General features: G+C 39.6%; 3 protein-coding genes across 5 annotated transcripts in view; all 3 read right to left on the reverse strand.

Annotated features, from left to right (window-relative positions):
- Positions 1-9,468, reverse strand: part of LOC118321285 (multiple C2 and transmembrane domain-containing protein 2-like) — a 41,652-nt gene extending 32,184 nt beyond the window's left edge. For all 3 annotated transcript variants that reach the window (XM_035652552.1, XM_035652550.1, XM_035652549.1), the window contains exons 1-2: positions 9,337-9,468; positions 910-1,486 (exon numbers count right to left, since the gene is read on the reverse strand). In XM_035652552.1, coding sequence (XP_035508445.1) covers positions 910-1,437 — 528 coding nt within the window. In that variant the 5' untranslated portion in view covers positions 1,438-1,486; positions 9,337-9,468. The remainder of the gene's footprint in view (positions 1-909; positions 1,487-9,336) is intronic.
- Positions 9,469-11,986: 2,518 nt separating this feature from the next.
- On the reverse strand, positions 11,987-53,168 carry LOC118321217 (myocyte-specific enhancer factor 2A-like). The gene is made up of 11 exons (XM_035652448.1): positions 53,068-53,168; positions 47,069-47,188; positions 35,425-35,612; positions 30,813-31,016; positions 21,661-21,795; positions 20,946-21,156; positions 20,557-20,610; positions 18,281-18,441; positions 14,748-14,874; positions 14,310-14,412; positions 11,987-13,352 (listed from the first exon to the last, which is right to left on the reverse strand). The coding sequence occupies exons 3-11, from the start codon at positions 35,476-35,478 to the stop codon at positions 13,028-13,030; spliced, it is 1,374 nt and encodes a 457-aa protein (XP_035508341.1). The 5' UTR covers positions 35,479-35,612; positions 47,069-47,188; positions 53,068-53,168; the 3' UTR covers positions 11,987-13,027.
- A 2,996-nt stretch (positions 53,169-56,164) lies between these two features.
- Positions 56,165-70,570, reverse strand: part of abcc12 (ATP-binding cassette, sub-family C (CFTR/MRP), member 12) — a 16,344-nt gene continuing 1,938 nt past the window's right edge. Inside the window, exons 5-30 of the mRNA XM_035681956.1 lie at positions 69,766-70,002; positions 69,188-69,361; positions 68,773-68,920; positions 67,886-68,034; positions 67,461-67,568; positions 66,807-67,037; positions 66,652-66,723; positions 66,315-66,439; positions 65,541-65,613; positions 63,904-64,107; positions 63,405-63,539; positions 63,067-63,163; positions 62,530-62,580; positions 61,968-62,060; positions 61,757-61,860; positions 60,846-61,013; positions 60,409-60,635; positions 60,101-60,238; positions 59,660-59,849; positions 59,488-59,577; positions 59,206-59,395; positions 58,549-58,708; positions 58,366-58,444; positions 57,459-57,572; positions 56,699-56,863; positions 56,165-56,614 (exon numbers count right to left, since the gene is read on the reverse strand). Of these exons, the coding sequence (XP_035537849.1) occupies positions 56,522-56,614; positions 56,699-56,863; positions 57,459-57,572; positions 58,366-58,444; positions 58,549-58,708; positions 59,206-59,395; positions 59,488-59,577; positions 59,660-59,849; positions 60,101-60,238; positions 60,409-60,635; positions 60,846-61,013; positions 61,757-61,860; positions 61,968-62,060; positions 62,530-62,580; positions 63,067-63,163; positions 63,405-63,539; positions 63,904-64,107; positions 65,541-65,613; positions 66,315-66,439; positions 66,652-66,723; positions 66,807-67,037; positions 67,461-67,568; positions 67,886-68,034; positions 68,773-68,920; positions 69,188-69,361; positions 69,766-70,002 (3,615 nt within the window). The 3' untranslated portion in view covers positions 56,165-56,521. The remainder of the gene's footprint in view (positions 56,615-56,698; positions 56,864-57,458; positions 57,573-58,365; positions 58,445-58,548; positions 58,709-59,205; positions 59,396-59,487; positions 59,578-59,659; positions 59,850-60,100; positions 60,239-60,408; positions 60,636-60,845; positions 61,014-61,756; positions 61,861-61,967; positions 62,061-62,529; positions 62,581-63,066; positions 63,164-63,404; positions 63,540-63,903; positions 64,108-65,540; positions 65,614-66,314; positions 66,440-66,651; positions 66,724-66,806; positions 67,038-67,460; positions 67,569-67,885; positions 68,035-68,772; positions 68,921-69,187; positions 69,362-69,765; positions 70,003-70,570) is intronic.

Here is a 70,570-nt window from a genome sequence, read left to right on the forward strand (position 1 = left end):
TCAGAGAGGCGCACACACACACACACACACACACACACACACACACACTTTCTATTTCATATATATTTTGTTAGATTTTTTTGTAGACCTAAAAATTTGTCTAAGAATGTGTTGTTTTTAAAATGTGTTAGACCAAGCAACTGGATCTCAAATAACTTAAATTAAAGAGAAAGATTGATTTCAAAATTCTAAACATTTTTCTGAGCCTACTGAACTAAGTCAGATCTCTTTAGATTTTAAAGTTGGCCATTACAGAAATAAACATCAGAATGTGTGGAATGTTGGGCATCAAATCCCAAAATATGTATAAATATTAACATGTGTCACAACAAAACACCAACTCTTAATACTATTGATTCCTACCTCATACCATATAAGATCAGTTATCTAGCACCCGTGCTCAAATCAACATCCTTGTAACGTGATATGTTGTTGTAAAGACCTGCCATTAAATGTCATGCTTTGGGAGTATACAAACACACACAGCCAGAGTTTGCTGCTGTAGACTATTGATTTTGGAATGAGCTCTAATTTCATCTTCGCCCAGCTCCTCCAAGGTAAACTTTAAAAGGTCCTGTGCAAATATACCTGAAACCTCACTTCCACCAGTGTACAATAAACCAACCCGTTCATTAGAAGTACATGATCTCTTTACCTGTGTGCTACCAGGAAACAAAATACTATACTATACTATACAATCTTATTCTACGGTCATGCTCACCGTTAATTATTCTACAAAATGTATTGATATAGAAACATTAATCCAGCGTAAGAGATATGGAAATGGAAATAAAAATCTATTAAAATGTTTAGGTCTACAACCTTTATATAAAGACCCTTTGCTTATGTTTGGAGGAATGACCCGTTCTTTCAGACACTGATTCAACATTTCAAACGCAGTGTCTGTACCTGTGAGCTGTCCTGGAAAGCCTCCATGGATGGAGTGTCTGGACTGTAGACTGTCATCATCTCCGGTAGGGCCAGCTCCTCAGGCTCCATTCCCCTGGCAGGTCTGTAGTTTGTCTCTAGGGAACTCTTCTCCTCCTCACAGAGACTGTTGAAAGACTCCTGAGAAGAAGCCCAGTCTGTGCAGTCTGTAGGCACACTTAGTCTGTGTTCACTCCTCCCAGCTCCTCCACCGGGTACTCCTGTCTTCAGGCCACTCCCACCTCCTCCTGGGCCTCGAGCAGGCTTGACAAGTGGTGAGGAGGGGTTGCTGTAGCTGGGGGAATTGTACTGCTGCAGCTGCGTGTTGGAGGAGACGTGAGCGTACTCCTGCCTCATGTCCCTCATGTCGGGAACGGAGGAGCTCATCCGGTGGTCCATGGCGTGTTCGAGCTGGATGACCGACTTGCTTGGGCTCGTCTTGCCTCGCCGAAGATGTGGCAGCATCTTCTGGCGGAGATGCCGCAGCATGCCCGGCTTCTTGGAGTCCATGATGGGAGGGAGAGTTAGTCTTTGTCTAAGATCTGGACATCACCACCAGCTAGATTTAAAAAAAAAAACAGAGACAGAGAGGAGTTAGTCACTGTCTACAGCTAAGACTGACATTAAATGTGGGCTCAGTCATTCTGGAGAAAAGTTGTTCATTGTTGATTCTCAGTTCCAGCTTGGCAAACTGGCAACCCAAAGCAACGATCTGGGAGTACAAACAGCACCTGTTGTGTTGTGTGGCTCGCTCTGAGACACTTTGTTTGATTCCTATTTACCCAAAGTGTCCAAGGTGACCTGGGAATGAGACTCAATCAACTATCTCTCTCCAGGATAACTGACCACTTTGACCAATTCATCAATGCTTTTGTCACATTCTTACATACTTCTTATATTCTCTTGCCATTAATTCTTATGAACATGCAAGGAAGCTCAGCTGTTGATCAGCCCCCAGATAATTGCAACCATTAAAGGATGACAACATAACATTCCTAATTAACTGTAATTCCAATAAAATTTTACTATAAATCCTTCATGGAATGAGAGACATATAAAACATGGGAGAAAACCGAAGTGAAAGTGTCTTAATTCAATAGTTTGACATTTTGGGAAATACGTTTATTTTCTTTCTTGCCAAGCGTTAGATGACAGTCCTCTCTCATATCTATCCATTACTGTAGATGTAAATCTAGAAAATAGTTTAAGTGCTGTAAGTGCTCTCAACAAGGTCTGTGGATTATCTTGAGTAAGCGGGTCATGATTTCTGAAGAGACTTTGTTGTTGGGTTTTCAAAGTTATTTTTTTGGCGCTTTGAGCACCACAAGCCGAGTGCCATCTGGGTACATTATATTGGAGAGAAGGCAAACATCTCTATGACTGATATCTCCAAAACTGAAAACTCACACCAAAACAGGAAAAATATGTATTTTGGTTGTGGAAGAACTGTGCCTTTTAGTCAGTGTGTAGCCATAACCATACCACTCAGTGGTAACAGTTACTGTAACATCATCTCTCACATTGTATTCACAAAGAAGATCTCATTGTTTAAGCAAGCCTTACCCGTTTTCAACCCAGAAACAGGTGCCATTGGAGCAAAAGGCATTGCATATTAACAGTAGATATCACATTATCAGCTCTTGGAACAGAATCAAAAGATTAAAGAGAAGAAGGAAGCAAGGAAAAAGAAATTCTGAACCAAACCTCAATGATATGAGGTTGATGATTAACTCATGCTTCCTATGGTAATCAGGAAATAATAAATCATTCTTCTGCATCACCATAACAGATTGTTGCAGGATAGCTTACCTTCCAACTGTATTTTACTTACTTTTATAATGAGTTTTTATTAAAAATAAAGCACATGCACTAAACTGCAGCAACCAGACAAATTGTAATTATTAACTGTATTAACTGAACACACATTCACATATGACTCTAAATGCTTCTTCATCAAGCTATATGTAACCTCAACAAAGACTAGCCCATCAATATGAGGGCAGCCACATACTGTACCCATATTTAACATACAGCAACTGCAGTGCAGGCCAATATGCAGACACACTACACAGAAATAGCACCGTATCATCAGTCAAAATGAAATGCCACAACAAAGACTAAACAAAACCACAATCTTAGCATGTGTTGTGCTGTAGGTACAGTTCCCGTAAATTACAACCTAATTGGGTTTCTTTTCACACTTCCCTTCATTAGAAATAACTTTTACACATTTGAGTATTTTAATTTGTGACCTTTGGTTAAATAACGTAAGATTAAAAGGTCCACCTACTTAATCCTACAGTCTTCCAGCAGGATCACACGGTCTATGAAAGTCTGAACCATGAGGATACATGTCATACATTATTCATTAATGGTATTTGCTCTAATGCTGCCTGTGCTTCAACACAAATGCCATTCAAACTGGCAACACTAATAAAATGATAAAACATTTGGAGGAAGAACGAGACACTTCATTTCTTCATTATGTATTGTCAGCACAGTGCATGGAAAATGTACGATTTGGAGCTAAATTACTACATTTCTACAAAGCATGCCAACTCTTAATTAAGATTCAGTTTAAAATGTCACTGTTGATTCATGTATTTATCATCACTATCATTTATCATCACTATCATATTACTGCTGATTACAATCTCCCAGATGCAAATTCAAAAGATGCGCTGCAGAATTATTTGGGTGTGTACATGTATGCATATATGTATATAAATAATTGTATATGTTGTATTATTGTATGTATTATTTAATTTCATATGTTATTATTCTAAACATTTAATTGCCTTTTTTGTAGTATGAATGGAACCTTTGTTTCATTATACACTCGTGTTGTATAATGATATGTGGTGGATAAAAACACAAAATACAAAAAATTTATAAAATAACAGTACAAGCTCTGTCCTGAAAATACATTTGCATACATTTGAATCCACAACTCTCCCGCGGGGGCACAGAGGAAGTTAGTTATGAAATGCCATTGAACTGCTATGCATTTTACCATGCGGGTATTCTGTCCACCTTTAGTAGGTCCACCTAACGTGATCATCAGTAAAAACACAGAGTGCAGCTACTACAACATTTTTAATGGCTTGTTCCTGAATTTGTGTGTGCATGTATTTGGCTGAGTCGTCTATCATGCATTTACAGTTTGCCCACTGCAAAGTCATGTTTGTACTGTAAAACATAATCTCGATTTCCAACTAAAGGAACAAACTGTGAGTAGACACTGCTGTCTGTGCATATTATGATACTTGCTAATCTGTCATCTCTCTATATGATCTCTGCACTACAAACAGCAGCAGTTGTACCTGCCAAGAGCTACTGCTCCGGTTTCTGACAAAACCTGATTTTGTAAAGCAACAGCCCCATAAGCCTCTTACCGGCCTCAGACTTTGTATTGTCATTAACTGCAATGATAACCTACCATGTTATCAGCTGGCAAAGGAAACTGGAGGAATGCCCGGGGTGGGACAGATCAAAGAACAAGACAAGGACCAGTATTTACAAAAACCGCAGAGATGATTACAGATATTACAGTAGTGACATTGAAAATACAGTTTCAGATTGAGAGTCCAAGAATTTTAAAATGTCATACCTAATTTCTGACACTGATAGCATAACAACACTGACATGATATTTCTTCCAAAAGGGATATTAGTCCGCGAACAGTAATAGTTAGTAACTTTACCCAGGAATTACTCTAGAACCACTTATTGCAATGCCCAGTTTGGAGAAAATGAGTAAACTAATGACTCAGATATCTGTAGCCTAGATTCAGAATTCTCTCTCCTGACCCACATACAAGGATTAGATTGTGGATAACTGAAAGAGAGAGACAGCAGGCAGAGGGAAAGGATGACGGCCACTCACAGGCCTGACTGTGGATGCTATTATTCAAGAAAGGAAAAGTGTACGTTTGTCATGATCTACTATTCTACTAGTGTTGCTAAATGTGTCTCTTTTCTTTTCCTGCAAAAATCTTTTACTATTTTTTATTTTTGATGACACAGCTTGAACTCGGGGGTGATTATATAAATTCATCAACTCAAAGGTGAACTGGGGTGACAAGCTAACCCCACCCATCATATCAAAAACACACTTGTGCTTGCAGGTAGCTACCAGAGTAATCTCTCAGTATGAGGCGTGTATTTGGTTTTCAGCTGGACAATAACTCTGTTTACATTTCCAGAGAACATGGTCGTGGCCTGATTTGATTAATTTGACCCTTCTCCTCCTGATCGGAGGCCAGCACACCTCTGCAGCTCCAGAGCTCTGTATCTCTCTATAGCTCAGTATCGCACATTAATATAAACCATGTCTACACACGTCTGAAGGATTTGACTGAAACCCTGCCACACCACATTAACTGAAGCTAAAAGACAATAACTTCCTTCCACTGTGCTTTTAAAGCACCTATGTGCAGAAACAGCTTATTGTGATGTCATGATTATAATATCTTTTAAATTGTTCTGATTATATGTGCTTTTGTTTGTAGGACAAAAGTCTGTAAAGTAGATGTTATGCTTTAAGCTAATTTATCTTAGTGTCCCTGTGTTCAGTACAAGGCTTGTAGGGTTGTAGCAGAGTGACTGTTTTGGTACTACCACAAGAGTTGGAAAATGTCAAAATCTACATACATCAGCCATAATATTATGAGCACTGACTGGTGGAGTGAATAACACTGTTAAATCTGGTTATCCATGGCACCTGTCATGGGTGGAACATATCAGGCAGCGAAGGTGAAACATTTTGTCTTCAAGCTGATGAGTTCGAAGCAGGAAAAATGACGACTGGGTCAGCATCCCTCCAAACCTGCAGGCTCTTGTGGGGTGTTTCCGTCTGCAGTGGTCAGATACCTTTCAAAAGGGGGTCCAAAGGAAGGAAAAGCGGTGAACTAGGAGACAGGCGTCATGGTGCAGGTGGGGAGTGAAGGCTTGGCCCGTGTGGTCTGATCGCAACAGAGAGCTACCTGTAGCTCAACTGATGAAACAGTTCATGCTGGTTCTGATACAAAGCGGTCAGAACACACAGTAGACAAACCGGTTCATCTGCATGACTAATAGCCTGCATCCCTTCTGTTGTCATTGTATTTTTTTGTTAGGGTGTTTCACGATTAGACTAGTGTCAGAGTCTCTTACAATGAACTTATATTGTAGGAACAACTTTATGAACAGAAATGAGGTGAAACATCAATGGAAGTGATACATGTCCCCAGAAAGACCATGTCAAACCTCCAGAAGAAAAGCAGCACGGAGGCATTTGGCAGCCGTTTCAGCCAAATAATGGTGTGTATGCTTGCTCCATGGTCAGTTCTACCCAGCCTTAGAGTTATTCTAGTTATACTCAAGCACTGGAGCATAAAATGACCACAATGACCATGTATACAGTACTAATGAAGCGGTACTGAGCAGGACACGCAACCCTTGATTTGACTATAAATGTAAAAGTGTAAATTGCGCCTTACTGACGGTGTGGTCCCAAAAACATTAGAGTAACAGGGCCCTGGTGTAATCATGTAACCAAATTACACAACAAGGTGGCCACACATCTGAATGAGCTATGACAGACATGTTTACGGTCAATCAAGCCGGATGGTTTGACTGGACTTAACCTGGACTAAACGGATACAATTTGAACACACACACTGCACAGCTAGCCAGGACAGTCGGACATGACAGCCTTTATTCCAATTTGTTAACAGGGAGAACTACACGTAAAATCTTGATTTAAAGGTTGCTATGTAAAGATATAAATGACGTCACACTCCCTCCCCCCTGCGTTGCTATTGCAGCTCTTTCTGGTTTGTTTACACAGTCGGCCTGCTCCATGTGCCGCTGAGTAGAGTGACAAACATTTTTCTCATCTCCGTCGTCCAGTGTGTCAGATTTAGTGGCGTCTAGCCACGTTTTTGACTACACCTGCAGTGCTGATTGTTGGAAAGACTGTGAAAAGACTTACAAAGTCAGTTTTGGTGAGTTTTTTCATTTTCCCATCCCCCATTCTTTTGGTAAGAGATGTTGGTGCTTTAATGCGACATCCAATGGCAAGTGAACTGTGCAACTATAACCTTTAAAGATATGAGCCTGTTCATGGTTAAATGGCACGTTGCGTCCCATTTACAGCACATCCCTAGTGTCAGCTTAATCTGTGGACAAGTGAAGGCTGAAGGCGCAAAGCCAGCACAGTTCAAGGTGACACTGCCGAAGCACCCATCCTTTCTGCAGGCAACCTTGTCCAGAAATACTCACTAACCTTACTTGCATCACATTTTAGTAAATGATCTGATCTTACGTAAAGAGGAAGTCTGTGAGATGGCCAAGAAAAACAGGATTACTGTCCTCGATCATGATAAATAGAGAGGTCCAAGGTCACAGCATTACACAAAATGACTGAACCTTAACGATAATGGATGAAAAACATAAGGGTGCTTCAGTGCTCTGAAGAAGTAACTAAGTAAAGCATTTGTTGATTATAGTGTTACAATATTAGAACAACATATGTGAGCATATGAGAGGAAAGCAAACACACCTGTTGCCCTACAGTACATGTAAGAGATAAAAATGTCTATTTAGAAAGGTCTATAATTCTATTTAACAAGATTTCTTTTAAAGAAATACCATTAAAAGACTGCGGATTCTACTGATAAGAAAAGTGTAACAGCCCGTGTATAATACAAGTGTCTACATGGATTTAAAAAAATGTCAACAAAGGTGCTGGGACATGAGCCTGAAGGGCGACCACTGCAAAGGAGAGAGGACACTATCAATGAGCTACAAACTGATGCAAAAGATATGGTACTGACATTCCCTAGAGATAAATTCAGGATTGTGTTGTCACAGAATAAAATGCTATAAAGACTGGGGACATGTGTGAAAAATACCCCTGCTTTGTAACTGATGAATACTCTATTCAGGGATGGTTTCATGATGTTTATCTGCTTTCCATAAGTTCTGCATTAGCAGCACCTGAGCCATATGAAAAGAGAAAGCTAGAAAGTTTTCCATTAAAGTCAACCTGATCTGATGAGATTCTGTATACAGTAAGCCTCAGTCGCTGTTATTAAGGGTGCTGGAGCAGGCTGACACATGTTCCGATGACTGTATGAAAACACATTTCTTCTTTAAGCCCTAAATGAGGTCACCACCGTTTGAAAAAAACAGGCAGACTGATTTTACAAAATGCCTGCTAGAATTCAAATAAGGGATGATAGCGTTTTAATATGATACTGGGTTAATCCGTTGTTAAACATGAAAGCACTTTTGCAGAGCGGATCCTCTACATTTTACAGATCTGAGTGATGAACAAACAATGGTTTTATCCAACCGAAGCAGACAGAATCATAATAAAAGCACCTGTCCAATTTTCAAACGATGACCACATTGTACCGGACACTTAAAGATGATATGACATCACTTATAAAAGGACTTCAGATGGCTGTTATAGTTTTTTTTTCTCAGCTGGTGGAGTTGTGCAACTGCACAGCCCTGTCTGAACAAGACAAGAAGCTATTTCCTGAAACTGTTGCACAGCTTAATGTGGGGCAAGACTAAAGCCTCTTGCAGGGAAACACAAGAAAAAATGTAATATCTCTGGCATAAATTAATCTGCAGTTCCAACGGATTTACAAACTTTGCTGTTGACAGTTTAGTGGTTACAGGCTTTAGCATGCTGTGACAACATAAACAATGTGCCAAGCCTCTGGGTCTATAGCATGCTGGAAGTTCTTTGGGTAAATCAACCAATCAATCAATAATCTATCAGTGACAGTACCCTACCTCTCCAAAAAGGAGTCCAGTAGACAGTATCTGGACTCAAAACAGTGACCCGCTGCTCTTAAACCAATCTCCTTTTAAAAGTCATGCGAATAATATGATCCTGCCTAAAGAAAGAGAGAAATAATTATACTATTATGCTCTTTTATTCGGCATGGCCACCAGGCAAGCACCAACCATTGGAAAGTGACACCACGCTTCACAGTGATAACTTGTCGCTGTGTGCAGCTGTGTGTCGCTGGAGGACTGGTGGGGGATTTAAGACTTAAAACAAGTGCTGTGTGTTCGACACCCACGCCGCACTGACCACCGACTCTCGTTGTCCAGGAAACTTTTTTAAACCGCGCTTCCCTTAAACATGTAAATATGTGGATAACTAAGAAAAGTGGTGCCAGGTGTTTGGCCGGAGTTCGCCGTGCAGCCTTCTTCCATCCAGATGTAGGCAGCAGAAAAAGAAAGTCTCCCACGAAGTTACACATTAAAGAGTCCATCTGTCCGCGAGGACGTTTCCGGACAGAAGGGGGCTCACCTGAGCAGCCCCTCCTCAATGACCCCACAGGTAACTACACTGCCTAACGTTCTGTTTCTCCCCTGGAGAAGGAAAGAAAGAGTGAACTTTTACCTTTTCCCGCTGCTAAGAACCTCCGACGACTGTTTCTCATTCACCTCATGGCTGCTGAACATAGCGGGGAGATAAACCGACAGCGACGGCCCGGAACATCGACCGTACGGTGCGGTGCGGTGCGGAGAGACTTCCTCCTCCTCTCTGTTTGAGCATCAGGCATCAAGGCAGACACCACAAAGCCGCTCTCAGAGCAGGACTTTCAAAATAAAACCACTGCCGGTGATCGCACGCACCAAAAGACCACGAAGAGTCTAAAAATATATATATACAGAGATAATAAATAGGCAAATTGAAAGCAGTACAGCTTCAAAATGCATCTAGATATCTATGAGTATAATGTGTAGGCTAAATTAAATATGCTTTTTTTATGTCTAGTTGACAATAAGTTTTATTAATTTATTTTATTTATATTTTCCGGTAGGCTGCTCTAACTTGACTGGGGTGAGTTACATCGGTGGTATGTCTCTGAAACTCTCCATTGTCCCATAGCTGTTCATCAACGCATGCCCTGTCATGTTTCTGCACTCATTCATTCAGGGTTCTCCTTTAAGTTGTCACCCATCTGTGCAAGCTATGTTTTGAGACATTTTAATCACTTCTAGCAACTAAAAGATAAATACCTGACCTAACTTTAAATTAAGTGGAATAACTAGACTGTTCCACAGAATAGCTTACTGAATCAGTTATTTCAGATGAATCAAGCTGAAGTCAATTAGTGCTATCAATGTCCACCAGAAATTAAAGAAATGCTCTACTATACTTGTCAACAGCAGTCATTTGTGTCTTACATAAACCTAATCCCTTTCTCAAACAGCTGTCTGCTCTCATCCTTAACCTTGGGTTAGTGAGGCCTCGGCCTCTGTACTTTTCTCTTCATCTGAACCAATATGATCCCGTCACTCCTCTCCCTTCTACAAGCGTGCACACTTGTCATACGATTACTGTAACCAGTAACAGCCGTCTACCATTCAAGAGCTGTTTATTTGACTCAATAGGACTAATGTGGTTAAACAACAAAATAACCCTGACATTAAATATTTTACCATTCAAGTTTATGTTTTAATCAGTGACCAAAACTAAAAGTCTATAACTGACACAAGGTGGTGTAAAATAATAAAGGACTTTTTATCACTGGTGCTTCTTTCTTTTTCTCCATGGCTCACATTAACCTCTACTATCTTCCCACACAGTAGATCACAAGTTACATGGCAGTTAACGTCAGCACTTATGCCACCAACCAGAGCTGTTACACATTACACCTCACACACCAAACAGCCGTTCTGAATCCTCGCCTTTCTCCTTTTCATTCATATCTTACCTCCTGACGGGTTGTAGTCATTTACTGTTCCAGTTCTCTACCACATAATGCACATGGTTTTTGCCAGGTCTGCTTTATGACTGTTCATCTGTGAACTACATAGTTCCTGTCTGTTTCCAGCAGGCTATTGTAGTCTAATGATCATAAAGATCCAAGTTAGTGAATATACTGATGTTATCAAGCTTTCACTGTGTTTGAATAGTCAGTCAACAGAGATTTCGTTTTCTATTTTCCCATCAACCAAGCACCATGACTTCCACCACAGTCACCGCACTTTTTTTATGGTTACCTCTGCATCTGGCACACACTGTACTGTAATTGTTTATGAACACAATCAACATGTTTTCTTTCTTCAGTAAAAATGTTGCAAAACTTTCTCTCAGCTCTTTGACTGATATGCACCCCAGCCACATTATCATTCAGCGGAGCCACTGTGGTTAGTCTTGCAGCTTTTGCACCCCTCACCACACGTTGTACTTACCCACATGTTCACTCTTCTCAGCATTGATCATTTTATTGTTCCATCACACACTTGTTCAGTAAATTCCCATTCACATCTCCAACCTATCCCTCCGCACTCCTGAAAATTTAACCTGTCGCACTGTGCTACTGTATGACAAAAACACTGTTGTGTGCATTTATATATTTCAGTTAACTACCTTTATCTGTGGTTGCTTAAGACTTACTTAAAACAATGCATTGAACTCACTAAAGAAGAAATACATTATAATTCCAGAAAATATTCATCAGAGTATGGATTTCTGTTGAAATTTATCACCCTAAGTTGATTTCCCCCATTGTGCCTTAAACACACGCTTGAGGAAGTTACCTCATGCGCAAATGCACAACCACAGACACGACAGAGGTACTTTTGTTAGGTGTTAGGTGAGTGATTCTCTGTGGTAAATGTGACACGAGTTTCCCTCTGCAATTAATAAAGCAGATTTAATCTTATCTCACCTTATCATGGCTAGATGGCTAGATTTAGCCCTGCTGGCTATCAGGCAGAATCAGACAGTTTTATATTTTCCATCAGCATGTTTGTCTTCTGAAGAGCTAAATTTGTTTTGTTTACTAAAATACATTTTCCAGAGTGCTTGTACCTTTCCGTAATAATGTAACAATATATTCCGGGATGCAGTTAAATCCAGATACAAATATGTGAAGATGCAAACTGGTGAGATGAAAAATGAATTTTGATACTCTTTTGAAACAGCAGAGGGCGCTATCTACTTATGACTTTTGTTCTTTGTCCTACTTAACTTGTGCCAGTAGCTGCATCAAGGTGCAAAGACATCACTTCAAGTTAACAAAGAAAAAAAGAATGCATTGTTTGCACAGTTTATACCCTACCTCAGAAACAGAAAATTATCCTTGTAGAAATAAAGAAATCCTTTTTGGTCACAATTTCTCTTCAATCTCATCTAGTTAAAAAAAAATCACTAGAAAATCATATTGTGAACCCAGTATTGTGAACCGTGTGGATTGGGAGTTAAGTGTATCTTACATCCCTACCTTTCAGTATATTCTTGGAGACCTGGTTTCAGGATTAATCTAACAGACGCTTGATTAGAAATGGAAGGAGAAAGCCTGGCAACTGTGGCGATCATCCACAAAACTATTTGTACTACTTTTGTAAAGTCTGGTGGAGGTGTCTTATTTCACCCAGGCGGATACAACAGACAGATTAATATATAGTTACACCAAAAAGTGATATATTAAAGATGGTATATACAAAACAAAACGACACATTTCGGTAGTACATACAGAACAAGTGTCCATGGCTTTCAGTTTCAAATCTGAATGAAATATTGTCTTATTCTGTGCAAAATATAAAAACACACACAAACAACATAAAAACAGCATACTGCTTTGGCTGATATAAATAAGTGTCTTTTTAAAGAGCAGTAACAGGGGTGATGCGGAGGGAGTATTGCTTTCATGTTTGATTCATTCAATGTTTCGAACCCTGAGAATATCGGAAATGAATTGGGTGACACCCAGTGGGAGACATTTTCTCTTCTCCTGTGAACTGTACTGCATCCCACTGAATAAGAGAGGGATAGATTGTACTGCAATTGGACCCACATTATCAGTCTGTGATGCTTAAAAGATTTATATTTTAAAAAGGACGGCCTGTTGTGTTTTGCCACTGAAGATTTTCTGAAAGTTAATGAAATGATTCTGACAGATCTGGATTTTCTTCAGACTAATTTAGCTAAATCCTTCTTAAAATCTGAGAAAACAACAAACAAACAAACAGAGATAGCTTAATAAAAAATAACACATCAATAAAATCCACATTTCATTTTCATAACAGTGTCCTTCCTGTGTTTGCCCTGGTGTCGTGTCGTCACGTGACTGAAGGGTTTATGTCACCCAGCTGTCCATTCGCATTCGCTTGACCGACGGACTCTCTGTCCGACTCACGGGGAGTGAGTGGAAGTCCTGGCGCTGCTGCTCCTCCCGGTCACTGCCACCCTCGTGGGAGCTGCAGGAGGAGCTGATGCTGTCTGCAGGAGACCTCCCCATCTCTGCTCTGTTGGATGAAGAGGTGGAGGAGTGATGATGAGGAGGGGGATGACCCTGGGTCATGTACCCTGATTGGCTGAGGTGGTCGCGGGGCGGGGAGATCGGCTCGGCTTTGATGTTGATATTGTGATTGGTGCTGATGGAGAGACTCGAGGTCCCCGACCTACAGACAGAGGGACAGAGGAGGAGGAGGTTTTGAGGCCGAGACTGTGGAGTGAAGGTGCCACCTAGTGGTGAAACTAACAAGTCTGTAGACAGAAAGGACAACTGCTGAAGAGCTGCTAAACTGTTTTCATTGTTCTGAGTACAATGACAAAAAAGATCTATGTAGTACTGTACGTAAGTACTAATTTGAGATACTTAACTTTATGCTTACACTATAATTAAGAATCAAATATACTACTAGTAGAACTTTTTTCCCACATCGTTTATTTGACAACAGGAGTTATGAGTAAAATTAAGATTTTACATATAAAACATAAGATGGCCAAAAAACAATATATGATGTATTTGAATAGATTTAACAACCCACGAGTGCAAAAATGAGTTAAAATTAGCTCCACTTGACAATACATTGTTACTTACACATGAATGCATTACCAAATATCATCTAATAATATAATTTGTAATATTAAAACACTCAAAGGAAGCACTGTTTTGCATTTAGTGCATTTACTTTAGATAGTATATTTTTCCAGTAATACATACTTTTACTTTAAACATTCAGAATTCAGGACTTGAAAGTGGCGCTATGTACCTTTTGGAAGGAGAGATAATGCTTCTTCTTACCAATGAAAAGGTGAGCTCATAATTAAAATGCACCCTTGCTCAATACAATAGTAGTCCACCACACCCTGTCCTATGTCAGGCTTAAGTCTTAAGACATAAGCCTCGTGCTTCAATACCAATTCACATCAAAAAGTATACTCTTAAATGACCAATGTGTAGGATTTAGTGTTATCTAGCAATGAACTTGCAGATTGCAACCAACTCGCCTCACCCTCCCGTTCCAAGCATGTAATCAAAAACACAGTGGCCGCAAAACTTTGTTAACAAACTGTGAAACAGTAAATCCTGCTATCAGTCATGAAGAGAGAAAGGTTAACTGTCAGGTACTTACCCCAGTGAGCCCAGCTGGTGTTGCTGCCATGCCGCCATGGAGCCCAAAGAGGGGCCTGCAGGGGAGCTGAAACCTGACAGCTCTGCACTGTTCAGGGAGTAATCTGACAAAGAGAGAGACAACATTGCACACAAAAAGCATTAGACTCAAGTCTGTATTGTCGTTCCTTGATACAATTTCAGTATCAGAGTAAAAGGCTAAAGTGAAACTTTGCTCACATTCCCACAATGAGTAGCTTAACCATCTGAAACAGTTTCACTTTCACCAATGTTCGTTGGAGAGTTTCACTTGATGCACATAGGCTCTTCTACCACTTCTACCATTAAATAAAGAGAATGGCAACATTTCAGTGTCTTTTTAGCTGTGTTGTGGCCTCTCTGGGTTTTCAGGGGCTCCACTAACAACAATACAGTACAAATACTAAAAATAATCAGGTACCATTGTTGTAGGCCGAGCTGATGCCGGAGTAGACCAGACTCTGGTGAGACAGACTGGGTGTGGTGATGGAGACCACTGGGGTGGACAGAGGCTGGCTGGACTGACTGCTGCTCAGCCTCTGGTTACTCTGAAAATAAATAAAAACAGATACAAAGTCACTAAGTTTATTTATCATCTCTCTTGCTGCTCTTGTTGCTTTTCTGTGCTAAACTTGCAAATATACCGAACAGTGGATTACATGCAGCTGAGCATTGCTTGTGATAACCCATTTCAACCACATGATGTCAGTATAAATTGATTTTCCGATGGTGTCTCTCTTCAGTGAGTGAAAACTGATTGCCTTTTAGGGGGGAAAAAAGTTCACAATGACTTTTTGGTATGTCCACTTTGTATTAACCTGCCACATCTACTTACTACTTACTACCTACTATTTTCTACGTTCCCCAGAATGCCTCCAACTTTCAGAGAGTACTTGCTGGGGTTCAGCATCCTGCAAGGCTGTTGTTGGATGCGGGTGTTCTGCATTGCTAAAATTCAGCATGCCAATGTCTTTTTTAATCTTAATTAATCTCTGAATCTTAATCTGTAAATCCATTTTTAAGATACAGACCTGATAGTCATTACTTAATATTTGAAAACAGAGGCCCTAGTTTGTAAAACAGCTCTTGGAATGAAAATATTTTTTTATTCTCTAAATTACTTGGTTCAATTTTGAACTATTTTGCCACATTAACATCTCAACTGGTAGCAGTCTTGTTAAGGAATCATAATCAGGCCCACAGCTACAACATCAGTGCTAATTTAATTGATTGGGTGTTTTTGTATTAATCAACAAACCACTAAATACTAGTGGGCAATTCATTATTAATCAGACACTGACTCAAATTAAGCTAGAAAACCAAGTTGGTTTGGCATACTTTAAGCCTGGCTGGTGAAGCTGCTTGTAATCAAAACTAGTGGCTCTTAAACTTGACACATTTCTAACAGTAATTAGAAGTTTTGTGTTGTTCCTCTCTGGGTGTTGACATTCCAGCTTGATAATGTCAGCAATGACATCACCCTGAGTGAGGTAATTCACTGCTGAACGCACACGCACACATATACACACACACACACACACACACACACACACAGACGGTAGGTTAGCCAACCGATATATGCCTGCAAGTAACATGTCATCAAAGCTCAGCCAGTGTAAGGGACCATTGCATTATGTTTCCTTCCTCTTTCCCTGTGTGATCTGTGTTATCCCTGTCACTATGCATGACAAATGGTGTAACTATAGAGTTCCAGTTAGAGCCAGCATGGTAGTGATGATGAAAGGCAGACCTGCTCAGTTCTTTATGGATACTGCTTTAAAGACATTCAATGAGCACATTTTAAAGAGTTGTTCTTGCCTGTTTGTGCAAGTCACACACAGTGCACAACGCATGCTGTGCACTGTGCACACACATACACAGAGGAGGAAGTGAAAGGCAGTTTCAGAATGATCAAACGGAGGAGCTGCTGTCTGACCACAACTCAACATCTTTTACTGCAGTCAACAAATACTACATGTCGTCATCTGAGCAGCTACTATCCTCTTCTGTTGGTTTAAACACTGTGGAAACATTAACACGCTGTTGTTTATGGTATTGTTGCATGTTTCAATTGCACGTCAGTGTCAACCCATAAAAGCTGGTATTTAACACTCTAAGACCACTGAAAAAGACAATGCTAACTGACATATTCATCCAGTGATCAACTCAGGAAGAACAAAATTATGAGAAATTATGATGATTAACAAATCAAATTTTGACTAATTTCTGCAGAGGCAGTGTTGCCTGCCACATCATTTATATTTTGGCCACCTGAAATTTGGTCAGACAGTATTTTATTAATACTAATGACTGCCCCAAAATGAGTCTAATCAGTCTAAAGTGCTTTCAATTTGTGATCCATTTCTAACTCATTGTCTGTAAATGATCAAAATAATTGTACATTTTTAACATATTACACTGTAACTCCTGTATCTCCTGAAAGGCGGGACTTTCACATTTATGTTCATAAAAAGGAGAACTAAGAAATGCTGTGCTTTTTCTGATGGATCCCACAGCCAGCGGAATAATGGAGCCGCCTGGTCACCATAAAAAAGAAAAACAAGTCTCACTTTCCATTGTTTGCTAATCGTTACATCATGTTTGAGCATATTGTGGGAGGGAAGGGCAGCAGTACGGAGTAAAGAGCAAATCAATAAGTTCAATAACCCAGCACACAGTACAATCTGAAGGAAGAAAGACGGACTCAAGAAGCTCTGAAGACTCCTACTACACTCTACAGAGCAGGGACTACGCAGTCTTTGAGATTTCATCAGTCTAATCACCGTAAATTCTTGTATTGTGCATTTTCTGAGGCCTTACTTTTGCCACAATTTGAGATGTGAGTATAATTTAACAATGTATTACTTTAAAATTTGAGTTCTAGTGTTATTATTTCTGAATCTGAGTCTGAATCTAAGTTTTCACAGAGAATCTGCACATCCTTTCTAACAAAGTGGATGAGTTGTAGCCTGAATATTTGTAGGCCTGTTGCCTTCCAAATCTAATTTTGTGGTAAATTAAAAAACTTTGACTTTAAACCCATCCTTTTACCTTATAAGGTCCTTAAGGATAGAGTAATTCAATCTGGCAACAGGGGGCGTGGGGGCGGGGGCGGGGGTGTGCGGGTGTCTTTCGGTATGAACAAGCAGTGGTGTTACCTTGTGTGTAAAGGTAAAGTACACACACTTTACTGATTCTTGTGGTCTTTCTGCAAACGCTGGTGCAAGATACAGAGATATACAGATAAAAGATAACACACAAGACATCCTACCAGTGGAGGAGTTTAGTCCTAGTCTAGACTTCTTTGACAGCTAGAGCTTTGATGTTTTGATGAGCAGGTCCCTGAATTATTTTGGTCTTGTCTTATAACCCACAGACATATGACATATATATTGTTTGTTAGTGGTGGTAAGTGCTATAACAGGTAGCAACACACCAATAAAATAAGACTGTAAGCTGGTGTTTAGAATGCAGCCAAAATATTTTGAAAATAAGGCACAGTATGAAACAAATAATGTAAGCAAAACCGTTGTTCACAATGAAAAAACACAGGTGACTCCACTGAAAGCCACTACAAGCACCACATACTCATTCCTTGAAGTCAATTCTTTTTCAAATAAGGCAAGCAATTCTTTACCAATTTTCAGTCGAGAACAGAGAGATCTTCGTCTCGTTAAAAGAACGATGATTTCATTTGCAAACTCACCAACCATCTGGTCTAGATTGGGTCAAACAAATTGTTCTGAAAAGTTGCTGTCCAACTCTGTGGTAATCCCTCAGGCTTAAAAAAAAAACCTCACGTACAGTTCTGGTTCCTAATAAACCTCAGACCCAGGTACTAAAAAGCCTTAAGACCTGCGTGCACAAGCAGCAGATAAGTGCAAAACTTTGAAAAGCAAAGTATCTGTCAGCTTGTTTTCTCACACACACACACACACACACACACACACTTACCAGTGTTTGCATCATTCCTTTGGACTGAGGGATGACCACCCGGAGGTCTGTCTTGCGGCTGGTAGGGACCAGGCTGTTCCCAGGAGGTGGAAGAGGAGGAGATTTGGGTGGTATAATTTTCCCCAAGCTGCTTCCACCAGGTGAGCCCACAAAACCGTTCACTGAAAAACAGAAATGCAGACACACATGGACATTTAAGAAGTGATGGTGAGGCATTCCCAGTTTTCCCTTAAGAATGGACTGACAGGTTGACTTTATTAGTATTTGACACAGACCAGCAGCCCTGTATGTGTAATTCAAATAAACATTTTGCCAGGGACATTTTCAGAGCCCCTCATAGTCTTCTCTTTTAGTAGAAAGCACAATGCACCTGGATGTAAAAATATTTGAAGATTTAGAAAAACAGAGGGGAGGTTATGAGGTTAGAATAGAGAAAGTACGGATATATATTATACAAGAGATAATAATGAATAATTGATATTTTCTTGCTCTTGACATTACATAATGGCAGTGTTCATAGGAGACATGCTGTTCTGAGAGGGAGAGCACAAAGATGACAGGAAGGATAGTCTGCAAGGAGGACAGTTTGTAGCGAGGCCCCAACAGTAAAGACAAGTACAGCTGAACATAAACCAGTAAAGAATTACACTGATGTGCATGTAGACAGATGACTCGATTAGCATTTAAGCTAAAACCACTCAAATGGTCCAATGTAAAGTGGTCACTCACAGAACTTCCTATAGTAGATATACTCAAGTCTTTGGTTGAAACATGATACATTTACTGAGCTGACAAACAGTGGTTTCCAACTTGGGGATTGTGGCCTCCACAAGGGGTCACAAAATAAATGTGAGGGGTCATGGGACAGGAAGCAGAAAACATATAAGAACATAGAATTGTGTTCGTTTTTTTAAAATCCCTCTCATTTTTCCCTTTTTCCTCGTGAATTATTTGATAATCTTTCACCTCTTCTGGCTTCTTAAAAAAAAAAAAAAAGGGAGAATAATCACTCTTCTTTGGACTCGTCACAAACAGAAGATATATGCAATTAGGCGGGGACAAGGGATGAGAAGCCATTGCTTTGGTTTAAGGGGTTACTAGCAAAAAAGGTTGGGTAGCACTGCTCTAGATGTTTGAGATGCTAAACAACAAACAACTATTGTTATGGTCATACACCTTTACTTGTTTTTGCCTTTAATGGACAGGACAGCTCAAGATAGACAGGGAAACATTTAATCTGCTGTTTTGTAAGATCATGTAGGTCTGCATGACTGCAAGTAATAAAAAATAAGAAACATGCTGAACACAAGAGTTACAGAACTTTTTCAACAACTCATTCTAGAAACCTTAAAACATAATAATGAGCAAGCATGACTCTCCTCCTTGCATTTGTTTAGAAGGAGATACAGTAGGTGTGGTTGACTGTGAATTCCACTTTATTGTACTAAAGTTCATTTGTCACAAAAGTGTCTGTTGTGTCAGACATTTTCTCTGTCACTCTGAGCAGGCGGAGATTGGAGAACACTGGTGTATTATACAAAGTAGGTGATGAATAGTGCAACCTGGATTCTGTGCTGCTAATTCAACACTGTACACATGGGTTGCACTCTATGACATATATGACATGAACATTGTAGTGAATTTTGTAGTCATCTTTTTTATGTAATTCCACCTATTTCTACATTTCCTCAAACGTCACTTTAATCACTCCAACTACATTAGTTTTACACATTTTCTATAAAAAAGATTGTTATTAACATTTTATTAGCCGTAAATGCTGCTGCAGTTGGAGTTGACGTAGAGGCTTTTAAATGTCCTGTCATGATTTTTTCTCTGATGATCTCAGACAAACTGAATGTCCTTAAAGCTCAAAGCACTACTACAATAAAATAGTAGAATATGAAACATAATAATTTAATATGATGAGTATTAACTGTCAGGCATGCTACTGGGTTATAAGAAGCAGATTTCCCAACAGCAACTGGCCTGATGTGTTGGACAGTGAACCTAACGGCAGAGAGAGACTGAGAAAGGGAAGAAATAGAGAGAGGTTATAGCAAGTAAGCCCCCATCAAGAAGAATGCTGGTTGTAAGAGGACAGATTTCCCTTGCATTATTTATACTTGTTTAGTCTTATTATATTAGACTTTTGTATGAGGACAGCTGGTAGAAAAAATATTTTTCTTGTCCACAATAAGTTGAATTACATATTTATGTACTTGTGGTCATGGTGTGGCTCAAGGGTAAAGTGCATTTGACTCCTGACAGATACATACCAACTGGTCCAGACCCATTTTGCAGAGTCAGATCAGAACTGCCGTGCAGACCACCTAAAGATAAACACACACAAAACACACACTAATTGTTATTTGATTTATTTTTCCACCAGTCTGTGTTCTGTGACATGTATCCAATGTAACTGGTTTTGATGGTTGTCAGAATTAGTTTGCTGGTCTTTGTTTTTTTCCTAATTATTTTTTTTTTTTTGGTACAGTTGCTGGTCATTTTAAGTTCCATCTAGACAAAAGATGAACCTCTAAATTTACATGCACAAAGAATTGTGTTTCCTACGGCTGATCATCAGCTCAGTATGCACACAATGAGTTTAGTTACCACATTATCTGCCTTCCCCTCTGGATTATCAAGCACACCCACATACACGCACCTGTGTTCCCAGCGCTGGAAGGTCTTTGTGGAGAGTTCATGTTTCTGTGGAGGTGTGTGTGAGGCGAGGAGAGGATCCCACTGTCAGCCAGAGCTGCTGTGGCTGCAGCTAGAGCTTGGGAGGTCGCTCCTCCTCCCCCTCCTGCACTGGAGCCGTATGACATGCTGCCTGGTGCTACATGCATGAAGTTCTGCTGTGGGAGGCCTGTGGGCTGCAGAGGTGACAGATAGAGACAAGTAAACATGAGCTTGATTAATAACAGAATACAATACTTGTAATCAGCCACTGTTTGGGGTTTTTTTACATTACATTCTATGTTTTTGTGCTTGTCTGACCAGGTACTTCACCAAAGAGGTCAAGTATATGGTCGCCAACTGAGTGACTGACATAAATGTGACATTTTGCTCCCAATGTTGTGCTGTAGAAGTGAAAAGAAAAGGAAGAAGTATCCCAATCCAAACCAATAGGATTTCAGAGCCGGTGGGGAAGATGCCAAAAAAAAAAGTAGACATACTGGCAGGAAGTTTGTTTGTTCAAGTACCTGCTGAGGAAATGTGGGTGGGAAAAGCCAATGGGTTACAGTCTCTTCACAGACTTCAGACAAGGCTTTAAACTGCCTCAGCAGAGGTGCTCAGTGGCATATGTGGTGCATTTGTATCTATGTGAAGAATAATGTAGCTGATGAAAACTGATAATAAACTACAGTGCAACTTACAATTTTATGACTCTTCATCATGTTGTCAAACTCTTCATTAATCTTCTTGTATTTCTCCTCAGTATTGGGGGTGAGGACGTAGGAGGCATCAGTATCGGGGCTGTCGCAGCCTCTGTGCTCCTTCTTGTTCAGGGCCTGTGGGTGAAAGAAACACATGGGGAAGGCATTAGGTTTAGAAAGACTGATTAATAAGCATTGGTAAAAAAAAATAAATAGACATAGCAGCAACATCAACAGATCGTTGGCACAGCTTACAGAGTTGAGGCCTTTGGTTGACATTTATACTAAAGCCACACTGTGGTGAGAGGAGAGAGAACTTCATAAATCCCAATAAACCAGTTTGTTAAAAATGATTTACATTTACATCTATTTGATTATTTTTATGAATTCTTTCTCTCAATGTCTAAAATACAGTCCAATTTACAAAGCACACACAGCTTTAAGTGTTCATATCAGATTGTGAAGGAATACAGATAAAATCCAAATAAAACAAGCACTTCACAAATGTAAAAAGAGTCAAGCTGAGATTTAGCAGTTTTAAACATATTAACAATTCATGATTACTATATAATAACATTTGTCCATGTCACATGCTGAGGTATTGCAGAACACAGGATGTGTATGGTTCTGGTTGCTCCATATCTAATATATGGTTAAAGAGCAGGAAGGACAACCAATCTCTGACATGACAAGAATCCAGATCTGATTCTCAAGAGGTTCACAGTATCCAGATACATCCCTATAACACTGAGGCCGGTGAGTTCCTTACTATAATTCTCAGTAAAGTAAAAGGAAACACATTTATATAATAAATAATTTATAAAATACCTCTATGGCGTTAATCTCTTTGCAAAAACATCAAAACATTTTGTTGTTGTTTTGGTCATTACACATTATTTATCTTTTGTTTAGAAAATGTTTTTAAATATTTCTCAAGCAGGATGTTTTAACAGCTTTTCCATCCGACTGACTGTCTTGTTTTTGAACTTGTACCAATTGTTGGTTTAATTCACATGTTTGTCAGGCTTTTAAGTATCTTAATGTCTCTCTGGAGAGTTCATTAACATTCATAGAGCAAAAGCATGCAACAGGGAGTTGCTAATCTAGAAAAAGGACATATCCTCGTGACTTTGGTGATCCCCTGACTTTCATGTGGCCCCACCAGCAGGTCACATTTTTCACCTATCCAGTGAAATATTGGCACAAAAATCAGTGTGCCACCATGAGGTTGTCGCTTATATTTTTTGAGTGAATTGTCTCAGCAACTATTGAATGGACTGCCATGTAATTTGGTTCGTAAATTCATGTCTCTCTCACAATGAATTTCAACAACTTTAGTGATCTCCTGGCTCTTCATCTAGTACCATAATCAGGCCAAAATTTGGTTTATGACCAAATACTAACTGCGTAACTAATGCCATTCCAATGTTAGCATCCTCACTTTAGCATTTAGCCTAAGTATGGTCTCAGCATGACTGTAGAATCACAAAGTCTAACAGTACTGCCTAGACTTTTGTCTATTGTTACATCGTTTTGTGCCAGTTATGAGTGAATTATCTACATTCGTGGGGTCTCATTTTCTTTTTAACTGACTATCTTTTGTCTATGTAAATAAATATTGCCACTTCAATTCACTACTACTTGAGGCTTTAGCTTTTTACTCACCATCAAAACAACTAACATCTATCAAGGATTGTTAAACATCTCATACACAGTTTTGGCTACACACTAGTGGAAAAACATCCATCTATAAAATGTAAGGCTTATTTACACAGTATGCAATGAAAAATGAATCTGGGAGTTACTGATCTGAGGCCTGTACAATTGGCGTCTACTTTGAGAAATGTATTCATGTTTTGTATAAACAGTAGCTGAACCGACGCCTTCATGCTTTATCTAAATATCATCTGCTTATACAGAAGAGCATACATTATTCTACTCGAGACATGCTGCTCCACATCGCAAACTTACTCATCTATATTCACACCAGCTTTTTAAACACAATAGTCTGGAGTAAGCAGATATTTTTTATGGCAAGCCTGAAACAACTTTGGGTTTGGTTGGGTGTTTATAGTGCTGTAGGGTGTACAGACAGAGAAATAAAAGGCAAAAAGTTGGCAAATACATCCGTGAACACTACAGAGTTATAGCCTTCAAATGAGGTTCATGAGCACAAATTCTTCTGTCAATAGAGGATCATATTACTGTCAGCAGTACAGCTTAGACAAATATCCACAGAGCTGCAGGAAGGCAGTCCTGGTAAAGAAAATCCTGCTTTGATTAAGGAAGAACCTGATCTTAAAATCAACTCAGGTAAGAATTACATTTAGGTTAGGCTTACAGTTAAGGCTGGGTTTAGGCATGAATTTGTGATGGCAATGTTAAGGACTACCAAAAGCATTATGTCAGCAAGGGTCCCATATAGAGGTATGTATGTTTCATCAATCATAAAGTACAATTATAATTATAGTGTTTTTGTTACAGATAAAAAATGTATACATTGGAAATAGGATGTGGAACTAAAGCTTGTGATGTTAATATAGTCAGAAATCTCACTCTGTTAAGGATTCCAGATTTAGGTGGAACCTCAGCCCACAATGGTGATAAAAATTATCATAGCAATGAAGAGTTATATACCAAAATGAGCAAGCCTACAGTGCTGCTTATACTCTTTACTTTCAGCTCGTTACTTCCTAGCATAACACTTGTACACCCTTGCATCAATATCCTGCTTACAGTTTAATACATTTCTAATTCCTGTTGTAACATACCGGGATGATAAACGTTTCTTTAACATATCCACCATTTGATAACTCAGACTGCTGTTCTACCAATGACTATTACATGCTCATAACAATGGGATTTTTTCTTCTTTTTCTGACATATATTGTACACTGTGTTTGTAAATTACAGCATGATACGTAAACTGGTAAGTTTAGATAAGTTAGTGAAGAGCATTAAATGGAGTGAGTTAGAGTGAGCTTCTGACTGGCAGTTTGAAAACCCTAATCTGGAAATGTAAAAAAAGCAACATTTAAACCTGCATAAACTTATTTTTTTGGCTACTTGGGGGCAGTGAAAACAAGATATAAACACAACACTAACATATAATCACCTTTTAATCTGATATGATGAACTTAGCAAACAGTTGCCTATTTAGACATCCATCGAATAAGCAATGCAGCATTAGTATTTTTTTGTAACCGTGTTTCTGGCCACCTGATGAATGTTAGTCCAGTATTCACTCTCGTAGCTCTGTTCTGATCTCCAGCAACTCCTGAGGGAAATATCTGGCTCTTTAGCTGTTAAATGCTCACCTTAAGCCCTGTGTCTGTCTGTTATTTGGTGCTGGGCAAATAGTGTTTTCTGGAAACAGCTGCCTGCACACATAGTTATGTGATCCATTGTTAATGTAAAAAATATGTATTACTGGAGTCCAAGTCCAAAAAGTGTAATGCACATTATATATCTGATGGTACATTTCAAATATTTAAATAAAATGAAATTGAATTTCCACAACAAATTCCCATTGTTAATAATAATGAAGTCAAGCAAGGAATTGGCATTGTTCAGGTGGTTTAGAAGGATTACTTTAGGTAATCTGTTTAGAACATAGAACAGATGAATTGATGGATGTTAATTTGCAGCACCTGGACTTTGGTAGAGGAGTCACTGTAAAAAATCAAATCATACCGACATCATGCAAGCCTGGATGATGACATCACTTCTCTGGTATCCATCATCTCATCTCTGCTCCTCATTACATTACACGTCATAGCGTGGAAAGGACGGACTGACAGACCAACACACTAGCCAGCAGTCTGTCCACCACATGTCTTCAGCATTTCCAGACACTGCTAGATCATAAGAGTATTAAACACACACACTCACAAGTCTATTTTCACCACATGCCTGAAACTACATTTTAACAACTGGTGACCATTTAAGAAGTCACACACTCAATTATGGGATGGTACATTATGTGAGTTCGTTATTTGTTATGATTATACAAAATGACAGGTGGCAAAGGAATCATCCATGTGTGATTTAAATTCTGTAAATTACAAATAATATTGCCCTGACACATATTCCGACACACATGGTAGAGGAAAAGGGACTCCTATATTGTGTGTGAAGAGGATGATCCAAAACACACACTTTTACACATTCCTGCAAAACCCCTCAAAAAACCATAGCTCTATCATCAGCAATGAGATTTTTTTTTACTATGCATTCTTTTCAGCCATCAATCACCAGTGGCAGGTCAGGAGAGACACAAGAGTTTGGTGTTCCAATATACAAAAGAAGTTGTACTGTTTAGCATTCACTACTTATTCCTTATAATGGTCCAGAAAGAGCAAAGTCCCTGCTCCTGCTACTTTAAAGCACTGCATCAGTTTAATATGTCAATGGTTTTATCACAACAAGCTTACGGCAGGGAAGTACTGTGATAAACAACCTGTATTGAGATGTCACATAAATGTTTGCTCAAAGTCACTGGAATGAGTCTGCAAATGTGAAGGTATGTGTAACCCCTGCAAGTCCATTGTAACTGTTACAGTAAGTTGACACAACTGTTTGACATTCAACGTATAATGACTCAGACATCATTATTAATGGTGTGAGGAGAAATTAGCCAAATTACGACAGATGGAAAGTGTTTATTTACTCAGCATCAGGAGTTTGTTACTCTTCAATCATTCTCTGATTCAGGTGTAAACTCTTCATGACCTCACTGACAGCTGTTACCAAACGTGTGATCTCTTCAGTTTCTTTAAATGTTTCACACATTCTCCGGTAGCTTCGCAGTTTATCTTTAAATATGTGGTAGTTACAATTCTGAACTTGAGTTCTAAAATAAGTTGTTCTCTTGGACTGAGAATGGACAGTGGAAAGTACAGAGTGGACAGAGTGGACAGAGGGCACAGAGGGACACAGAGGGACACAGAGGGACACAGAGAGACACAGAGGGACACAGAGGGACACAGAGAGACACAGAGAGACACAGAGGGACACAGAGGGACACAGAGGCACACAGAGGCACACAGAGGGACACAGAGGGACACAGAGGGACACAGAGCGACACAGAGTAGACCCAGGAGAGTGCCCCCAGTGGGATTTGGTCCAAGACCCAGCAGGCTATATGTGGCTCCACAGATGCTAGTTTAAACCACTACATCATGTCTGGGCACTGACGACTATCTTAAAGTGTCTGTTAGAGGATCTGAGAGTGTGTGTGTCTCCTTATCATCTCAAATGTCAAAGTCGGCTTTAGAGGATCTCCAAAGGCATGTGGCTCATTGCCACCATGAGGCACAAGCTGCAACATTAAGCATCTTAACATGTGAGGGTGATGTCTTGTTGCTGTTGGGGCTGCATCAAAGATAAAATAAGCCACCCCCCTTCCCCTGGAGTGATTCTTTTCCAGTTGGGTGACTGCCCTATAGGCTAAGAATAGGGCAGGCACGGGAGCATTTGAGATGTGATTCGACACATCTCTGGCAGATAAGCACAGCTCACACACTTTCAAAGGCCAGTCCACACAGTTTCAGAAACAGATTGTTTTTTTATGAAGCATCCTATCATACTTGACCTGAACTAAACCGAATCAGCCGCTCTGCTGCCTGCCACAATGTCAGTTTTCAGGGTACTTTAGTTTTCACTTTCTGTTATGGTTCTCATTCATCTCTGGGTTCTGCAGGCTGGAATTACTACATCATATACCTTGGACGGCTGCTCTGTTGTTGTTGAAACTCAACTCTGCTGCACACAAACCTGTCTCATTATCATGACAAAGGTCATCTGTCAGTGAGATTAGCTGACCAGCTAGGATTATGTAGTTGTTTTAGTTGGCGGACCATCATCATTTAAAAATAAAAAGTTTTTCTTAGGTTCATCTCCCCTTCATATGAAATTAGATATCTAAAGTGTATATCAAAAGACTTATCGTTTAAAGTCGAAATAAAATTAAAATTTAGCATTTCTAAGAAATCCGTATCGATAAATGTTACGGAGTGCTGCGGTTAAAGGATTACTCGTTGCCGTACGTTTTAATAGTCTGGTTATCTGCCATTACCATAACTGGACCCATAAAAGAAAGACAGCTGAAGCTAGTTAAACTTTTACTTACTCTTACTCTCATTTGTATCATGTGGGACAAACAGAACCACAAAGTAAAGTAATATGAACGAAAAGTCGGGTGGGCAAGTTAAGCTAACTAGCGTTTTATTATGTTATCATCTGATTAATATGAATCTAAATGCATGATTTTTTTGAAAAAAAAGTTGCTTAAGGGTACTTAAAAGTTGGCAAATCTATTGAGAAAGTTGCTAAGTTGGAAACACTGAGGTTGTTACCACTCTCACGTCAGTACAGTGATTATATAAAGCTACAGCCAACAGCCTGTTAACCTAGCTCGGCCCAAATTAAGACTGGAAACAGGGGGACACAGCTAGCCTGCCACTGTCCAAAAGGTAACACAATCTGCCTTCCAGCACCTCTAAAACTCATTAACACGTTTCATCTAGTTAGTTGTTGTAGTTGTACAGGGGGGTTGTGTGCTGGACTGTTTGTTGGCTGGTACCATACAGACATCAGAGTGGTGTAAATATTATCATCTCTTTCTCAACAAGAAAGCAAATAAATAATTTATCCAAATGTCGACTTATTCCTTTACAACCCTAATGGTGGATAACTCTTTGTGTGGTTGATGAAAAGGGAAAAAATTGTATTAACATTTTCAAACTCTACCGTAGGATATTTCTATGGTCAGTGCACCGTGATAGCTTAGCGGCTCAGACAACACGTCTGCTAGCATTGTTGGCTCTCAGATGTCAGTCAACAAAGGCTATGGGAGCGGTCCATCAACTGTTTCCACAAATATGCCCAAAAAAGAATTGATCCTGCTAGAGAAAATGAAAAAACAGCAATAGCTCGAATGCCATAACATGCACGAGGAGAATTCAAATTTCAATTCAACTTAAAAAGATACTTAAACTATCAAACAAGGTATAGAGATACAGTGCTAATACTCATGTGCAGACGGCCTGTGTGTGACAAAGAAATGCGTGAGCTGTTTGTGTCTGTGCCAGAGAATTTATCATCACTCAACATGTTCCATCAAAAAACAACAATGAACCCAATGAAGCCTTCTGGCAGTTCCTCCCAACATGGGAAGTCTGTTGTAGCCCATAGTGTCATACTTTACACATAGTCAAATTTAATGTTTTAATGTTGCAAATGGACTGACCAATATGTAAAACAGCAACCTCTTGCTTTCCAGGCTTTGTTTTAACTAGCTTGTCTGTTTGTGCGACATCTGTGGGAAAAAACAAACAAATGAGGGCTTAAAGCAGGCAAATGATGCCTGGCTAATGGCTCAAGGAGCCGACACAGGTGTCTGTTTGTGGTTTACAGCAGGAGAATAGACACGATTATGCTATTTCATTCAGCATTCAACAGTTGCGGTCTTTGAAGAGGATTTACTGTTTCACATGCATGCTCATGTACATCTTTAAGCCTGTATTGGCTTTAGATAGCAGTGTTTTAAATGTAAACTGAGGGCTATGATGTTGGATGTTAAAATACAAACAAACTTAGATTTTAAGCATATTGTGCTGTGTTCTTTGTACTGTAATGTAACATGTTTTTATTCATATGGTAGTTTTTTTTAGTTTTTTTTTTAAGAATCGCAATATATCACAATATATTGAATCATAACCCCTGTATTGTGGTCTGTATTATATCGGCAGATACAAAGCCCTAATTGGCTCAAGGTTTCTTTTCCTTTTCAGTTCTATAACAGTCCATTTCCCCTTGAGAAACAATGTTTGATTTACTTGGGTAGGTTAAGTCTGTAATTTTGGTAAGATAAATGACACTGAGTGAAGACAGAAAGCAGCTAGTAAACATGCCTGGACTCTCCTGAAAAAAACTTGAATCCTCATTTAAACCTTTAAAGGGAGACTAAGAATTTTTAAAAGAAATAGTAAAATAGTTTAAGAAGTTTAGCTTCTTTTTCAGTTGACAGTTTTTATTTGGTACAGCACTGCTGCATGTGTGTGTGTGTTTGTGTGTGTGTGTGTGTGTGGGAGCAGTAACTTCAGGCTCTCAGCAAGGCAAACCCACATTAGAAGCTTACATAAACAGCCAGAACGTGAGTCACGATGACCATTCATTTTTAATGGCAGCAGCCGTGAGTACGTGCTGTGAAGAGACAGGACAGTGCTGCTCAGGGACCATGATGCAACAGCACCAGCGTCAGCACCCTGATGACGCTGCAGGACCCCACAAAACGGGGAAACAGCTGGATCTTCTCTTATCACTAAAAACCTCAGTGTCTCCAGTAGGCCAAGCCAGCCATTACGCAAAATAGTTTTTCTCTATCTCCTTTCCCTTCCTTCAATTCGTGACATAAAAATCTCAGTTACTTATTTGTTAAGTACATTTTTTGTGAGCACTGCAAAATCTGTGTCACTTTACTTCCTAAATTAACAAAACAAGATACACTGAAAGTCTGATTATTTCCCCATTACAGTCACTGCTTCACCTACTCAACACACAAGCCTAGTCATTAAAATGAACAAACCATCAAGTCTCAGTTGCTACACATTTACCTTTTCTCACTTTTTATCATTTTTGTACCAAATCTTTTGTCTCATTTTGGGTAAGTTGACCAATTCATCCTAGTTTATTACCTTTCACAGTCTACTATTTCCTCTTTTCTTTTTTTCTCTGTATGTAGTCTCTATTAACTGTCCATGGAAAAAATGAAAAATGTCTAGGGTTTCATATCAATTCCCCAGGCATGAATGCACTCCTCTATCAAACCATCAAATGAAAAAAAAAAAACACATCAAATATTATCTCTTCTCTATCATTTTGCAAATGCAAAATAGACTGTTAGATGTGATCCATATTTGCATTTTGGAATTTAGCTGGCACTCACAACACTATGTACTATGTGCACCAGCATACTAGGTTTCAATAGATCACCCACCAAAAGTAAAGAGGAAAAAGAAAGTTCACATTCCCTACAAACAACAGACTGTACATAAACAAGACTGTACTGGGTACCATATTTTGTCAGTGCAAAGCTCTCCAATGATATAAGATGGAGAGAACCATTTGAGCTAAACTGCACTGCCACTCACCTCTACAATGTCAGAGTTGGTTCTGCTCTCATGGGGTTCATTGTACTCGGTGTATTTCAGTAGGACTTTGTCCATGTCGGTGCTGGCATACTGGAACAGCTTGTTGGAGCTGTTGAAGATGATGAGGGCGATTTCACAGTCACAAAGAACGCTCAACTCATAGGCCTTCTTCATCAAACCAAACTTCCTCTTCATGAAAGTCACCTAGAAGGACAGATGGATCAATTTAGCTTTCTTCAAATCTCTGCTCCAGTCACCTGACATCAAGGGATCGTTCAGAAGCACATTCTGGACATACAAACAAGCAGTTTACAAGCAGGGAGGACAAAATGGATGCAATTGGCAGTGCAAAACTGTATAACAATTGATTACATTTTCAAATTATTTTGAAAGCATCTGCATATTTTTCCCATTTTTTTCTTTTCATTTTCTATTACCTAAAACATTATTTCTACAATTGAGATGTCATGGTAAAAGGTATATAATAATAATAATAGAGCTAATTTGATATGTGTAGGAGAGGTGTAAGCCAAAGTAGTTTATACAAAGTTCTCTCCAATGCAAAAAAATCAATATTTGCTATAAACAGGAGTCTTTCAGCAGAAAACACAACTTTAAAATGTTTAAAGGGACATACAATTGCATGAAAAGGAGTGGTGTCATGATCCAAAATCCAAATAGCCATCCAACTGCAGCCTTTGATCTGAGGGATATGGTGTGCAATGTGTGGTGCAACAACAGTCTTAGTATTTGCATTTACATTGATGTTGTATTTTAGGCATTTAGTTGCTCTTACCCAGATCAACTGATAATGAGCCACTGAACAAAGCGGTACTGACACAAAATCAACTGATACCAAAATACACAGCGAGTCACTGACAGAACCTTGTAAGAGATAACAAAAGTGACTCAAAATGTGTCTATGTCACACATGGAGGAGAGGAGAAGGGGGGAGGTTCTCATGCAAGATCTGACACTTAATTCCCAAAAGAGGGTGGTTGGGTTCAGCCTTGAACGTAATCATATTCCTTAAAAGTCCTTTTACTGTCAGCAAACCCTCCTTGGATATGCATGACAAAATTATTCCAAGTGTAATCTGTAATCTAAAATGATAATAATCATTCTTTAAACCTCCATGTTCCCCTAAATCTTAAATTGCACCTTAATATAAGGCTAAATGTTTGGAGTGTACCTAAAAGCTCACACTAAACCCACACACAACCCACAGGTCACACATCCATCATACTCTCTCATCCCTTTTTTGCTGTGCATTCCACTCCCTGCAGTGAGTCAGTGTGTGCATCTTCCTTCTATCGCGGCTTCTGGGATCCTGACTCATGTCATCACATACCTACAAGCTGCCTTTGACTCACACCTTGTCGCAAGATTTCCAGCAATGCTGAGTATCAGGTGTACTGGTCCATGTCTGACTGCTTCATGTTCTCACATTTCCACACATTCACCACTCTGCAGCTCAAACACAGTCCTGTACTGCTGCTGCTGAGCTACTTTACTGGAGTGGTTAGGTAGTACCTTAGATTCTTGCTCAAAGGCACTGTATCAGAGGTTGCTGATAAAGGGAATATCCAATATTACCAACATGCAATCTAAATGGACGACAACTGCCCCTGAAAACCATCTTTCTCTATTCCCCCCCGCGCCTCCTGTAAAGGGGTACAGTCTAGACATGCTTTATCTGAAAAGTGTCCTGTGATAACTTCTCTTATGGTTTAACGCTATAAAATAAAATGTTTCTGAAAAAACTAAAAATGTACTCTATCCACAGTTGTGTCAGCCATTGCAGTTGCAATTTACTGATGATGAGTCTAAAATAGAAGAACAGGAATCTCCTAATCAGACTGGCAGTTTTCTATAGTCGTGGTTGAAGTGTGTGTGCGCCATTCACACATAGAGATATTCATCTGTTACTTAAAAAAACACCCACACCCATACTTTTGTTTCCTCTATGCCATTTTTTTACTTTCTATAGCACCTACTCACCACCACGGGAAATTCACTGGTCACAGAAATATCCCCTCAGTCTGCTGTAACTTTTGTTCTCCTTGAAGAACAAGAAATGATGCTACCTTCAATGTGGGCCTCACTGGAAGTGAGTTAACTGACATATGTAAAGTGGAAACCTTTGTTAGCCAAAGCATGTCAGTTGTTGGGTTAAATGTATTGAGCCTGGTGACTTACAGCTTCTCACATCTTCCAGCCCCACTTGGAGGCTTTTACCCAGGGAACTGCAGGGAGTACCATTATATGCATGAAAGCACTGTGGCTTTTTATATTTTATAGCACAGAAAACCAGATAGAGAAAGACGTGCTGTTAACAAGTGATTTAGTGTCCTATATGGTCATAAAAGTATTTTTTTATTTGTTTTATTTTAACATGGGGCTTAATTGGGGCTCTTGCAACATCACATGTTCCAGTTAGGGAGACTTCATCAGATGGCCAACAAAGTTCATGTTCAACCAAGCTGAACATTTGCACTAATGCCAGAAACATCTGGAACAGTAGTAGTCACTGAATAAATGTTGCATCTCATTACAGTAACTAGATTAGATGATAGTGGTCTAAAGGACGCCACAGTTCTCACTATGATTCCAAGGGCAGTTTTTTTTGTTTAGTTTAGTTTTTTTTTACAGCTACCTCTTAAATGATGTTTGAAATTATAATTATAGTCATTATTTCTTGAGCATGACTTGCAAATACGTTTCTGTGAAAGAACTGCCTTGTTCCTCTTTTAGACTATTTAACTGCCAATGTATCGCTGGTGCATCTTGCTACTACACCAGTGTCATTACTATATATTCTATATAGTGTGAAATAGTGTGACAGTTTCAAAAAGAGGAAAACCTGCTAAAAAAAACTTGACAGATAAAACAAGAACACAAGCCAACTTCCCAAAATAGAGTACAAGAACCTAAATATACAGCAGGCTCTGGTGATGTACCCGACAGCTAAAACAGTGTCTATCTAAAAATGCTCTGGCCAAGACAACCAAACATCAAATATAAACCTCATCCCAGATATTTATTTTCCAGCCACATCCCTATTTCCAGAGCCTGCGCCTTCCATCCAGACAGGCTGGTATTTGTTGTGCTGTTGGGGGTGATATATATAGAGGAGACAGACAGAGAGGGATTCCAGTGGGCAGCAGTGTGGCTGTGCAAGGAGACGGTGAGGAGAGAAGGCCACTGTGTGTCCCTAACACTGACCCGCCCTGCTAATGACAGGGTGCTGTCCGGACCTAGCTAACCCCAAATTACTGCCCTCGCCACCAGCTGTGACCACTGCACTCTCAAAAGTAAAACTTAGAGGAATCTTCAGGTCTTTGGATTGAAACCATAGGGGATCCACAGAAGGCTCTTTGAGGGATCCCTTTGTAAAGCGTTCATTAACTTGCAAATACTTGCACATCCACATAATATTTGGTCTGTCTATATGAAGACTCTACAGGGCTGCTTTTTAAAATGTAATCTCCAACTCTGCTTGTGGCTCATTTGGATCTTGGAATAAACGCAGTGAATCCTTATTTGTTGGAGTGGGATCTTAGCAGCATTCAGGGGCCACACATCAACTCATCATAAAAACAAAACATAACAACCAGACAATTCCAAAACTGCCTCTAGATGTTGTTTACCACAGTAGAGATATGGAGTATGCTTTTTTTTAAATGGATGCATATTGTGATTCAGAAGACTGGGGAAATATTCAACATAGTAGTGTCAGGGAGAAGGCGCTTACAGAAGCTTATGTGCACAGGAGGTTTTTTCACCCAAAGGGTTTTGTGAAGAGAACTAAGGAGGCATAATTCTTATATAAGGGATGCACTCCTTATATGGGTTATATCACTCCTTAGATGTGAGAGCTGACTCTCCTTGGACACCTTGCTTTGCCACTTCTGCACCTTTTAGGCCTTTGCACACCAAGTCCATATTTTCCGTGTGTTTTTTAATCCGTCATCCGATATATTTGTTATCCGTAGAAACCTTGCACACTGATCTGATGTGCTTAATTATTCTATTCATTCAAAAATTCACAATACGAGACTCAGTCATCAACCAACGAGGATGATTATGTGGTCCACTCACTTAAAGGTAGAAACAGAAAAAGAAAATATTACATACAAGGTGTTTCTTGACACTGTTGTCACTCTGTCTCGCACTCTTTCTCCCCCACTTCCTCCCTTGCTTCCTCCACTGGCGGTTCCTCAGCAGGCTGTTGCCACTCTCTGCCCACGTCTTACATTTGGCATCGCGGCTACAAGAGGCAAAGCTGTGCTCCCTCTGTAACTATTGTTCCCCCTCTCTGTCTGTGTGCTGTCCTCATCCTCTATTTCTTTTGATGGGTGCGAAAAAACGCAGCAAATCAAACCTGTTCCACTGATGGACATGATTGACACAATGTAAGGTCTTTTTTTTCTTTTAAATGTGCGCCAATTCTGAATGAAAAACAGACTTGGCGTGCAAAGGCTTTTACCAATGACATAGATATAGCAGGGCAACAATACCGCATGGTTTATGTTGCTATACTGTTGTTAATAAGTACACGACAAAATCTTTAAAAATGTACGATTAAATGACAGAGGAAGAAGACACTGACCTGGCGGTTCCTCTCATCTACGATCCGGGTGATCTGGATCTTCTTCCTCCCCATTGCCAAAACAACTTCCTTCAACAGCTGAAGAAGAATAATAGTGGGCTCCAGGTAGTTAAGAGTGCAGCAGAAAATCCTTAACACATACTTCCACTCTCAGCTCTGTTGCTTCAGTATCAGTTTTGCATGGTTTGCTGAAAAAGACAGAGATAGAAACAGACAACTTAGTGCCAAGATTATTCAGCCATCATCACAGTATGAACAGTGGAACAAACAGTTATGTTCAGCAAATACATTTAAATACTTCATAACAGCATCATTTGACAAAAGGTCCTACATTCCTTGCGCCAAGACAATGTCAAGAAATGTAAAAAAAATCCCAATCTTTGCACTCTGGGATAGACCAAACAACAGATATTTTCCTCGATGAATAAAGAATGTATATACAGTTTACTACGGGCTGTTTTCTGGAGAAATTTCTTGGTTACTACTTCAAATAATTCTGTGCAAATATTTCCATGCAACCGACTATAACACTATTTTCTGTGTAAAGACTTGGCAAGACCTGGTGGATCCTTCCTTCAGGCTTTCTTTTCCTTCTTTAATTTGTCAATTTCCTCAATATGGCACTGCTGCACTGCAGTCTTTGTCACTGCTAATTCCACTCTGCTGCTTCTCTTCACCTGACAGCAAGGAGGTCACCAGGGTGGCATAAAATGCACCAAGGTTTGCTGACCAACCAGCAGGATTTGCTAGTTCAACAACAAGGATATGATTTCTTACCGGTTTCCAACCCACAAACACTTCCAACTGTGTTTGTTGGAACGCACAACCAAGTCAAATGCACTGCTACCAGGGACTGAACCAGCATTTCTGTCATAGTCTCTCTCTTCTCTTCCAGAGTCCTTTTTCCCTCAGAAGTCTTTTACTTTGGAGTTTGATCTGTGACTATGGATTTAACATACACACATCAAGAGGAACTCAAGAGTTATCTGACTGAAAAACACCAAGAGAATTGTAGTCCATCTACGTCATCACACACCTTGTCTAGCTCCAAACTCTAGTTGACAGCAGCACTCCTTCATGTACACCAACATGAGTATTTAGCCCGGTAGTCTTGAGTGAACTAGTCTCTGCTCTCCTGCTTTCTCCTCCTGCAGGAGTGCCCACCTGCCTCGCTGTGTCCCTCCTCTCCTCAGCCACAGTGTTTCTGAGCCCTGCCTTCCCCCAGAGCTCCTTAGCTCTTTCCTAATCTCATCTGATCTGGGAGGAGGCAGAGAGTGAGGCGAAGCCTGGCTGGCTTTATCCTAACCCTCTCTGGATTACTGCAGCATGTGGATCCCAGAGCTGAGCCACCAAAACCCCCACTGCAGACCCAGTTCACAGGGTTGGGAGATGGGACAAACACATTTGTCATGCACAGTGGAAATGTATTGGTGATTATCTGTTGATTTTAAAGGACCTCTACATTTGATAAAAAATATAATATTATTGAGTGCCAGTCACTTATCTAGCAGATACATCAAGAATAATAAAATTAAATAGAAAATCCCATGTTGATTTGAAATGCAGTCTTTTTACGGCAATGTGGTCTTTTCCCATGAGTGATTGTTTAAGAGCTTCCTATTGAAAATACACATCAATACACACATCCTCATTTCATATTAAATGTCTAAATGTTTTACAGTTGTATAGTATGGCAATTGGTTTGCAAAAGACTGCACGCTATCATCTAACCCATCCAGTTCAGCACCAGCACAGATCCCAGCTGACCCTACCAGGTCAGTCCAGGGTACACACTGTCACAGACAAAGACTCCTTGCATATTCGGGATTTAAAGGTCAGAAGGATTTATCTGTTTTACAATCTGGATTATTTGATGGCAAGACACAAATATTTTAAAAAGAGAAAAAAAAAAAGAATCCTTTCCACCAGTCTTATGTGCTGCTATTTCCACAAGAAAGGAGACAACAAACATTTCTTTCCAGCAGTTCTTGGGTGATGGTTCAGTTTAATTGTTGTTTAATTGTATGTTATATTGCTTGAATCAGCTAAATCCTTGTGGTGCTGTAAAGTCACTCTATAGAGCTCTGCGCTAGTTAGGAGAGTCCTTGAAAAGCAGAAGGCCCTTTGCAGCACTTGTGTGAGAACTGAGTTATTGTGTTGACAATAATGCGTCACATAAAGCGCAAGACATAAATGGTTGGTTGACAATGTATATGTTCAATTATTTAACATGTTAGGAATATTTCACTTAAACATTTCATTTCATAACAAACAAGTTATTTGTTTCAGAAAGCACCCTTCTGAGTACCTTTACATGGTCATATTGGTGCAAAATTGGAACATAAACATAACACTGATAAGGTCTATTTTATTCCATCTCATAAAACGTACTATAGCGGCCACCACATTGGTAATATGTGAATTTTTGCCCTCTAAAATCGATATCATTCTCAAAAAATCCCATCACTCTGCTAACTTGACGAACTAAATTTAATCAAACTGCAATTAAGCAAGCAATTCACATCTGTAATAAACCCTGTACAGACTACTAATCTGTTTTCCCAAACAAGTTTTATAAGGAAACATAATTGCTCCCAGGATTATGTTCCCTGCAATGTTTTTGAGTGTAGGAACATTTATTTAGCACACACTATTGTGACTGGGATGGATGGTGAAAGTACCAAGTGCAGGACTTTGATACCAGAGACTGGGATTCACATCCTGACTCCCGTGCAATCTCAGGCAACAAAGGCACGTTGGTAAAGGCTAGGGAAAGATTGTGGTTGCAGTTAAATGTTAATGAATTGAGCATGTCTGGTTTTGTGCTTGAAGTCACTGTGGACTTTGTCAATATTAAACCAACACCAGGATCTCGTCCTAACCTTAACCAAATGCTGTGAGCACCTAAACATGACCATACAACATTTTTAAAATGTTAAAGTTGCTGCAGGTGGATGTGCTGTCATTGCACATGTTTTGCTCTACACTATGCAGATATTTTCATTATTGTTGCAATTTCTTGGAGACAGTTTTGTAGTAATACATGATGATTGTAGATAAGTAGTCCTGTGAATGCTTGATTATGTATAATGTTGGTGAGAAGGGAAAGCTTAACTACAGAATATTCACAATACATACAAATAAAAATGTACAAACTGTTTATAGACTATTCTCTTTTGTTTTTGTCTTTGTGACAATAAATCTGGCTCTGAGTCTGTGAGAGCCTACATGTGCATGTGCTTCCAAGACACCCAGACCAGTTGTCCTGATCAATGCAGATGTAATATGTTACTATGGCAGAAACACTATCTGGCTGGAATAAAAATCAATAAAACCCACGGGATGAGCCAACAGGCTGCAGCAACCAGCACTCACACAAATGTGGCAAAGCTATATATTGTAATTTCATTACATCCAAATGAAAAACACAATGTGAGAGGAGGAGCATTATTTTTATGTTAATTTAAGACTGAATCCTCTTGAGTCTCTTTATATTTTTGAATGGTTAACCTCTGGCAATTTCCAAGTGTCTTCAGATGATTTATTAAAATAGATATTTTGTGAAATAACAGCTGTATTGTATTGTTTATCAATTCCATATACTTTTTTTTTGGAAACCAATTGTGCAGTGAAAAGACTAAATGAATGAATGAATTCAATTAAAAATAAAAATAAAAATAAATTGTAAACCTTTGTAGGGGTAAAAGTTGGTGAACGTTGAGCTGCATTGAGGTACATTAACTAACTAATGAGACATCTTAAGCGAAGACATTGGGCAGCACTGATTCAAACCGATCAAACCTGGTCAGCTTAGTCTTACCAAAGTGAACTAATACCGGTCAATCATGGTGAAAGTGGGGCTGCACAATTAATCGAAATATTATCGAAATTGCAATATGACCCAACGCAATATCCAAATCGCAGAAGAGATGAACTGGCCTACAAATCTTGTTCTTCAGACTGTAGAAACCATGTTGTTTGGTACAGAGATTTTAATATACATAATAATACATATAATTACAATATGATGTTTTTATCGAATAGTGCAGCCCTAGCTGAGAGGAAGACAGCTCTCAGAGGAACTCTGGACGGCAGTAACACCACTTGTCTGGGAAAGGCTATAAATTCATCTAAAGAAAATGTGAGCTCCATTGGTCCACCGTATGGTTCACAAACTGTTGAGCAGCACTGTGTGAGTCACATGCTCAATCTATCAAATTTCTATATGATTTACCTTTGATTGTATGTTTTTGGTATCTTCGGCCTTCAGCTTGTAAAATAATAACACAACAAATAATTGTAGTTACACATTATTATTTATTTTTGGATATTTTGTATTTCGGAAAATCATTTCTATATTTATTATAGTAATTTCCTAAATTATCAAACATCAGTGAAATAGCTCGGTAGTTTCCTAATCTATACTTGCTGCGGCCTGTCTTTAACTTCAAAATTCCCCCACAGCTCCCACACCCCAGATGTATCCTTAACATGAGGTGCTAAGCCCTCTGAGCAAACCTCACAGAAAAACGCTCTTCTCTTTATCTCACCCATGAAATCCATTTGCTGTGGATCTTTGGAACCGTGACCATGCTTTGTGAGGCTGTGAAACACACTTTTCCAAGCTTGAATCGCACAGGATTTTATATCAGTTATGCCTGTACAATAGCAGAACGTCACATATTGTTGTTTTGGTAAATGGAGCCTATGGGTTTCCATCTAACATTTTTCTACACATAAAGTATACTGAAGCAGACATTTCTTACTAAAAACAGTCTTTCCTGTGGCTAATATACAGTACACTTGATGCGTAATGCTTCACCTTCTAGTTAGATAAGATCAATACCACTTCCATATCTGTATGTTAAGTATGAAGCAGGAGCCTTACCTTTAGACAGAGCCAGGTGAGCTGTTTCCCCCTATTTCTAGTCTTTATGCTAAGCTAAGCTAAGCAGCTGTTCCTTTAAAAGAACTCCTAGATTTTAGTATTGTGACTAATTGGGATATTGATAATAAAACTGCTAAGTGACTCCCTTAACAACCACCACAAATATGCATTCAAGCAAGGAACCTAACTCATACTACTCATAAGTCCTCAGTTGGTGACAGTAGAAGATCATGACGTATGACTGGTCTGGGCAGTTCTTAGGAAGTCTGAAGCGTACCGAGTGGGAGTTGTTTCTCAATAACTGCATGGTGTTCACTAAACCTTCCATGAATAAATGAAGGTTTAACCATCAGTCCTCTCCTTAAATAACTAACTACATTCCAGTCATTAAAAAACATTTTGGAACTTTTACATACACACATCAAACAAACTTTCATCTGTAAAAGTATTGTTATCACAGCTCAAAGATGCAAATGAATTATGGTGGCCAACCTTTAATGGTAACCAATAATGTTCTTTGTGTTCTTGTGTGCGAAGATATGCTGGGCAGCTTTTGAGACTTCAGATGCCCTGAAAAATCATCACACGGTCAACCACAGAATGATGACAGCAGGACTGGACACAGAGTAAAACTCCTCCACATTGCCAACTTTTTGTTAGTTCTGACAGACTACTTCCTGTTTCATCAGTAAAAGAGGGAAAATAAGTTGAATTCCCCCTCCCAACCACCTCCGCCCACACACATCAACGTGAAGAATTTTCTCATCAAGCTGGGCATTATTTTATCACCGTCTTACACTAACTGCAAACTTCAGAATTAACTACACAACCGCAACACGGAACCGGTAGACAAGCAATTAAAGGTTATTTGATTTAAACTAGCATTTAATAGAAAAGTTCAACATTTTGGGAAATGTGCTTTTATTGTTGAAAGTCAGATGAGAGGCCTAATATTACTCTGGTATCTGTCCATTTAAGGTGAAGCTACAGCGAAGAGACAGTTAGCTTAGCTTCACATAAAGACTGGAAGCAGGAGGAAATAGCTAGCCAAACAGCTAACTGGATAAGTCCGCACGTAAAATATCCACAAATTAAACCACAGCCTGAGGTTTTACATTCCACACAACATGTTTACTAGCTTTAGAGGAGCTCATAGGCAGATTTTGTTACCTTTGAACAGAGCCAGGCATGCCATTTCACCGTTCTTTAAGTTTTTGCAACCAAGGCAACCATGCTGCATGTCTGTGATACAGGGGAGACTGCTGGAATAGAAGTTGTCAAGGTTTCATTTATAGCAATGTGATTGAAGTTTCCTGTAGACTTTGATTGCTCCTAATTGGCTTTTCAACGCTTTTAACACATACTGAGGCGTTTTTCAATCTACACTAATTGATAGTGTCACCTTTAACACTCAGGCAATTATTCTTCAGATAATGGTTTGGAAACTTGCAGTGTAGTATGCGCACAGTACCATGCATTTCATCTTTTAGCATCCAATCTGCAAGAGAACATGGCAAGACCCCTCTAACACTGGCCCCTTGACCCCGATAAACCCCACTAAACGGGGTCAACAGTGTAAAAATAGAAAATTCTATAGTTCTAACTTCATGAGCTCTAATTAACAGCTGCCACTTTACCATCTTCTCTTGTAAAGAATAAACAAAGTCAGAGCTGCAGAAGGTTAATCACACTGGGTCTTAACAGCACCAGGTTGTCTGCAGTACAAAGCAGCACAGAGTAATTGGCAACCCTTTCATCCCTCCTCCTCATTAAAGACCATGGGTTCATCTCTAATTGTGTTGACCCCACCATGACCCATGCTCCAGTCACTCCAACAGTGAATCAATGAGGCTTCAAGCTGATGCTACCCAGCATGCATCACTAGGTAACCCCCCAATCTTCTGCTACCAGTAGAATAAAATAGCCACTTTCTCCGATAAACGCAAGACTTAACATTATTTTGGTTTGGCAGATAATAGAGCTGATCCACATTGTCAGCACAGAAACACCTATGGTAAGTTCCATGGCCATATGTTGGAAGATGAAAGAGTTTCAGTTTCATTACTGTTTACAAAAGTGTTAAAGACTGATGACAGATCACATTCCTTATTCACGTCTTTACCTTCCCCGCAGCTTTGCTCATCTCCTTGCTCTCCTCTACTTCCCATTTTTGCCCGATGTTGTCGTTCTTCCTCTAGCAGCTTATTTGCATCGCATCCATCAGCAGGGAGAGAAAGAGGCCCTCTTGCTCAAGGCATCACTAGGCGGACTGATAGAGGATTCTTCCTCCCCCCTGGCAAACCCCGGACAGTCTTTGAAGTTCTCATAAATGGAGTTTTTATAAGAGTTCTTAGGATAACTTATACATGGTAAACAGTCAGACTACGTGGTGGACCTGCTCCCCGAGGGAGGTGGAGTGAGATCAGCAGGCTTGTTTACTGGCTGAAGTGTTTAACACTTCCCTGTTTAGAGTAGCATTCAATGTGCCAACCCCTCCCCACATACCCACTTGTGAATATGAGTTCTCTTTGATGTAGGGAAAGCGAATGACAATTTATGTAAAAACATAACGGAGTTGCAGCTACTTAAAAGACTTAACGATGAAATTAGCATCTTCTTATGCAAATGATACTCTGGCACAATGCACAATCTTTAAAGAAGCAAAAGTTAACACACATGTCACAACCAGCAACGACAGCTGCAAATGAGTCTCCTTGTAAATCTGCCCAATGACAAAACCTGAGATTCAGTAAAGTCAATCTTAAAATATTCCACTTCACCCTATTCTCTTGCTTATTGAGGCAGGAACATGCCTTTCATAGCAAGACAGGAGCAGGGAAACCGAGTGCTGGCAGGAGCGGACTGTGATTAATTCATCACCCACAGTCAGACAGGCTAGCCTCTGGTATCATGCAGCTTGAGTATCGATGCTGGCCTCTGCTGCGTTGCAGGTCAACAAGCTAATGAGTTTTTGCCCGAAATGTAATGATTAAACTCATCTCCGTCCACCAGCAACCGAGCCATTTAATGCCACGCTGAAGGCCAGGCAGATTAGATGGCTTAAACTGTCGTCTGCCATACCATCCGACTCCTCCGTTCAGTTAGCAAACTAAGATGCTGTGTGTCAAGTATGAGTCACTATAAGGAGATGAGAGTATAGAAAAGTCTGTATTAGTGCGTTTATACTCATTTAGGTCAACATATGAAGACAATACAAAATATGTGTTCTTGCAATAAAGAACATGATGATAAATGCGTGAATTTCACACTCAACAACCCCACGGCTTCAGGGCTGCATTCACCGACACCCTATTCTCCAGCGTGCTGCACTGTTACTCACAATCTCCCAGCCTAGTAAAAACTCCAAGACAGCAGTCTGCTCATTTAATTACTGGCCCACTGTGATGTCATTTCATTATTGTGTTGCTTTTATGACAGTGGTAGTGGGATAAGATTTTCCTGTCTCAACACAGAGACACTGATGTCATGCCTGCAACACAGATTGAAACACAAGCTGCCCCGTAAAATACGGCTATGCTTCCATACTCTCTGTTCCTTTCATAAAAAACACTAATTGGTCTTCAGCTGAACTTTCAATACTGACACATGTGCACCATTGTCGTTTTTCCCTGCAAAGTTATCTGCTGTGACACTGAGGTGAAGTGATCTTGGACTGACGCGATGTGCACTGTCTTAGCTAAATGTCTCGTTTTCCAAACTGTAATCATGCAGCATGTACAGTATAATATTTATAAGAAACAAAAGAGGCTGCAGCTCTACCAGGCCAATAAAATAAGAAAAATTCCAACCACAACCTACCCCAAACAATTCCAAGTCAAGGATCCCCAAACACACTCACACACTCAAATTCAACTGGAGTACCAGGTTTTAAGCCCATTTATCATTTGCCCAGAGATCTGTGTTTGTATGCTGAGTAACACTGAAGATATTAGTTAAAGAAACACATGAAATGGGAATATAAAATGGGGAAAAACACTTCCTGAAGCAGCGGATCCTCCCACCTCATAACTGTGAGGCGAGTATGAATGCACTTGTTTGTTTATTGTTTCAACATGAAACAGATTCATTCAACTTTAGTTACACTTCACATTTTTCACCCCGGTCATGCATGGCACCTTACAGCGTCTCTTTGCCCCCACCCCAGGGGTCCCTGCCCCACAGTTTGAGAAACATATATCTTTCTTTTGCAGAGCCACATTACTTAATCACAGAGAAGTATCTTTAGCCTCAGCCCAGTCTTTTGATCTGCTAAATGATATTATAATGAATTCTTTAACATTTTTGTTTGTTCCTGCTCTCATTGCAATTCTGTGCTTTCAGCAAAGTAATATCATCCTTTTAATGTTGTGAAGAGATGGTAAGTAGATCGGAGGCCTCTATCCTGAGGGTCCACACAATCTCTTATCCACCCACCCCTAACCCCCTCTTCACACACACACACATATACAGTATATACACTCCCTAACACTACCATCTCTTTCTCCAAGATTACGGGGTAAAGGGTGGACTCTTTGGTTGGTATATGTTTAGAACAAGTGGAGTTCATTTGGAGCCATTATACAAGTCTTCCCACATGCATTCATCCTGTATTAATGTCAGTCAGTGGTGTACACAGAGGTATCAAAAATTGCTAGTTGCAGGTGGCACTTCCAGTAGGTGTGCCACTACAGTGCACTAAGCATTCTACATCAACATTTTAGGTGGTGTGTAAATGGATTATGGATATGAATAATGGACACAATCTCAAAGTATATATTTCAAATGGCAAATTCAAGTTTTTTTTATTGTACACTATAAAGCTGCTTTTGGAAATTTAAAGTTTAGCCTTGAATTTCTATTGTTTGATAAGTTTCTACAGATATTATTTCAACCACAGCTCCTGTTCATTGTAAAGAAGGAACAGCCATTATTCAAGCCAACAGTTGTTTAGTGTTTGAGTATCATTTAATTGATCGGTCTTTAAGACAACACAAGTACCGCACACATCTAACCATATAACCTCATTCTAATGTAAATTTCCTTTCCTGGATAAAATGTCTGCGTGATTTCAGAATTAGTTCGATTTTGTTAGCAGCTGGTGAAGCTTGTCCATCCTGCAGACTGACTCCAGACCATTCTGGGGTCATGGATTAACTATGTGCATTTGTTATTTCTCTTTCACTGAATTGCTGGCATGAGAAAAATATTACAGCTGGGATCAGCTAGGTCACCTGGAATTAGGGTGTATAATTGCTAAAAGCCACATGTAAGATCACACTGGGTGCTTCTGTGTGAAACTGACATCAGCTTGAACAGCCAGGCTGTAGCTGTAACAGCCTGACCTCAATTTGTAGTCACCAAATTGGTCCCTATTATTATTATTATTCTTCAGGTCATAAATTCTTATTATCCTTTATTCACTCAAATTTTCAATAAACAAATAATCTTAATCCCATAAATCAACTGACAAGTGCTAAAACAACCAGTGGCACTTATCAACCAATATCATGCACATATCATTCAGAATTTTCTAAAAGATAGCAAGTCTGACAGTAAAACTACCAGTACACCAGAGGAATGTAGAATTGTACAAAATCATTATAATGTCAAAACAAATTAAGCCAGAGATTGTATTTAACCAGAATTGTCTTTTAGCTATTACATTTTAGGATATTTGAGGGGTCGTGCACCCTGACCATGGGACTATTACAGGCGTTTGGTTACGAGGAATTTTCCATTTTTATAATCATTTCTCATTTTATTTGTTCTCGTAGTCATGAGTGCTCTAAGTTAAACAGACTCTTGATAGAGTATGTGGAAGTTGCTGGTATAACCTAGTCCTCAACTCAGCGAGGAGGAGAGAACGTCTCCATGCACAGCCAGCATTAATGAAGTGTTGGCACCATTAAGAACAGTGTCGGGACTCTGAGCAGACCTAAACCACTCTCTGGCCTGGACCCTGTCTCTGCAAATCAACACTGAGTTTAATTAAGCCAAGCCACGCTGCCATTGACCCAACATTACTGTTTAAGTTGGCAGGGCTGAGGGAAACCTATTTACTGCGAGCAACAAAGGCAGTTTTATATGACTGCAGGAAAGCAGATTGCAAGGCTAATATTTGGAAATTGTTTTATTTGATTTCTGTATTTATTGAGTGTAATTTCTGAGCTCCTCTGCGGCATTTTTAGCATCAAACGTGCGGGTGTGTGGCCCAGCGGTCAGACGGCAGGCAGCCAGAGGCTTGGCTGGATTGGAAGGACCAGCTCAGGCCTGATTACTGGGGCGACCCCGCAGGAAGAGTTCTCAAGTCCAATAGATTAGGAGCTTTTCCAGAAACCACAGCATGAGCAGAGGAGAGGGGAGAACATCAACCAAAGCCCTCATTGCTAGAAGGTATTGCTCAACACAGTAAACATGATTTCATTCTTACTTCCCAATAAAGATACACATAAAATGCATTTTATATTTCCCCTGACCCCTCAACACTGTCTGCAAGTAATTGGAATCAGGAGAACCAGAGTTGTATAATGCAGTTCTGAACATTTTAGTAAATATTCTGTGAAGGACTGGACTGTGGCCTATTTCAATTAACTGGAATTGTGGTTTTATGACATAAAAATCGGTTTTATAACATTAAAACCCAAAGGAATGGTTGTGATTATTAGTCATCGTAAAAGATAAGGCAGATAGAATGAGAAAAGGAGGACCCATCAATAAAATAGAAGAGCTGTCAGAAATTTAAGAAAGCAATATTACCTGAAAGTGTCTGATTTGTCTCCTGGCAGGAGGAGGAACTCCTCTTCAACCTGAAACTTGGAGGATGGACACAAGGGAGACGATTTTACAGACAACAGTTCCTCCTCTAGCTCTGAGATTCTGAAAGAAAAACCAAGAAACTTTTAGTGTCTTCATTTCTTACTTTGTGTTTTCAAGTTAAATAGAAAAAGTAGCTGAAACTGACAAATGTTAATTAGCTTTAGTCGCCAAAGGAGGAAAGTGATGCTCCAGTTCTGTTATTCTGGGTTTAAATGAGAGCCCCTCTTAAGAGCACTTATCCCGCTGAAGCACACTGCTTTTCTTCTCAAATGAGTCATCACACGTAAACACAACGGTGCACACAACGGTTTGTGTGAAAAAGACCATTTGTAATGAATGAAGCCACACTGCTGGATGTGACGAAACCATCACTGTAAATATCATTTTTCCACATAAGACGCAACGTCTGTTTAATCATCAAACAGGACAGGGATATTCCACGTGGGTCATAAAAACTTTAGCGTGAAGATTTGAGTGCTGTAGACCGAACTAAAATGAGCTTGTGCTGTTCCATAATCACATCAGTCTGGATGTTAGCATCAGCACAGACAGGTAACAAGCACACAACAAGCCTCCACAGCAACAACAGTCAGCTAAACCGCTCATCTTCGCTGTGTGTGATACAGCATGTCATTGGTTTAGCCAGGCATCGCCACGGCTCATCAAAGTGGATAAGAAATGCATTAGTACACACAGGAGCAGCCTGCATTAGCTTGGGCTAAATCAGGCCATGTAATTGACTAGAAAAAACTAAGTCAGTCAGTCAGTCAGTCACGGAGGACTTGAAATAGCCTCTCAATAAAATGCACACACACACACACAGTGCAGCCTCTATTTCTTCAGCGTGTGGTGCAAAAAGAGAAGCCTGTCCTTCAGAAGTGTTGCTATTTCTGTTTACCACAAGGCCCCAAATATTCTATCATTAGGGAAACTAGGAGGGAAAGGAAATGCCACTGGTGAACACATGAACTCCATACAGCCGCACAAAGGAACCTAACTGGCAGGCTGCACTGTCATGTTTCTGGTTACAGGTTTTATTTCCACAATATCCATGTGTCCATTGAGGTAAACGTGTCACAAAAGTGATATTTTCTCACTTCTTGTAAGGCATCATCTGCTTTTTCTACTCTCCGATTCAACACTTGTCCAAACCACCATCCAATTCATCACATTTACAGTCATAAATACATTAGTGAGAAAGATTAAGTAAATCATGGTCATAAAGGTTGGTAAAGAGTGCTATTAGACCTCAAGACTGGCCACTTTACTGTGGTTGTCCCTACTTACGGCCTTTCTTGGTGAAAATGCAAATGAAGTGTTGTCAGACCAGAGCCAAACACACTGGAGGCGATGCTTCTTATACCAGTTTTTTAGCTGCATAAATTAAAAACAGCATAACGCAAGAAACGTATGATGTATGTCTTTGATAGCATGCCTGTATTTTAACTTTTGCACTAGCCAATTTGAATACAGGCATCAACAGAATCTTTTGCACCAGCTGTAAAGAGGAACAAGCATCTATCTGAGGCAACAAGTGAAGCCAAAAGGGGCAGAGACACAAATCTCTTTGCTGAGCTCTGAGGTCCGTTCATAGATTTTTCTACTCTTATTCTCTTATGATGTGATGGCTGAATGTCTTCACTTTATACATTGCACAAATAAAGCTATCTACGTCCAACCAACATGACATGCTGCCATTTGTCACTTCCATAACTGAGGTCATATCCTGAACTCAGTTCTTGAGAGTGATTTCATAACCTCTCAGTCCTACCACTGACCACAATGCCAAAACACAAAACTGACACACTCACAAGCAACAAAATGGTATGCATCAGATCTATACTCCTGCCATCACATTTCTCTCGCAAAAAAGACCCAGTGCATTGAATGAAATGGGCAGGGGTCCCAGCTATGCTTCCAGCCTGATTACATTAGGACACAGTCAAGTTTTGATTGTCATTCTCATGAAACAACGTCCAGCCAACCTTTGTAGAGTAGGATTTTGGACGTGTCCTGTTTCATCTTGGCTGACGGAATAAAATGTCTAATGCTTGTTTAAAATGTTTTCCACTGTGTCATCCACATGCTAACAATACTACTAATGCTTTTTACATGTAGCTCCACGTATTCCTGTATATTTCAACTGATGTAGAGATGACCGAGGGTTGGGTCCCTTTGTGTCACATCATTCTGTGAACGGGCTGTCCCAACTACCAAGGGGAGTTGGAAGTTATGTTCCTTTAAATGTAAACACTTGAAACATACTAATCAGATTTACAGTAATCAGAACATTGTGTGCATGTACCCATGAGGCACAGGACTGTGCAATGAACAATAGTTCTCACTGAAATGCAGTGTGTGATGTACCTTGAATAAAAGTCCTAATTTGAACCTGGAATTTGGCCACTTGGGGGCAGTAGAAACAAGCTTTACACACAACATTCACATACCGTCATTTTCTACCTTGATATGGCTAAGGTGTTAGCAGACACTTGCCTATTTACACATGCAGCAACACTGGTGTTCATTCTAAGTCATTTTTCTGGCAACGGTGAATAATAAGTATTGGCAAGAATTTGGCGATACGATACGTATAATGGTACATTTTTAAAATCAAATTTTAGGGAAAGTATAAAGAACACACCACCATATGCAAACAATTACTTTTATTTACCTTTTTATGAAACCAAAACAGTGAGATCTACATTTGAATGTATCCCAGTCCCTGTAACAACCAACTCCATAGCCCTAGTTCACGCTTATAACACTGCTAACTAGCGGTTTAAACACAAAAATATATATACAATAGCACAAAACAAAATATTGCAATATATTTGAAATATTTTCCAACACCCCTAACGTTGAGTTCACAGTCAAAGACTGGCAGAGACATTAAAATATCTATAGCATTGAATGAATTATATGGAACAAAGCATATGACAGTTACAGTAAGTGTCAATGGGCGACAACAAAGTAAATGCACTATCCTTAATGCCATTCACATAACTGAACTAAACTCTAAAATAATAAAAACATCAACACAGTACACTGTACTGCAACAAAACGTAAGTATATACGCTCCAGACTACACAGTATCTAGGATATCTAAGCCTGCTAGGAGATAAGCGACTGGAGATGGGAGACTTCTTTCATCTCATATGCTCCCTGTGGTCTCAGCAGTCTGACAGGGTGACAGTGTAACCATGACCTGATTACCTGTCCCCTGAAGCCTGTAATCACTAAAGCCAGCAGACAGGCACTGTCAGTCCGCTGACAGGGAGGATAATTGAAGGTGATGCTACATGCTGCTGGCCCTGCTAATGAAATATGAAAACAAAGAGCAGGGACAAGGAAGCGGGGCACAAAAGAGGTCTGGGCTCCAGAGCAGCACATTTTCTGTCTATTCACCACACACTTTTCATTCTCCCTGCCAATCAGACGCTTCAAATGCTGCTCTGTGTGGAATGATGGTCTGTGGATTGGACTCCCTTACAAGCCTGAGAAAATAGCTTTTTCAGCGACTGGTCCTTCCCATAGACATTCCCACGGAGTCTCAGGTTTTCCTGTTCCTCATGTTCAAAGGCAAATGGGTGAGTGCAATATTAGTTTAGTGATACATTGCGTGCATCTCCTGGCTCCACAGTTACCGTGCAGACTATTTAAAAAACAAGCGTGCATCAGTGATGTCACCCACGACGTTCTGAAGGGACTTTCTCAAACTTGAATGTGGGTTTATCAGCAAACTGCAACAGGCTGAGACACTTGTCACACAACAGCAAGCAATGCCCCAGTACAAACATCTCTTTGAACATGATTGCTCTTAATTCAATACTAAGAGACCAAACTCTTGTGAAAAAACAGAATTTTTCATTGAAAGAAGAAGTTAGAGAGCAATTTCCAACCTGCTAAAATCTGTCCCGGTTGAACTAAGAGTTGTGAGGCTCAGAAGGAGCATCATTCCAGCATGTAAAGCCAGGAAAATGTGATGGCGATTCAAATTAAACCATCCCTTCCAAAGCTAGCGATAGACTTTTTGAGAATTCCCCCAGGCCTTGCCAGGTTAGGAGGGCAGCTTACCACCTTCATACTGCCTTTAAACAGGGGGAGATACTCTGTGCGAGCCATGAATCCTGTGGTTGTATGGTTTTTATGTTCATGATCAGACAAAGCACAGGGTCACACAAGAATCCATCTTGCCAGGGTACAAGCTATGCACTTGTGTGAGCTATGAGCTTGGCTCCGCTTAACAAGACAGGAGCTCCTCTGAGAACACGGTTTGTGATGTATCGAGGGTCTCAAATGTTGACAATATGCTATTTTTGCCATGTATTTCTAGCCTTCTGTATCTTTATCATCACGGATAATGTGTAGAATGAGGCTATTACTGATGTATGGATGTTATTAAGTGATCCTTATATATCAGATCAAGCAAGTAGGCCTTCATGACTGCAGCTATGAATGTTTCTTTGTAATTACAGCGCAAACGGAACAGTTCGCACACTGGTCCAAAGCACAGGTGGTCCCGGACCAATCAGTGTCCTGGGTTTTTTTTTTTACATTGAGCTTTGTCATTCTCTCTTTTGTTACTGACATTGTTCTGATAATATAAAAAAAGTATGTAAGCAATACCCTTATGCCCATATGTACTTTAATATTAATAATTACTGGTTGCTGTAATTAAGGGATTCCTTCTTAAAGCAATTTCAATGTAAAAGATGGAGGACAAATGCACAAAAGCACTTTAAAGTTCAGATGAACATAATATGTTATATGTTCAGGAGTCTCAGTGAGACAAATCAAGTGAGTCTTCAAAGTTTTACAAAGTTCCTGCTTTGTGTTACTGTCCCTCAGCAAGCCTCTGTGTAGTGTCCACAGAGGCACAAAGAGGGAATACTATACTTCAGAAGACAACCACCGGATTTAGCTGACTCTGACTACTGAAGCATGATATTAGCTATATGAGAATGTGTTTTTAGTTTTGTCACTTACACTGAAATCACTTTAGGAAGACATCTCGTTGTGGCAAGTATGGACAAGAGGAACAATTACAGCAAAACGTATTAGGTATAGACTTTCTCTTCCTTTAAAACCAGATTACTTCATCCAAATGTTCACACTATCATTTTAAAACAAATTAACACCAAACAGCTGGAGTTACTATAACTCCCCCACAGACATCTGAGATATTCTGTGACAAAGTGTTGTAAAACTGGTGTTATTCATCCCTTTAATTCTGCTACGGACTGATGTCCAGTCTCTTAGAGGGGAAGGGCACATGGTTGGTATTTTGGAGGTACTAAACTGACAGTAATTTGGATTAAAACTCTTTAAATTCACATCCCTGCAGCACTGGATTACAGTTACCTTAATGTATCTATTGCTATGGAGTCACTGACATGGTACTGTGACAGTCCTGTACTTCTCGGTATTATGCTTCTGGTACAACATTAGTAGCCCTACTGGTACCTCTCTTCTCTTGACCTTAGTCTTAATATATTTAGCCTACTAGTACACACAGTTTTGAGGCAGCAGGTCCCATCACATTCAGATAGACAGGCTGTAGAAGTATCCCAAGGAGAAAACGGCGACGCTAACCCGCTAAAAACAGCCAGTGCTTGTTTTAACAGCGTTGCAGAGTTAATCAAAGTTTCATTAAGCTGTCCATTAAAGCACTCTGGGTTCTGTACAGTGCCCGTACTGTACTCACGTTATGCCACTCAACAAAACAAAGTGCCGTCGCGCTCACCAGCACGCTGTACAGAAACATTATGTCATTGTTTTAGGTTGTTTAGAAAACTAACGGACCGAGTTAAAGCGTGTGAACAAGAATACGGCAACACTGTGTGAAGAGTCAGTGGCTCCCGTCCCTCAGTCCGTGTGTACAGCAGACAGTGAACAGACTTTGTCCCATGTAAAAGACACAGAGTTTCTCCACTTACCCATGTGCCCGTCCCGACGCGTCTGTAAACACGGAGAGTTCTCTGTCAAGGTGTCTCCGGTGGACACACACACAGTCACATCCTCGACCGCTCTATTTAGGAAACGAGCTCAGAGCAGTGCGAGGGTTTGGCTCCTCCCACCAGGATGTTCCCATCCCGCGTACAGTGTGGGGTATGTATGGAGGACCGACACCGCCAAAATCACTAACTATCAACTAAATAAACAAATAAATGAGCCAATAAACGAATAAATAAATATGCCATTGAATGCGCCAATAATAATATCAAAAACAAATACAGGCATTCATTTATTTATACATTTGACATAATTAGTATTAATAATAATGTATTTATTTATATATTTATCCTCACATTAATTATTATTTTTTTTACTTTCCCATGTAATTTTTTTCTGTCTTGTTTTTCCTTTTCTATAGACTAAGGATTTCTGCTTCATTATGCATATAAAGTGTCATGCGGTCAACTTTACTCCTATTAGTTGATCAACATCAACTGTCTTTAATGGCATATTTATTTATTTATTTATTTATTTTGTAATTTATTTACTTACTTTGGTCCTCCATACATTTCCTCCTCACTACTACTTCACCACCATTCCCACCATTTACTCAATTATCTAGTTATTTACTCTATTACATAGGCCTTTACTCCGTTATCTAACCATTTACTTAATTACCTAGCTATTACCTCAGTTGCCGAGCCATTTACTCAAATTACTGAACTGAACTGTTACTCAATTATTAATACTATACTCAATTCATCAGTTATTGAGATTGAACCTCAAATCTTCTGATTATTTGATGATCTACCTACTGAGCTATGCTACGTAACCAGACTTTACTCCATCACTTAGCCCTTTATTCAGTTACCTAGCCACTTGTTCCATTATTTGGTGTGATACGATAATAATTCCCACTCATCATGAATCATATCACAATCTATGAAATAGTTGATATCAGACATTTTCGCTAGCAAATACAGCACTGCACACCAGAACACATGCCCAGTGTAATAACTGATCCATTGATATTTTATTTAGCCCTGACCTGAAGGAAGAAGAAAGCTTGTGACTGAAAGGTCGCAAGTTCGAGTTTCTGAACCAGCTGAAAGGATTCGCTTGAAGCAGGCAATCCTCTCACAACAACACTGTTGATGAAGCTCTGAGCAAGTCACAACCAGCACCACTGTCTGGTTTTCAAAGGTCTTATTGTAAAGTATGTATCAATGTATCTTAACACAGTAATCTCATATAAGGCATCATTCTTTTACACTGGATTTCAACGGCACAAAGAATTATCAGCATGTTAGCGATTCATATCACATTCATGTTAAATTCAGTGTCAATAGGTGCCACATGCTAGAAAATTTTTATCTATTTGCCTCTAAATAGTTAATAGTTCCTGTGCAATTTAATTACAGAGGTATAGTAGTTTTACTTTAACTAACTACTTACTTTTATTTTCTGTAAGATATTGTACTGTACCCTTTTGTTGCTCTGCATTTGGCCTGTCAGTTTTCTCCATGAAGGCCACCACTGTGTGTGAAACACTAAAACCAGATGACATAAAAGAGCTGCAGTGCTATCAGTAGCTTTAAAGCCATTTCACTGTTTTTTGCACTGCACACGCCTTTCTTCGTTTTTGATTTCCCTAATTTCCTTACTTCTTGTTTGTATGGTGTATACTATTACATACCATGTTTTCCAGGATGTTTTTTTTTTTTCAAATATAATGATCTTGTATAACAAATAAACCCTTCTTGGGCAGGTTTTCAACAAATGCTTAAAAAGTGGCATTGTTTTCTAGATGGTAATTTACTTTATAGAGGTATCAAATGTTTTTCATTTATTATACATCTAGCATTCTTTGACAGAAAATGTAAGCCGTTGCATGCATGTTTATTTTGACAAGGAAACTTTAATAAAAGAAACAGAGATGAGGAAAAATGAATAATTATCCTAACCCAAAAACAAACACAACTCTGGTGCCATCATGTGTCCTTAAGTCAGATGGCAGCTGAAGTTGGTGACAAAGAGCAAGATTTTTGCCAAAGCTCCAGACGTTACAGAAGTGTATTTTTTCGCTTGTTTCAAAGGCCTTTGAAAAGAATAGGTGGTTCTATATAGAAGTTTTAATGGTTAATAGCGTGGTACGTATGGTACCCTCAGAAGGTTAGAACTATTTCAGAGGGTTCATTTTAGAACCTGTTGTTTATTTGTTGCTTAACAAAATGATTCTTTTAAAGGTTAAATCAACATAACAAATCTTTCATAATAAGAATTATATGAAGCTAATTACAATCTGTCTAAAGACTTCAAACTAAGCAATAAACTAAATTATAAGACTATTTTTCACCTAAGTGAAGTTCTGTGCAACAAGAGACATGTTTGAGTGTGAAGTGCTCATTAGATTAGCTCTTAATGTGCTTTTTTAAAGTGTGTCATCCATTTATATCTTCATGTGTAAAGATTATATATCCTAATATGTATATTGTGTATCCTCATCGTTTCTGTCATGAGTGGAAGGTGAGAGGATGGAGAGTAGAAAGATAAAGGAGGATTTAAAAGGGCAGGCTAGGGACAGGACCTCACCACGAAAACACAATAACCACATCTGAAAGGAACGTCATGCCTTAAAGGGATTTCACAGCACAAAATCTTCTTCTTTATAAGACACTGGCTGGATTTGATGCCCATATGTGTGAAATTCTCTTTTAAAAGAGCCACAACTGTGGTAGCAAACTTCTTCTATGAGCTGATCCTCCAACAAATTTACTGACTTTGCACAACTATCAAGCATTAGCCGCAGTTGCCATCAGCGCTTTCTAACGGTTTCACGGAAGCTTATGGGGGTGGTGCGTCAATTGGTGAAGAAAAAAACTGTTATTGCTAAATAAGCAGCCCTATAGCAAAAAATAAGCAACAAGCATCACTAAGTGCTAATTATAACATACAAGACTAGTAATGTCTTTGACGATTTTAGACACTTTTTAAATGCACATTACGAGTGCAGATGAGGAAAAGGAGAAATGTGTTATTGCAGCAAACACAAAACAAAACTTACAAATTTCCATCATTTATTGCCACTAAACTCTGTTACATTAGTTATATTTTTCATTTACAGGTACTTTTGATAAAAATTATTTCTTTGACATTGCAAATGCATATACCGTGCATATTCACACAACAGATCAAAACTTCATATATAGTAATTTGCAATAGCAGCAAACAATGACTCAATAAAAGTAAATAAATAATGTGTTTTAAATACAGTATACATAACAAATCATATTGACTTCCACAAAAAATGTTCTTTAAGCAGACAGGAGGGATAAAAAATACTTCTAATATTTACACAACAACAATGTTTGCATTAATATCGAACTCCATCTCTGCTGTTACTGTGTAGTGGTGCTGTGGTGTCATGGGCCCTCTTCAGGTGTTCACAGTGTTAGCGGCAGTCAGGAGTGAGGAGAACATAGAGTCCGGTCTTTGCTTCAGCACATCTGGACTGTCGAACTCTGCCGCCTGTCGGACAGAACGCTTACTGTAAGTTTGAGGTTTAGGATCACACAAACTTTATCTTTGCATATTTCTAGGTTCGTTTGTCACCTCTCCGTTGTCCATGACCAGAATACGATCGGCGTTCATCACAGTGTTAATACGATGGGCGATGGTGAGCATGGTACACCTCTGGAAAGCTTCTTTGATGGTGTTCTGAATTAAGGTGTCTGTCTCCGCATCGATGGATGCTGTTGCCTCATCCAAAATAATGATCTGTTGGAAAACAGTAGAGACAGTTTGTGTGGATGAGAAGAGTGGCTAAGAAGTGGGCGAGTTAACGGACCAGTGTGTATAAGTTAGAGGCATCTGGCAGAAAGTTGCAGATTGCAACCATTAGAGTACAGCTCAGTCTTCCGAACGTGAAGGAGAAACTACAGTGAATCAAGATAACAATAACACAAAAGGCCATCTACATACTTACCTATGAATATTATATTCTACGTCTGCCAATAGATCCTCCTAAATGTTACACACTGGACCTTTAAGATTACATAGGGTAGAGAGGGTTTAGGGGGAAATTAGTTGTAACTGTACAGATTAAGATTTAAAACTGAACAAGAAAATAGAGAATAGTAATGATATAGTAAAAGAGTGCACAGCAAGTAATCATAGTAGCCAAAGAGCCAAAGTCATTGATGATGAATTGATGCAAATGTGAATAAAGCACATGCGAGCACAAGCAGTTACTAAATTTGACTGGTGTTGCAACACACATATGGCTGTAGTAATCCACTGGCTGTTCAGAAGCAGCAAAATTAGAAAGTGTGCAAATCAAAAGGAATCTGAAGAGGTGGACACATGTGCAAACCTTGGAGTTGCGGAGTAGTGCTCTGGCCATACACATCAGTTGTCTTTCTCCTACTGAGAAGTTTTCTCCATTCTCCAGCACCTGCGCCTGTAGTTTCCCCTCCAGTCTGGAGATCTGAGGAAACAAAACAATATTCATAGCACTACTTAGCCCATTAATGGAAGAGTTTGACATTTTGACAAATACACTTTCACTTTTTTGCTGAGAGTTAGATGAGAAGAGTGTGTGCAGTGTTTACTAGTAAGTAAGTACTGTACTTAAGTACAAATTTGAGGTACTACTTTACTACTTACTTTACAGCTTTATTTTATGATACTTTTACATTTCAGCAGGAAATATTGTATGTTTTTTACTCCACTACATTATTTTGAGAGTTACTGATACTTTTCAGATGAATATGTATAAAACATTTAAAATTAAAATATAATGCGTCGCTCTAAATGTAACTACCAAACAGTAGGTTAATTAAATAGTCAAAACTAGCTCCACCTCAGTAAAATGGTATTTACACATAGTGTATCAGTAATATTAATCCAATAGTTTGCATTACACTCAAAAGGTGCATTTTTCTATTAGTATGAGTATTTTGAAGTACATGAGTGCTTCTGTAAAAATGACTGTTAATATTATATTTAAAACAAGGATTCCATAACACTGCTACACCACCAAGACAGCTACTACAAGACCACTGCTGCAACTTCTACTGAATGCGGATAATATTTCAATTTACAATATCATAAGTAGTTGTTGTTGTCTCTATTGTACCGAAGTGACTGCAAAGACAACATTCATAGACCAGTCACAAGCTGCATGCTGGCTGACAAGATCTGGTCTGGATAAATGATCACACGCTACTGTATAATGAAACAGTTGATGTACTGTGCTTCACATTGTACTGCTAACATACTGAGTCCTTTATGTAAGTCTTCTCCAGCGCCGCCCAGATCTCCTCATCGGTGTAGTTATTGAAGGGGTCTAGGTTGTACCTGTGAGCAAACACACATTATCACAGCTGGTTAACCAGTGACCCACTACAGTGAGAACAGTGTAAACACACAGCTCTGTGGAGTTAGGGGTTTTCTAAGGTTACCTGACTGTGCCAATAAATAGCACAGGATCCTGGGGGATGATGGACAATTTGCTGCGCAGATCCTGCAGACCAATGGTCATAATGTCCACTCCGTCTATCAGGATGGTTCCTGCTGCCGGCTCCACCAGCCTGAACAGAGCCACGCCTAAAGAGGACTTCCCTACACACACAAAGCATGGAGTATCTAAGAATAGTAACTCTAATGGTTTACAGAGGAAGGGTTTCCTTCAGCACCCTTCAGTCATGGCTTAACAAAAGAACACCCTGTCGATTCTTTCATTTTCACATTTGAACCTACACATGCTGCTTCAAACCAGAGTTGTCTACATTCACATTGTGTAAGAGAGATATAGAGTAAGGGATATAGACTATAAGTTTAGTGATTAAATGTGCTGCATGTACAGTATTTTTATTATGTAATATGACACATTTGACTAATCCTTATTATTCTATAGCTCAATATTACACTGCAACTCTAGTAACTTAATGTCAAAGCTACGTAGAATTCTGTTTGTATTCTGCAATCTTCGAAATTTACCTCTATGATAACTATTAATAGTTTATTTATTCAATATTGTTAATGTCTAGATTAACTTGACATTTTCTGAAATTGCCCTCTTACACTAAACTCCACCTGTACCCGAGTCAGAGTCTTACCAGAGCCTGTCCTTCCCACAATGCCCAGCTTCTCTCCAGCTCTGATGACGATATCCAGCCCGTTCAGGACAATGGGTGTATTCTCCCTATACCTCATCTTATAGTCCTGGAAGGTGATGGCTCCGCTCTTTGGCCAGTCCTCTGGGATTTGAGACTCCTTTATGTGTCTGGGGGCCTCAGACTTACAATCCTATACACAATAAATAACGACTACTGTGAGCAAGCGCATAGGAGGGGTGTTGTGTCTTTATTTTTCTAAGGCAGAGAAGTCTAGATTCTGACCGTGATGTATTCCTGCAGCCGCTCCACTGAGTTAAACCTCGCCTCGACCTCCGTCGCCTGCCTCACCACGTACTGAAGCATGCCTGTCAACTGGATAACACAGTCTATAAAGACACATGTTGCAGGTGCTTGCAATGTGTCAGAGGTCCATCCATTTGCTGTACAAATTTACCTGTATGGTGTAGGACATGGCCAGGCCTTTCAAAGCCGGACTGATGATTTCTTCCTTGCTGAGCACAACGAACAGAGCTACCAGCAAGGTCATAGACGCAGCCATGAAGTCCAGCCAGAAGGAGAGCCAACGTGTCCCCGAGTGAAACAGTAAATAGTGGTTGGAGTTGATGTCATTCAGTGACTTGAACCTACAACATGACAAAGCACAGGCCAGGGTTTTTGAACGATACCGCCATACTCCAGTGATCAATAAAACAGCATTTACAATGCATACAAAGGATCAGAGAAACTGCGACTAAAACATGACCTGTTGCTTTTACACTGCATGAATGTAAAGCAGAGAAGAATTAAAAGACATTCTCAGGAAGACTGAAAGGTCAACAAAACAAAATCAGCAAAAATATGTAGCATTTCACTTTGAGGAACTCTGGAATCTTACTTTTTTATGTGGCTGTCTCTTATGTTGTAGGCGTGGATGGTGCTGAGGCCCTGCAGGGTGGAGGTGGTGAGAGAGATGCAGGGAGAGCGACTGATGTTCTCCATCCTTTTCATCTGACGGATACTCCTCTGGAATATACTGCAGAGGAATCACAACTGATATTCAGTAAAAAAAAAAAAAAGGTTCAACTTCAAATCAACTTTTGTCAATTGTTGCATGCCTTCATGCACGAAACCAGACTATGAATTGCTATGATCCTATTTTCCAACAGTCCCTACTACCTAAATTATTACTTATCAACAACTCACAAGAGAATAAGGGTGAACAAAGCTCCCATGACAACCACAGCTACCAGCATGGGGGGGAAGACAGACGAGATGATGACAATGGTGAAGGTGACTAGCAGGCAAAACTGCAAGAAAGGGTCCATGTGGAGGGGAAGCACGGTGTCCACCTCCTCTTGATCTTTGGAGAAGCGGTTGAGGATGCGGCCAGTTGGTGTCGTGTCAAAGAAAGTCATGGGACTTGCGATAATCTGAAAAAGGAAAACAAAATAGTTAACAGCGGCTCATTGGTAGCTAGTGCATGTTACTGAGGCTTCTACCAGGCTTTGAAAGAAGTTACACTAAGCATACTATCAGATGTTTTAACAGAATTTTGATATCGACTTATGATGAGTAAACATGGTTAAATTAAAATTGTAAAGTGTGAGTGTTTAAATTGTTTATAGAAGACTGGTGGTTACCTTCTTGAACATTGTGTTGTGAAATTTGCAGGCGGCATTCAAAGTGACCCGAGTGTAGAAGAAGCATTTGATGACGGCAAGTGTGACCATGACAACCACCATCACACCATAAATAAGTTGGTAAAAGGACAGGTCTGGGTTTTCTGAGATGTTGCCCTGAGTTGATGTCTTATTGAGTGCGGAAAAAAACAGAGAAAATACATGATGTTACTGGAGACCAGGGCCAGAGATAATCTATCAACACAATTTTTTTTTAATCTACAAGAATAATTTGGCTGGCATTTATTTATTTATATATATAACTATATAACAAACAGAGATGTGATTAAATCCAAATATATGTAGATACCGTGGTAATGAATATTGGGTCAATTAAATACAATGAAAAAGACTGAAAAGAGTGAAATGTATGATTTGTAAACATTAGATTCTCTTTAGGTGCGCATTGAATAAAAATCACCATCACAACCCGTTAAGGTCAGATAACAATAGTGTGGCCTGCCATGTTACTGTGTTACCTATCCTGGACACTATGATCAACTGTGTTGTGCTATATAGATAAAGCTGAGTTGAGATGGGAATTAAATAAAGACACAGGGTAGGTATAGGAAGAGTTTATATCCTTCCTGGCTGTCCTGCAAAAACGATTTGTGTCACATAGGTTCTGGGTTGTGAGTTTTGCGAAAGATTAGGTAACACATATTACGTGAACTATTGACTGCTTTCAGATTGTCCAAACAACATGTTTGTTGTAGCATATAAGTCTTTATTGTTTCCAGTGGTGGGAAGTCACACACTCACTGAGAACACATTCACAGTTCAGGTGTGAGAGACAGATAGAGAGAGAGAGACAGAGACGAGACAGAGAAGAGAACAGAAGAGAGAGAGAGAGAGAGAGATGTGGTTCTCACCCCATTACCCTTCCCCAGCCAGAAGCTGAGCCACCAGTTGCTGAAGGCTGTAGATCCGATCATCAGGACGATGTTCAGGATAGTGAGGAAGGTGATGAAGTAGCCTGCAGCAAAACAGTCACACCAAACATCATCAACTGAATTGGGCATGTGTGAATTGTGTATTATTGCACAGAATCATGCCAATGCCAGCGTGTGTGCTGTATCAGACCTCCAGCTGCCTGGCAGTATTGATGGTAGACTCTCCAGGAGACGGAACCTTCTGTGGACGTCTCCTGACTGACCAGCTGGTCACCGACTGCAGCTAAAGGGGAAGGGAAGGATTTTATAGAATCATGACACGATTAGAGTGACTTCCATTTGCATCAGTCTGGCAGAGTGGAAAGCAGGCATCACAGAACAGGGCAAGATGTGATAATTGTTTAATTACAGGGATAATGGCGCACTTAGTTTGTTGTAAACATGAAAAATGACAGGTGATTGCTGTGTAGAGAATGAAAATGGAGATCTTGAGAGACACATTCAAACCCTGCTTACTTTCTCACCTCCACACACCATGTCAATCAGTGTGGTAAGTGGCTGTGAATGTGACATTATCGGTTTCAGAAAATTACATAAATTGTCAGACACAGCCGCCCCCAATTCCATTGTCAGAAAGGTGCGTAACTCAACAAGCGCTTCTGTTGAAGCATACAAGCCCACTTAACTTTGGCTTTCCCACATTAGCATGGGCCTGGATATGAACTAGACATCTGAACATTTTATAGACTTACATTTTCGGTCAGCTGTCACTCCATCATCCTTTTCATCTGATATGTCAAATGCTGAAAGAAAGCACAGATGGTGGGGAAAATATTAATAACACGACAGGAATCATCTCCCTACTACAGACTCTAATAAATGCATTAAATGTTTAAGTTAATGTATATTGACAGTCAGAACTGCAGGCGTGTTGCTCTGTTTGGTATTGTTTCACAAAGCTTTGTGATCATTGCCCCCTCCTTCTTTCATCCAACGTCTCTTTGTTTCCTCCATGGACCTTTTAAATCCTCCTGCTGGTTATATTGGCTCCTTTACAAGCCCACACACAGTATGACAGTATGTTGCAACCTATCCTACAATATCCCATTGTCTATGTTCTGACTGTCTATACTCTCTGAACTGCTTTTAGGGGTCTTTGTACTGTCTGTAATGAGCAGCAGCCTTATTTTCATTTTAAGAAGTCTATAAAGATGAATTGAGGTGTCATAAATGATCCAACACTGTACAATTTATTTTGGATCATTAACATTTTTTCCTGGTTTCCATACCTGGGTTTACTATCCCACTGTCTGCGCGATCTCTTAGCTCAACCTCCTTCAGCTGGGCAGCGTCTTGGGGTGACACTTCATCCTCCTCTTTCTGAGTCTGTAAATGATAAGCAAAAACACAGTGATACTGCTGAGTCTGCTGCTGACAAGTTTAAAATAAGTAGATGATAAACCGTTAACTTATCTTAAAAAAACTTTTAATAAAATTATGAGACATATTTTCCCTTGTTTTACAGGCAACCTTTTTTTTTATTGTTTTTGAGCTAGTAAAACATTAAAGAACTGGTGAGAATAGCAGAGCTACAGTACATCTGAGTTCAGTTTTTTTTTTTTTTTACTTTGGCCTGTTCCATCTGGTAGTTGCTGATGAGCTGAGCGTAGCGTCCGTTGGCCTTCATCAGGGCCTGGTGGTCTCCAGCCTCCCGCACCTCGCCATCCTCCAGCACCAAAATGTCATCACAGAACTCCAGATACTGACAGACATAAGGACAAGCATGTCAATAAAACCATCCCGGCACTGTGGCCACAGGTCTAACCAACAGCACATGTCCATATATATTTATGGCATTTCACAGACGCTCTTATCAAGAGTGACTCAATGCTCACAATTCATGATGAAGATAATATTAGCGGCAGCAATCAGACACCACTTTCTGATGTGTGATTTACTTTTACTTTGAGGTTTATCACCATAGGATGGTATAGGTCTTCTAATCTGAAATTATTTTTGAATATGTTACTATGAATGAGCTTGCACATTTGTTTGATAAAGCTCTTAGCTATTTAGGATTCATTGTCTGCTGTACAATAGAACTGTGTCTCCCTGTATCTCCCTACCTGCAACTGGTGTGTAACCAGTATGACGGATTTTCCCTGCAGCTCCTTCTTAATGCATTCTTCAAAAATGTGCTTTCCCACATGGGCATCCACAGCAGACAGCGGATCGTCAAGGAGGAAGATGTCCTTATTGGAGTAAACAGCTCTGGCCAGACTGATCCTCTGCTTCTGCCCGCCTGACAAATTCAGCCCTCTCTCTCCGATCTGCCAACAAAAAATGGCAGAATGGCACATTTAAAATCTGCTTTTCACTTTTTCTAATTTACAACAATGTAGAATAAAAAATAAACATTCCACATATCTTTGCAAAAACACAGGGTGCAGGTGCATGAAGATACTGAAAGTGAAAACAGCAAAGCACCCACAGCTTCAAATAAACTTAGTTTAGCTTGGAATTGACCCCAAATTGAGTTTCAGAGTTGGTTATGTTAAACCAATAGACCCGGTGTTCAACTTGTAGTGAATTAGTTTTGACTCAGACTTGAATAATATGATTTATGTAATGCAATAGTTAATGTACTTTGCACAGTAGATTATTGTTCTTTCTCCCTGAACATCTAGTTTTATATTAACTTCCATGGAAGATTTGCACTTGAACATAGTGTGAAGTAACACAACTGACACAATTAATTAACTAAAATGCAATGCTAAAATGGGCTTCAAGGAAAAAAGCAAGGAATGTGAATCACTGATTGTTCCAACTAATGTTTATGTGTTTTTATTAGTAGAAGAAGCCAAATAACACACACTGTAACATGGCATAATCTAGTGTTTGAATGGTTGTAGACTAATGATCAGCTTGAGGGAAAAAAGTTCCTTCCTTTTATTGAATTGTCTCGGAGCTTAAAACTAGTGGTCAATGGATATGAGTTTTTCAATGGCTGATGCAGATGACTATATTTAGAGAGCAGGGCGGGTCTAGTGTATATTAACCTTTCCTACAATATTTACTTCATACATAATGGTTACAGCACAACTACAGCCCTAACAACAGTCATAAATGCCAGATAGATCGCATGACTCATCTAAATACTGCACACAGGTCAGCAGTCTGGCTTCTTGACATCTGTACCAGAATGTTGAGGCTTGCCAATGATAAACCTGTCAGATAACAGAGATGACTTCTGCTCTTGTTTGACCAATGGCTGATATATAATGCCGATCAAAACTCATGTATAATTCCATTATTCCATGCACATTACAATCTTGGTTATCTTAACCAGTACAATGCGGTTTTAGATGGATTTTTTTTCTCATCTCATCTCAAGAAGCCAGATAATTGCCAGCTGATTAATTGGTCTATCGCTACTCAAAACCACCAAACATTTCTACAAGATAGCTGTGGTTCATGAGGAAACAACTTAAAAGAAAGCCTTGTTATTTTGGCACTAGACTGTATGAGCAATTCTCTGAAATCCAAGCCAGACACAGCTAAGCGCCACAGACCACCAGTCTGGCTAGTGGGCCTTCTCATCAATTAATTGTTTACATTTTGTGAATCCACATGTCCACAAAGGGCGTCTTACCACACATCAGAGGGTGTTAGTGTTAAAGGTTCAACTACACTTTTAAGAAATCATTCAGAAACATAAAAACATTTAGTTTGGGGAGTCGAGACAGCAGCAGAGAGTTCCTACCTCCGTCTGATCACCATATGGGAGGATTGTCAGGTCAGCTCTGAGGTTGCAGACATCCACAACTCTGTCGTATCTGTGGAGGAAAACAATAAATTGCAAAGTCAGGGGACAGCCAAGTATACTGTATTCAACATGGCTATTCTGAAGACCATTTTGGTTATTTAATTTAGTTTACTCAATAAGAAAAACAACAAAAATGTGATATATCAATTATGGAAAAAAGTCTGCAAAATACAGTCCTCAGTAAATGTAAGATTTTGCGTGCAGCATCTTGTGCATCTTGATATATTTAATATGAACACATACTGTCTGTTACCATCTGTAATCATAAGCAGTGGCTACTATTGTTTTTATATACTTATCCATTTGACTCATCAAAATACACATGACTCATCAAAATACTGCACACAGGTCAGCAGTCTCACTTCTTGCCATCTCTTGCAGCATAGCGAGGCTTCCCAATGACAAACCTATCAGATAACGGAGATGACTTCTGCTCTTATTTGACAACCTTGCCAGATGCAAACTCACAGAGATAAGAGGAACTTTCTCCCAGTTTAACATTTGTCACGTGAGATAACCTTAAAAGGAAGACCTATCCAAGCCTGATTTTACAGGTCTGTGTCTCTAGAGCAAAAGAGAACAGTAGTAACTTATTAACTTTACATATGGTATCCCCTTAGTTAATAATATATCCTATTGTTTCCATATTCAGAGGTCACTTTTATCTGATAAATAATGACCATAATTTATGTGGGTTAAGTGATCAATTACTTGGTCTGATCAAATGGTTCCCCCATCAGGATGTTTTCTTTAACAGTTCCATGGAATATCCAGGCCTGCTGGGAAACATAGGCAAATGTCCCATCAGCTGTCAGGGAGCCATGCAGAAGATGCATCTAAAATACAAAAAATGCAGAAAATGCATGAGAAACGCTGTATGTTAAGGAGCATCAGTTAAAGGTGCTGTAAGTGAAATCTGCACTTCCTGTCCGTTCTTGCAGTTAGCAGTGCCCTGTCTCCTCTCCACATCAACACACTGATACTGCCAAACATTATGTCAGAGACTTGCAATGATGTTAAAAGAGAATAAATTGCAAAAAAGACAAACCTGTTCCAAAATGCTGGAAATCAGTGACGTTTTTCCACTTCCCACGTTCCCACAGACACCAAGCAGGTTGCCCTTCAGTAAAATAACACAGAGTAAGTTTACCAATCTAACCAGTCATTAACCATTCATCCATCTGCATCAATGGTAAAGCACACCTTAGGCAGTGTGAAGGAGATGTTCCTCAGGGCAGGCAAGGTTTCAGTCTTCCCATTCTGGGACATCTCATCCACTTTGTGTCCAATCACCCCATTGGCTGAGCCTGGTGTCGAGTCTGGCGAGCTGTATGGTTTGGTCCATGAAAGTGTAGCGTTTCTCATCATTATGGCTGAGTCACTGTCTTCCCTCTGCATCAGGTAGGCCTCTGGATTCTGGATCAGCAATATTTTCTGAAACAGCCACACATTGCATTCATGTTGAGAGTTTAATTGCAAAGATCCACAACAGCGCTAAATACAATTAATGCTGGCATTTAAAGTTGCAGTGACAAACCCTGAACACACTGAGATGTGTCTATGGTTGCTACAAAAATGGAAATATAATGATGTTTCTGGAAAAAAGCATTTATTAGTTCCTTTTGAAGGCAAGTATAAACCTAGACCAAATGCATGACATGTTAAGGCTGTAAATTATGTTTCAAATAAATAAGGATAAAAAAAAAAAAACATATTCACGTATCACTACCCATCACAAGGAAGTAAGATATTACAACCTTGCACTTTGTATTGCTGGATCATGTCACTGCAAAAAAGTAGTAATGAATAATACAGCTAATAATAATAACTGTGCAGGACACAAAGTGAATAGTTTACCCTCAGTCGTGTCAGTGAAACAGCAGCCTCAGCCAGGGACTTCACAGACAGGGGCATCAGAGCCAGGCAAAACCTCATGGAGTTGAAGATGGCAATAGTGGTAAAGGCCTGTAATGAGAGAATAGCAATCAGAGACTCTCTCACATCATACAACACTGACATCGACTTATATTGGTTTTAAATGGACTACAATGCTCTCTGGTGCACACAAACAAACAAAGGAAAAAGAGTGTAATAACAATAAAACACATATTTTATATCTCAGAACCCTACATACTGTAACTAGACAGAGCTTTCTGTTCTGTACAACGACTTACAGACTTCTCTCTATGTCCTTTTTTTTCAATACATCTCTATTAACCACTGAAATCACACACTAGGCATGTTGACAAAGGTTGTATACGCTGCACTGCTGTGGTACTCACATCAGACGTGCTGAGACTTTGGCCCACCAAAGTGTGTACAATGAAGGTGAGAACGGTGGCGAGGGTGGGAATGATGCTGGTGATGCTGGTATTGATGTTCTGGACATAGCTGACACTCTGTAGGTGTTTCTTCTCAGTTTTCCTTAAGCCTATGAGAGAAACAGCATCACAGGTTTGGAAAAAAATTGGTTTTTACATTTGTCGAGTCCACTCCAAAAATAATGTACTAAAATACTATGTACTAAAATACTTTAAAATCATATTCAAGTGGACAATGTGCAGAGATGGACAAGCCCCATATCCCACAATTGGCCATTTATGTTCAAAACAAATATGTTATGAATATTAATACAGGTGCATGAGCGCAAGGTGGAGGTCAAGAAGCAGTCTTAAAACCAAACAAAAGTTTGCAGAGTCAGATGGCTGCAGAAACTTCTAATAAAGTGAGTTCAACCAGTAGGACAGTTCCTGACAAAGGAAGCTAGAAGCCAAGAAGCACATTGCTGCACACAGAAAGAGCATGGACTGGTGGAGGAGAAGGCACAACGGAGCTTAACCCATGGTACTTGTTTTGCATGCATTTAGGGAAGGAGGTGCAGGTTAGGTGGCATGGTGGTGGAGAGTATGTGGCTGCTGCTGCCTCTGGTGCCTCCTACAGAATGGCTATGTGTTCAAAAGCTAATTAAAACATACTGTTTCGATTAAAGGTCTTCATCATGGTGCCAGTTTCCACCATCTCCAGATTTGCATACAGGTGAGCACATTTTCCTTTTTACTTACAGAAATCCAAAATTTTGGACCATGAAACATGGAATGTGTTGTTTTGTTTACACAAAGGGGAAATATACATGATATTGATAGAGAGTCTACATGCAGCCATTTCATACCTGCAATCTTTGTCTCAAAGGAATCTTCCCAGGCGTACATCTTGATAAGTTTGATGCTGTTGAGAATCTCATTCATTGTGCGAACACGGCTGTCTGTTATCAATATAGCTTTCCATCTGAATGTGTTAATGAGCTTGGCTAGGAAAAACTGAAAGCAGAATAAGGACAATATTAATATTAATGATAATGGAAAACAAGCAGCAAATATAGTAGTATAGCATAGTAATTTAGGCCTATCCTTGTGGCTGAACTACTTAAGGAAAATATCCTGTATAACACGGAAAGCATTAAATATTTGCCTACTATTAGCTAATTAAAATACAGAAAAATAGTGTGAGGAAAAATCGGAAACCCATACTTTACACTGCTTATAAAAATACGTCCATGTATGATGTGCAGTTTCTAATGTACAAACCTGTATGGGGATGAAGATGAGGTAGGTGCAGACTCCAGTCAGTGCAGTGTAGCCCAGAATATAGCAGGCATAGACGATACACACAATAAAGAGGACTGGGGCACACAGCACGAAGCTCCCAAACAATACTGCCTCAAATATTCTGTGTCCATCGTTGGTCAAAACATTAATCATCTGGGCGGGAGAGAGAGAGAGGTAGAGATTGTATTATGCAAAAAGGTCCCCTATAACCCCAATTACATGTGCATGTAGGATGCTCTGGTTGTGTGATTTTATGACTAATTCTCAAATCCTTTTTTATTCATTAAAATAATAACATTATTTGGAGTGAAATTATAGTCAATCACATTGTAAATGGGTAAACAACTGAGCCTTCCTAAGTTCTGCTACTTTAGGAACCTTGGTCAACTTTCTCCTTTCCTGTACTTCCTTGTGCTCGGCTCGTCTATGTTGAAAAGACAACCACATTTTGAAGTTGGTTAAAAGATAAAATTGGTTTATATATATAGCCACATCTTAAGTTAGCTAACACAGTATTTAACAAGCATCAGCCCTCATGCATGTAACCCAGGCTTTACCTCTCCCATGGAAATGCCGCTGTGCACCCGGAGGGATATTACTTTCTGAAAGGCCATTGAAGAGAAGGCACCCTTCAGTCTGACTGCAGTGCGCAGGTTTAAAGCCCACAGCAAAGATATTAGGAAGGCTTTGAAGAACTCTGAGGTGAACAAAGCGAAGGCCAGACCAACACCGTGGAACGTTGTGGACAACTCTGGGTGATCAGTATAATTTAGTATCTGATAGACCAGAACAGCCTGCAAGGACAGAGAGGTTTGTAACACTTAATGAGAGAGAATCACACATTAACACTGTTTTTCTGCCATTGATAAAAGTCTGCATGAATATACACTGCATCTCTCTTTTCTGGGCAGTGCCACCAACTACTGTAGTTTGTGGTAAAGACTACTAGTGTTGTAAAGTAAACGTAAAGTACATTTACTCATGTGTACTTAAGTACCATTTTAAGTTGCTTGTACTTGCATTTCTAAAGATTAAACCACTGATTACAATTTTTTGTTTGTTTGTATGTTTTAAGCTCAAATAGGCAATATCACCCAATATTTAACACAAAAAAAAGCTAAGATTGGTGAGAAGAACTTAGTCATCTCAACCCCTCCTTGTGATCTTGTGACACTTTAATAGGCATCTGACCCCTATTATGGTAACCTATAGATTAGATGCCGGTTCAAATCCCACAGACCACAATGTCGAGTGTGGACTGGTAGCTGGAGAGGTGCCAGTTTCACCTCCTGTGCACTGCCGAGGTGCCCTTGAGCAAGGCAACCTAACCCCGAAACCTGCTCATGAGGCGCTGGTAACGCG

Source organism: Morone saxatilis, unplaced genomic scaffold, assembly GCF_004916995.1.
Source record: "Morone saxatilis isolate NCDOM2014 unplaced genomic scaffold, NCSU_SB_2.0 Contig11, whole genome shotgun sequence".
Lineage (NCBI taxonomy): Eukaryota > Metazoa > Chordata > Actinopteri > Moronidae > Morone > Morone saxatilis.

Bases quoted from the DNA above. Each gene is read 5' to 3' on its own strand.
- LOC118321217 (XM_035652448.1), bottom strand. From the start codon at position 35,478: ATGGGGAGGAAGAAGATCCAGATCACCCGGATCGTAGATGAGAGGAAC. The intron at 20,611-20,945 runs GTGCGTGTATGT...GTTTATCTTTAG, and splicing joins TTCCAGCGCTGGGAACACAG to GTGGTCTGCACGGCAGTTCT. The intron at 14,875-18,280 runs GTAAGTGTGTGT...ATTTATTTTCAG, and splicing joins AAGGAATGATGCAAACACTG to AGTAACCAGAGGCTGAGCAG.